At 46.6% G+C, this 71,135-nt stretch overlaps 2 protein-coding genes and 1 pseudogene across 4 annotated transcripts; 1 reads left to right on the forward strand and 2 right to left on the reverse strand.

Annotated features, from left to right (window-relative positions):
* Nucleotides 1-2,003: 2,003 nt before the first annotated feature.
* USP22 (ubiquitin specific peptidase 22) lies at nt 2,004-26,247 on the reverse strand. The gene is made up of 13 exons (XM_080924601.1): nt 25,928-26,247; nt 20,806-20,938; nt 19,193-19,306; nt 15,394-15,495; nt 14,514-14,683; nt 11,431-11,578; nt 10,733-10,838; nt 9,410-9,568; nt 8,436-8,562; nt 7,369-7,460; nt 5,942-6,004; nt 5,354-5,503; nt 2,004-4,656 (listed from the first exon to the last, which is right to left on the reverse strand). The coding sequence occupies exons 1-13, from the start codon at nt 26,096-26,098 to the stop codon at nt 4,614-4,616; spliced, it is 1,578 nt and encodes a 525-aa protein (XP_080780727.1). The 5' UTR covers nt 26,099-26,247; the 3' UTR covers nt 2,004-4,613.
* A 106-nt stretch (nt 26,248-26,353) lies between these two features.
* LOC308426349 (zinc finger CCHC domain-containing protein 9-like) lies at nt 26,354-34,743 on the reverse strand (annotated as a pseudogene). The gene is made up of 3 exons: nt 34,624-34,743; nt 29,927-30,757; nt 26,354-26,783 (listed from the first exon to the last, which is right to left on the reverse strand). The product of its transcript is annotated as a zinc finger CCHC domain-containing protein 9-like (transcript).
* A 24,627-nt stretch (nt 34,744-59,370) lies between these two features.
* On the forward strand, nt 59,371-68,112 carry ALDH3A1 (aldehyde dehydrogenase 3 family member A1). Of its 2 annotated transcripts, none has more exons than XM_080924377.1 (11): nt 59,371-59,392; nt 62,418-62,584; nt 63,685-63,916; nt 64,404-64,489; nt 64,742-64,950; nt 65,550-65,667; nt 66,103-66,244; nt 66,822-66,988; nt 67,423-67,522; nt 67,750-67,880; nt 67,977-68,112. In XM_080924377.1, the coding sequence occupies exons 2-11, from the start codon at nt 62,423-62,425 to the stop codon at nt 67,989-67,991; spliced, it is 1,362 nt and encodes a 453-aa protein (XP_080780503.1). In that variant the 5' UTR covers nt 59,371-59,392; nt 62,418-62,422; the 3' UTR covers nt 67,992-68,112. The 2 variants fall into 2 exon arrangements, with proteins under 2 accessions (XP_080780503.1, XP_080780504.1); XM_080924378.1 differs by lacking the exon at nt 59,371-59,392 and adding an exon at nt 59,496-59,635.
* Nucleotides 68,113-71,135: the final 3,023 nt, after the last annotated feature.

Raw genomic sequence — 71,135 nt, forward strand, 5'->3', positions numbered from 1 at the left:
GGCAGGGCCTGTAGGGCCCCTCTGCCTTCCTACTACAATGTGAGTTGTCAGACACAGTAACCACACTGAACCACAGAATATCACTCCGGATCTCACGAATGGCATTCTAGGATTAGACATTGTGAGCAAGCCTTTGGGCTGGATAGATGGCTCAGTGGTTAAACACATTTGTTGCTCTTTCAGGGGACCCACATGGTGGCTCACAATAAACCATAGCACCAATCCCAAGGGTGCTTTCACTCCTGAGAACATCAAGCACATAACATGGGCAAACATTTAGGTTCTTGTTTTTTTTTTTTTTTTTTTTTTTTTTAAGAAAATAGCAAGTTTTAGAGACACGTTAAGACCTTTTGAGCAGGGAGAAGCACAGCACAGAAATTGAGATTCCCAAGTAAAGCAAACATATCACAAAACAGACACTCCCTTCATCAGAAACAGCTTCTTACTGCTTGGGACTCAGTGGGACTGGAGACATGTCACATACCAGGTGAGCTAACCGATCATCCCACAAACAAGTGTTCTGAGCACTTAGCCCTAAGGTTCCACGTGAAGCGGCACCCACCCTCTTAGACCCAGGCCTAAGACATGAGCTCTGGTCCATCCAGAAGGACAGAAGAGGCTGCCCAAGCAGGTGGTGTCCTTTCCACATCAACACCGCTCCTCTTAAGTGACCAGATGCCCATGGAAGAAAAAGCTGTTTCCAGATGGGTCTCCATGCCCAGGGACGCTGCTGGGAATGACAGTCTGCAGCCCCACCTCTCCCAGTTTTGCTGGTAGAATCTGTGACTGAAATTTTCAACATTGGGTCTATTGGGATTCCAAAGATAATCAAAGCAAGCAGCACTATACAGGGTGCTTAGAGGCTGCAGCTACACATACCGTACCCATACCGTCAGCTCTGCACCCGCCTGGCAGAGGATGGCAGCCAGACTTATACAGAACTGCTAAAGGGAATTAATGGGAACATCTGTGGCAGGCTCCATACCATTACATTAACCAGAAACCATTACATAATGCTGGCACCCCAGAGACAAGTACAGCATGTAGGTCTGAGGTGATTATGAGACCTGCTCAGTATTAGGCTTAGAAACTAAGCCACAGACTTGTTATTTCACCTGTCCTAGAAAATAAGTTTAATGAGCTTTTTTAAAATGTGAGTTTTGCTTGCACGTATGTCAGTATGAGGGTTTCAGAAGTCCTGCAACTGGAGTTAAGACAGTTGTGAGCTGCCATGTGGGTGCTGCGAATTGAACTGAAGGTTCTCTGAAAGTAGCCAGTGCTCTTAACCACTGAGTCATCTCTCCAGCCATACCTTTTTTGGGGGGGGGGGGAAGCTGGGGGCTGAACCCACATTATGAATGTTAATGTACTTGCTTTCCCTAAGGTATATCCACATTTTGAGTGGTTCTTAATCTGAAGGTCTTATTCCTGAGGGTGGGTGAAGTTCTGACAGTGCCACACAGTGGGCAAGCTGTGGGTTCATGGGGCATAGGTCTCTGGACTGTATTGATATAAGGCATCCAAAATAGGGAGGGCCAGAATTTCAGACTTCAATGGCTTATGAGACAAGGGTCTGATCCAACCAAGCGAGGAACTGATTCACAGAGGCTGGAGTGGGTTAAGAGGCATCCCAATATCTGCCGTGCACTCTGCTTGGCCATGCGGTCATGGACTTCCCCAAACGACCTTGCCGAGTGTTACTTATGCCCCTGCCCACAGAAGACAACTTCTTCTTTTCTTTCATTTTTTTGAGCCAGGATCTTGCTGTGTAATCCTGGCTGATTGGAACTTGTTTGCAGACCAGGCAGAAATCTGCCTGCCTTTACAGTGCAGGGATTAATGTGTGCAGAGCAGGTATAGGGCAGCTCTACCCACAGGGAACCCACAGCTAGCCCATGCTAGCATCTTGCCTGCTGCTACCCACATTTTGGCTGGCTGTGTTAGTAATGAGGTGAACAGTCAAGCTTCAGAATAAAATGCAGCTTTATTGTGATATAGGAAAGACTAAAAGCCACTAGGGAGGAGTCAAATAGCCCCTCAAAATGACAAGGGAGAGAAAAGTAACTTAAATGTCTTGGTAATAAAACTTCTAACCACAGTACAATTATTGTTTTTTCCCTCACGATTTTTTATTTCAAAGCCATAATAAATGAAGCAAGCCACTTGTCAAAAAGAACAATTTTACATAAGGAAAAGCATACACATCGAGCCAAACGCAACAGCACTCAGGTTCACATGACGTGGGGAGCTCAGGTAGTGCCCAGCTCAAGGGGGACTTCTGGGATGGAGAGAGGTATCACAGTCCCATCCTCACGCCTTCACCTCACTGAGGACATCTGAAGGCTACTTCACTCTCCTGTGAAGCTGGCGCCAGCGGTATATGGAAGGTCTGCGCACTGCTTTAGACTAGGCGTGGGCAATGCAGCCTTTGGTGAGATGCACTTCATGACCATCTGAGCACAAATACTAGGCAGGTCTTACATGGGAAACTTTTCCTGCCTAGCTGTCCAGAGGGGGAACTGAAAGAACTTCCCAAGCCCACTGCTTAAATACGCTGTTGCTTAGTCATCCACACATGCCTGTCTAGTGGAGACATCACGCTGAGGACCCCAGGACAGAGAGGTAGGGCCAGATGGATGTGTGGCAGACATGGAGTTGGCTGATGTTGCCACAGGTAGAGTGAAGTGTTTAGAATGTTAAAACCACAGTGAAGGAGGGGAATGCTTCCGGATAGAAAGGGGTTAGTCGAGGACAGAAAACACATGCCCCGAATACAGAAGAAATGGGCTGTGTGCTGTAGGGACAGAGGAAGCAGGCCTGGCCAGCACACCTGCTCATCACCCCTGCTCTGGACGCCCCTCCACTGGAGTGTCAAGGAGGCAGACCTTCAGGAGCTTGGGGCTCTGGTTCCCATAGGTACCTGCAGTGAAGTCTTTTCTGTGGACTTGTTCACAAATACAATGTGCAGCCCCAAGGGCATCTTCACAGCAGAGTCCCACAAACATGGGTCCATCTCTTGAGAATCTAGGCTCAGCCATACTCAATAAAGGATTTTTTCCTAAAACATGCTTCAAATCTGTTCTTTACTTTAAATGCAGAAATAGAAACACACCAGAGAAGAACAGGGCAAGTGTCACCACACGACGAAGCTTTTGCTGTCCCTGACTTTGGGTGATTTTTTTTTTTTTACACCGACTGAGCAGTGTTAGTTCATCCCATCAGTTAGCTGGCTAAGGAGCTGGGCTGAACCCTGTACTGCTCTTTTATAGCCTGTAAGTGAAAAAAAAAATCTTATTTTCAAATAGTTAAAAAAAAATCTGTACACATAATTATATGTAATTTAAATCACAACCGTACTTGCTATGCAAACATGATGCATGTGTTACTGGCTATGGGCCAACGGCTCAGAGCCTGGCTCTCAGGAAATACTTGCCTGTACTGAATCTCCTGGGTGGTGCCAACAGCCTGAAAAGGCAGTGGTGTAAGGACAAACACCCAGACCCTAGATTTCAATTTCTTAGAAGTGGGCAGCCCAGGCCTTGTCCAGGGATACATGCAAAATATCTCAGTCAATTTCATGACTGACTTGTCAGCAGAACTGGTGGAGCCTCATCCTGGCTGTAACTACTCAGTGAACACGGGGCACAGGCAGTCGGGTAACTATATACGCCATGCAGCCTCCCCCCGGACCACTCAGCTGCAAATCTCACGCAGCCACTAACCCACTCTGGGCAGGCAAAAAGACCAGAGACCAAGAAGAAACATGGGAGATTGGGTCAATGGAACCATCAAGAAATCTGCTGCCAAGATCAAGATACCAGGGACCCGATCTCTACTGCCTGGCCACCAGCTAACTGTGAAAAGGCAGGCAGGGCACAGGGCAAGCAACAACACTGGTGAAAAAGCGAGACACTCGCTCTCAGAAGGGAAGAGGCTCTTCTAGAATTCCATATAAACTCAACAATCATCCACTTCACTACTATCACGTTTATGAAATTCACCACGGAAAGGAGCAATGGGGTAGAGGTAAGAAGATGCCTATTTCTAGAACATAAAGAGAACCTCGGGCTGCTGTTTCCACATGCAGTTGATGCTTAGTTATCTGTAGGACAGATGTATTTGTAGCCTGTGGGGGGCCTCAACCTGGGCCTGGGGCTATCTTACAACTTTAGACAGAACAGAATCAACCTCTGCCCTTCATGCCAGAGGGCTGTGGCAAGCACTCTGTCCTGGCAGCATCTTTGCCCATACAGCTTGGATGGGCTCATTTTCAAGGAGGCAGGTGCTTTTAAAACCCATGTGGGATGGCAGGGTGAAGCACCAGGCAGGTTGGTCTGCTCTGAAGACACCCAACCCCAGCATACGAGGCTGAAAGGGCAGGTACTGGCGAGGGAGCTCCTTTCCACCAAGGGCACGGTACTCAGCTCTGGCAGCTCGTCCCACCTGACACACCTCCTAGTGCAGGGGAGCCATGTGTGAGGCTCGCCTGTACAGGAGGAAGACCGTGTTCTGATGTGGGGGGAGCAGGGATCATGTCAGGAAGCTTGCCAATTTGTTCTCTTTCTTTCTCTCTCTCTTTCTTTTTTTTTTTTTCTAGTCAGCAAGGGAGGAGTCTATTCATATTCCAGGAACTGCTTGTGGTAGAAGAGTAGGTACCTGTGGAGGCAAAGGGGAAGTGAGCTTAGTCCTAATTTACAAGACAGCCTATGCCAATCAAGAATGGTTCACATGCCTGAATTCTCAAATGGCTACTGTCAAGAAAGAAAGATGCTGCCTGCCTTCAATCAAACAACTTGACCACCATGCTTACTAGAGAGTCACTGCAGCCCTGGTGACTTCCTGTAGTTGTTACCTCTCCTGGTCACAGTGGTGCTACCCTCACACAGAGTCTATGTCTCCTCAACCCAACCCCTGCCCAGTACTGTATTCTTTTCTCTGACTCCTCTCCTAGGGATCCCAAGGCCCAGAGCCTCACATGTACCATCTGCATCTGTGGCAGGTGGTCTACCCTGGAGCCGAATCTTAGGGAGGTTCAAGGTGAAAAACAGATCACAAGTAACAACAGGACCAGAGAAGCTGATCCAGAACTGCTGCATTGCTTGGTTAGAACAAATGCCAACCACAGTGGTCCCTGATTTAGAGGTGCGACTCTGTCCAGCAACACTCCCACCCTGTAACATGATCTACAGGTAACTTCTGGTCCAAGGAACCATTGTCCCTTCAACAACAAAGCCAAACCAAATTAAGGTGATATGTCTAGTGTGGCAGATGCAGCCAAGCCACTGGCTTTGGTCAGACAGGAGGGATGGACAAACATCAGCACAGGTTTCTCAAACCCCACCCCCAGACATACCCTTCGCTGTCCAGCACGTCTTTGATGCTGGCCTTAGTGATAATGGCATCATCACACTTGAACCACTGGTCTTTGTGCTGCCGGATGAAGCTGGTGTAGTGGCCACTCTCCAAGGTCCCTTGATGGTTAACAACGGCAAACAAGGAGTACCTGGTATGAAAGGAGAGAACAGCTGAACTGTGGTCTGTTGAACTGGCAGAACACCTCCAAACTAAAGCAGAATATGCTGGCTACAGAGTTGGGAGAGCCAAGGCAGCATCTCAGCTCTGGCCAGCAGAGACAATCCCCAGAGCCACACCAAATGCCATGGAGTGGTGGCAGCTCACAGTGAAAAACCTGCTTTAGTCGGTGTCATCTGCCTGTCTTACTAACGGCAGAGGGACAGGACCAGAGAAAAAGCAGGTTCGTTAGGTGGTGCTCCTAAGCAGATCCTCACCAGGTCTCTACAGTGGGGTTGCCACCAGGAGGGGGACTGTTCAGATGAGAAGGACAGATTGGGAGCCTGAGAAATGGGAGCTGAGCATGGGCCATACCTGCATGACCACAATACCAGCTCACCCTACCCCTAGGCCCTGCAACCCCACATACTTGTTGTCATTGTTGAGACTGTCCAGGGGCTGCTGGTACTGCCCGTTCATCCTGCTCTCTTTGCTGTAAGAACAGTAACAAACCAGAATTACCACCTCCCCAGATACAGGCTCTGACTACAGCATTAATACACAGGTCTACTCCATCACACACACCAGTTTTGCATGCCAGACTGCCCCCATGTGGTGGTAAGATATCTAGCTTGGGCTGGAGCTCCTTGGCCTCCTAGTGTTGGTGCAGGTGCACCTCCCCAACACCCCATCCTCATGGACCCTGAAGCCACATGCTGCCCAGGGGCTTCTGACACTGGCTTGTGAAGAGTTTTGCTTGTAACACACCAAATGAAAGGCTATGTGTAAGTTAACCCCATACTACACCCTTAAAAGAATGTAAGGGAAATCCTGAAGTAGCTTACTAGCAGTAGGTTGGACAGAGTGGGAGGAAGGGCTGAACAGAATACCAAGTCTTAAACTAGTTTGGTGTTTACCTACAGCCAAAATAAACAGAAGACAGCAAGTCCCGTGAGACCTCAATATCAGCAACTAAGTCACTCCAGCTCTAGATATGTGAATACCCCATTTTACAAAGAGATAACTCTGACGGTCTATGCCATAGGTTTCAGCCAGTGACCTATGAACCTGGACCACAGCTACAAGGAAGAGCATCAATAGCTAATAGGAAGCCTGCTCAGGACAGTATAGTGGGCTGGGGTGTGGCTTCTGAAGTGTACTGTCTGCATCCTGACCCCAAGAACAGCAAATGTGACCCATTTAGAAAACCTGTGCAGATGGGTAGAGGATGTTGACATGGGGCCATCTAGACAGGTCCGACCCTTAACCACTAATACCTAGAAAACAGACCAATGATTGAGAAAGGGTCTTGGCCTAGGGTAGTAACAGACAAGGACCCAGAGGCTCCAGGAGCTAGGTGAGTCTAGGGGGGAACCCTTTCAGGATCCTTCTTACCAAGTTTCATATTTCTGGCTTCTATTATTGTGAGAAAATAAAGTTTTATTGTTTTAAGCCACCACACTTACAGCTGCCAGCCACAGACAGCAAACCAAAGGCATCAGCAAACACTGTAGTTTTTAGAGGGTTAAGTTTGATATAGTCTATGATACACAGGATTAGATCTCAAGGAAGAACATCAACCTGGTTTATCTGTATTTCAAAATCTGTCTCCATCAACCAAAAAATGTCACATGTGGTAAGCCTATAGCCTTATCCTGATGAGATGCCAAGTCTGAAAGGCGGTAAATGATGAAGGATGTAGACCACAAATGGGCAGCCCACAGTAAGATCATGGTAAGAACTGGAGTGGCATGAGGCCTAGACAGCTGTCATTACCTTGTCTAAAGGCTGTCACTGGATAAGTACCCACCAGTCAACTTGCCTCCCCACAGACACAGGGGCACCAACCCTTTCTACCTGGAGGCCATAAAGGGTGTCATGTCCAATTCCAGGGGAAAAGACACATATGTAGTGATCTTCCGCCGAAGTTTGGCTGAGTGTTCAAATCGCTGCAGAGAAAGGGTAACAGTGAGCAGACTGGGAAACAGCCAGGCGACTACGCCTGGAGGCCCAGCAAGGGCCTTGCAGAGCTTCTACCTTCTTGACTGCTTAGTCTGCCTCACTGCCTCCGCAGCAATACTGAGATTACAGTTGTATACTACCAAACACAAACTCATCCTTCACATTTTTCAAGACTAGGAAACAAATCATGTGCAGCCTTTAGAGACTCAAACACCAGCACTGGCTACTCTACCAGAGGACCTCGTTTTGATTCCCAGCACATGTACTGGCTCATGTAATGTCAGTCCTCGAAGATCTGACACCCTATTCTGCATTCTGTGGGCACCAGGTATAATGCATAGACACACATGCAGGAAAAAAAACCTGTACATATAACAACACCAGACCCAAATTCCTACTACCTACTACCTGGCCTTTCCCACAAAGGACCTGCAGAATCTAGACTTAGACTAGAGTTTGTTTTCTGGATCTTTCTTTCTGCAGCTCTGGGGTGGAACTCAAAGTCTCATGCATGTTAGGCAAGAGCTCTACCACTGACTCACACCTCCTAGCCTGAGGCTGGGTCTATTTTTAAGTGAAATGGAAAGTTAAAAGAGGAGTTGGGAAAATGGCTTAGCAGTGCTTGCTACACAAGCTTGAGCACCTTAGTCCATATCCCTAGCAACCACATAAAATGCCAGGTGGACAAATGCACCTGTAACCCCAGTACTGTGGGAGGTATAGACAGGAGGATTGCTGGGTTTGCTAATGCAAGCCTAACTCCAGGTTCAGTGAGAAGCCACGTCTCCATGCAGTAGGGTGGCATGTCACAGTGCAGGACATCTGGCCTACGCTGGCAGAGACAGGAAGGTGCAGGAGGCAGCCCCACTTCCTGCTTCCTGGGACTGGTGCATCAGTGAGCTCAAGGCTGTACTGCAGGCTAATGCCAGGCTGCCCCAGGGCTGCTTTTCTGGGAAACTCACTTTGAGATGGAAACAGGCCACAATGGGCAGCTTCTTCATGGTGAGCTGCTTTGTGGACTCTTGGTAGCTATGGCAACCGCTACACTTGATCTTGGCACTGCTTCCTAAGTGCTCTGGTCTGGTAAATCTACAAGGCATTTAAAAAACATGGTTTTATTGAAAAATAAAAATAAAAAACATGGAAAGAGGAAAATAAAAGACATGGAAGAAAGGAGAACAGATCATTTACCACTCAAAAGTTCACCAGCAGTTATAGGTGTTGTATTTACACAAAGAAGAACCTTGTCTTCATCTTTTCCTGATTCTCGCTTGTCTTTGTGTGGTGTGTGTGTGTGTGTGTGTGTGTGTGTGTGTGTACACATATTTAGTAGTACTAATGAAAGGTCTGGGAAAACAGTGATAATTCTAACTTCCAGCAACACAACCTGTCTGTAAACGGAGCATACAGCCACACAAAGCTACACACAAATGACTCAATAAACAAATGGTGCACCATCCATGGGCCACCAGTCAGCAATGAAATGCTATGATCCACGCTCATACACAGTTCTCTGGGCTGCCAGAGGTGACGAAGTGAAGAGACTATCCCACAGGTGACATGCTGTGAGATTCCACTCACAAACCTCCCTGAGAAATCTAGAGGAAGCTAAAATTGAACTGCTTAGGTGAGGAGCAGACGGGGGTTGTGGTTGCAGATGAAGGCATGGCTGAGAAGGACTGTGAAGCTCCTGTCTACACCAGCTTCAGCAACTGCTTTGACATATACACTCATCCAACCCCTCTGTGCTGTGTGGGTGTCATGGTGGAGGACTGGGTAAGGTACCAGGATCGCCATGTCACCTTACAGCTGCAGGATAACCTACAATGATCTGTTATTTTGTCTTTTTTTTCCCCCGTTAACTTTTAAAGGTCGAGTCACGTAGTAAAAGGAAGGAAGAGATGGTGTTCTGAAGCAGCCTGTAGATGTGTCTCACCTCCGCAGGCAGTCTGTGAGAGTGGTGGTCCCGGATACGTGGCTCTCCCCATTGACCACACTGCCCTCGCTCCCTGGGCTTAAGGGCCAGAATGGCGTGGAAGAACCGGGCAGGTCTAAACTGATGTCCCAGAAGGGGTCTATGGTGGTGGAGACCCCGCTGCAGGGGAAGAGGAAAACACATGAGAACTTATGAGGACTGAAGCCTACTGTGGTCTCTGAGGCAGCCCATCTATCCACAAGGGACCTCAGGGTAAGACAGGGTAAGATAGGACCAGTCCTTTATACTTTGAGGAATCTGGCAAAGTATAAAGTCCAGAGCTACAAACAGAACCCTGTGTTCTAGGATCCACCTCACAACAGGAACTGCAGCAACACTGCCCAGATACTAGGTGCCCTGAATGGGCAAAGACAGAGAGACCTCCATGTACAAGTACAAACCTGGAGCCCCACAGACCAGTCTGCTACACTTAACAAGGCTGACTCCTGCCAGGAGACTTAAGTTACAATATTTAAAAGAGGAAACTCAGAATAAGAAATTGACCAAATAAGGACCGAAACTGAAGATCACCTCTTGCTGACATACGAGGCCAGAGAGGGAGAAATTCTACATTACTCAAAGACAAGGTCTCAAAGGAGCACAGTTCCTGGAAAGCCGTGGAAACTCTGTTCAGAAAGCAGGTAGGTACTGAGGAATTGTGGAGGGGATAAAAACAATAGTGTGCAGGATGAGCCAGAGGAGTAAGGACAACAGAGGCGTGGGTGGAAGGGAACTGCTAAAGGAACCTTTCTGCTTCTGAAGATGAAAACTCTGAGCAATGGGCACACCTGATAAGAACTGTGACTTTATGTCAGCAAATGGAAAAGGAGCCAATTCTCACTTTGGACCACAGAAGCCAATGATCTGCCACCTGCAAGGGCTATTTGCTTTAGGTCTTGGTCTTGACTATAAGGAAAGCAGAGAAAACTGTATGAAGCTGCTGCGGATATCCTGCTGAGTGCCACAGCAAAACTCCGCAGGCCTCCAAGGGGAGTAGGGAGTCAGACTCAGGCAATCTGTACATTTCTTCTGCCTTTTCTACCAGAGGTATCTTATCTCAAATGATTAGAGCACACCTGTTTAAATAAAACTGTCCCTCACCTGAAACTAGTGCATGTGCTTTACCATGAGCACCACAGAACTCGGGGAGCCTTCCCTAAGGTGGTGCTTAGCTTTAGGCTTGAAGCCCACACAACACTCAGCCTTGCTGACTGGGAAGTGGGTCAAAAAGTGCCCTGGCAAACTTACACTCATGGTGACTATCTGGCCAGTGGGAGCACTTACTGGCAAACTTGGCATGTAACATCAGACTGGAGCCCACCCGTAAAGATCTGGTCAATGATGCAATTGCAGTGGTTAGGATTGTTGGCTTTCTTCCCGTTGTCATCACCTGAGGACGGAGATGTGTAGATATCATTAGTAATGTCACCAAGATAGTACAATGTAGCCAGCAAGTCCACATCCACCCAGCAGAGGCAGGACAGCAGGAGTTACCAACACTATGAAGAGTGAAGGCATTCACTTCAGGAGAGCTCTCTGGTGATGGAGTTGGGGAGGAGGTGGTAATGTCATTCTTCCTTGCCCTTTTTCCCCTACAGGGTAAGGTATTTCTCTGCCTGCCTCCCCACCTGGGTGCTGGGACTGTAGGTGTGGATGCCAGTGCATTAACTCTGGGATCTTTACTCTTGTACAGAGATTCCCACCTGTAATCCCAGCACTGAGACAAGAGGACCGCTGCTTTATTTAGGCCAGCATGAGCTACACAGCGAGACCTTGCTTCCAAAAATACCCCCAAATCAATTGATACTAACAAATACACCGTGGAGAACTCCCTGGAAGCATGGTTTTCCTTACTGGAAACAGAGCCTGATTATACCAACCATACAAGACAATCAAGCAGACTCCTATAAGCCTTGCTCTGAGCCATTGCTAAGGGAACTCCCGCCTGCCCCAGCCTAGCAGAGGGATGGTGGCAGGCCCACCTTTGCAGTGGCGGTGGAGAACGTCCAGGGCGGCAATGAGGAACTCATGGGCATCCTGCTGCTCGTAACCTGCCAGGTGCCGGGCGTGCGTCCACACCAGGTGTAGCAGCTTGTACGGAATGTGTGGGGAGCGGTGCCCCGAGTAAAACTGTTCAGAGAGAAGGAAAGGGACAATAGGACACCTGCCAGCCTTCATCAGACAAAAACATCACAGCTGCACAGACTGGGTAGGACAAGTTTGATCAAATGAACTTGCTCTTCTTTTGGCAAACGGGATTACTATGTTGACTCACTTTCCTTCACTTTATTTTCACTGATAAGTCCACACAACAAACAGCAAATTCAAGTGACTTACTCTATACAATGTTTGCCTCACAAAACACCTGCCCACCCTCCTGGGATGCTGTGTGACAGCATGGCTACTGGGGACAGGTACAATGGGGCCAGTGAACATGCTCCTGGGAGCCCTGCTTGGTCAGATACGTAAGACCAGCTGACGCGAGCAGCTCTGGTATTCCCTTCTGAGCCACTGTATGCTTGAGACTATTCCTCGCACAGCTGTTTTGTTTTAGCAAGTGGCATTCGGGCTAGATATCATATATGACTGGTCGAGAAGAGTTGAATGTTTCAGTGTCTGGAATAGTTGCAAAGATATTACTGAATCGGGCAATCTGAAAATGCTCCTGTGCTCAGAAGGCTGTAGGTCACAGAAGATTTGGAGTTCAGGTTTTTCAGGGCAAAGATGCGCAATCTCAAGGCCATCCTGTCGCTTTTTATCACTGGCCTCTGTATATACATAAGCCCTAAGCACTCAAGGAATGAATGGGATATTCCCAATTCTTCAACTGATGTTGCTGCTTTGTAAATGGCCGCCAGTACCAATCTGTCAACAATGTAAACAGCTACCAAGTGAGCAAGTCTCCTGAGCCTTAAGCCCTTTCACCACCTGAGAAAAGCAAAGCTAACTCACAGCCATTTTGCAACGAAGGAATCAACCTCAGGGCCTCAGGTGTACCAAGCTCTACTGATGGGCTTCACCCCAAGCCTGTCTGTAAACTGAGAGTTTAAGTTCATTCTTAAAAGGAACATCATACATCTAAAGAAAGTGATCATGGCACAGTAAAGCCAAGAGCCAACCAGATACCTGTTTAAGCCAGAATTCATGTCTACGTTCATCATTATACCAGGGCTGCTTCTGCCTGAGAAGCCACTTCATGGAAACCCACAGTACAAAATTAAGTACATTTAAGGCCACTTTAGAAACAGGGAAATTCTGTTTTAATCCCAAGCCTTAAAAAACAAACAAACAAACTCTGAAACTCCATTCAGCAATTCAAACAGCAAATTTTCATCACAATCTAGAGAAATACGAAGACATATTTACACATTGAGACACGGCAGGAAAATACTCAATGCCTTTGTTTTCTGAAATGGCATCACTGTTTCTGTAAGAGCAGGAGTCTACAGGGACAGTAAACTACACAACAGTCTTAGGTCACTGAGGCGTCCCAAGAAGCATATACTGGCATTGGAGTAAAGTGGATGTGTGATGTGTTAAAACCAAGGCCGTGGTGAGGTCACACAACACAATCCTGCTGGAATGGACACCCCAGAGTCAGCTCCTGCCTGGATCCAAAACTGTGGTTGTTAGGCTTTCAGGGTTTGGGTTTGGTTTTGTGACTTCCACAGTTCCTGTCAGGACCCATAAAGCTGGATATTAAACTAATTTAAACTGAACTGTTTTCATGTATTGGACACAGAAACCCAGCGACAGTCTGAAGGTAGATTATGAAGTATGTACTAACCATGGTGGGTGTGGAATTTTCTATTAGTGGCAGAATTGGTGACCACAGTCTTGGAATGTACAATATTTTGTGTTTTGTTTATCAGATGAAAGGTGTTCAAATTCTACTAGTAATGAACAGCTAGAGACTAGAACTAAGCAGCAGATTCACCCAGCACTAAAGTCACCAAGTACTTGCTGCAGTTGACTGTTTAATACTGCATACTAAAAACCAAGGACAGCAACTTAACCAAGGTACTGGAGAGAAACACTTCACACAAACCCCTGCGTATATTAAAGCCCTTATATCTTGGAAACCACCCCAGTGTCTAACCCGGGCTCCCACTAAATGCACTATGACCACTACACAAAAAAATGCTTTTTGGCAAGACAAGAGAGCCCACATGGACTCTGAAGTACCACATCAAGGAGACACAGACAAACCTAGTAAGGATGGTGAACTAATGCACATGCATAACATGTGGGAAATATGCTAAACATCCATCCATACCACATGTATGGGCATGGGAATTCTGGGGACGAAAACCTGTGTCACCTATGAAGGTGGAGGTGTCACACATTTGTCAACTCACAGAACTATATACTAGGATGTTTTACTGGATGCAAATTATACTTTACTAAGCCTGAGCTTAAAAAATAATCCAAGAGAGATGCATTAGTCACATGGTAACTAGCGGTTTACCCCAGTGACGCCCAGGACTCATTTTGGAAGGGCCAGCTGAGTCATCTCAATTGCAAAGCTGCTGTGTAACTCTGTCCACTGCTCAACCCTGGGCAGTGGCATAAAGCAGCCTAGTGAAAGGAATGAGGCTGTCTGCTGGTTTCTGTGCAGGGCAGGGCCCCCCAGTTTCTAGGATGGGAAAGAAGTTATGTGGCCTGAGTCTATGAAGACAAGAGGTCCTGAGATGAACCTGAGCAGGTCCCACCCCTGAGCAAGGGGACGATAGGCACACACAAGTGTAGCTATGATTAGATCAAGGACGCAGCCTTAGCTCGTCTCTGTGCTGCCAGCCTGCAGGGCTCGAGACAAATGCCATCAATCAGTTCACTGCACCACACCCACCACTTTGAGGGCTCCTCCCCTCGGTGAACAGTATGCCTTCAACAACCAAACTAACAACCCTTCCGTAACAACCCCTTTGTAAAAGCCTTGTCTTCCACAGTACAGTCACGCAGTGGAAGATAATTAGGCAAGGTCTTCATCAAGTGTTCCACTTCTTTCTCAAGTGGGGGAAAGGCAGCTGTCTAGTTGTCCCTCCCCAGAAGCTGCTGCACTCACCTCCTGGAAGAGAGAAGACATCTCACAGACCAGGCAGGAGCTAGGGCTCTGCATCTCACAGCGGTGCCTATCTGAGAGGAAGAAATCCCTCAGGAGCGGCGTGTGGGTCAGTGCCTGCACAATGCAGTTCATGAAACACGTGTTCCCCAGGTTGATCAGTCCACGAAGACCTGGAAGGAAGTCATCGAGAGCAGGGTCACCTGTGCACTGAGCTCAGACCAGCCACACCCTGACACTAGTCACTGTCTTCAACTACTCATGCAGTAGGAAAGTGCCATGCTCACTAGTCTTTAATGAACTGCACAAACCTCGTTGCCACTGCCCCCTCCACTTGGTCCTTATGTTTCCACAAACACACTATGAAAACAGGCAGGTCAAAATGGAGCCTCTCTAACAAAGCTAAGTGTTTTTCAAACAAGCTCTAAAATATACTTCCTCCTTTTTAGAAGACTTGGTCAGCGTGAGGGGCGAGTTAGGGGTGTGTGTGTGTGTGTGTGTGTGTGTGTGAGTGTGTGTGCATACACTACTTTTAATCCCAGCACTTGGGAGGCAGAGAGATCTCAGAGCTCAAGACCATCCCGGTCTACAGAGTTCCAGGAGGTAGGGAGGGATGGCGAACACCCTCACTCACTGGCATGTCACCTTGCGATGAGGAGCAGCTTTGACTTGGTACACTTGAATCCCTTCAGATAGACAGACGCCAAAGAGCTAAAGGGAGCGTCCCCACTCGTCTCTGCACCCCACATCTCCAGCAGCCCCTGAAGACCAAGTGCTTGAGAGCTGGATGCTCAACAAATGCAGGAGGGACTCAGGCAAGGCCTGCGCCACTCCGGGAAGAACGCTAAGCTGACTGAAGACAGCAGCCCGCAGCCTCACCGACCTATGGTGCAGTTGGAGGTGATCTTCCGCCTCTTCGGGTTGTGCTTCAGCAGCTCCAGCTCCCGCTTAGTCGGTTCCCACGTTGAAAACTTCTCCCCAACACCTAAGGAGATGAACAACAGTCTTGGGGATCACTAGCTACGATCTCTTGTAAATAAAAGCTCTGAGGACTCGACACACTCGGACTGCAACTCAGAGAGCCACCCTTCTTCTAAGTCCCTACTGTGCAGAGAAATGTCAGATCGCCAACAGGAGTTGGCCTCAGTGAGTGTCTGTAACGTGCCCTGTTTATTGAGTCAAGGAGAGGAACATAACCGATCAGACCACCAGGTACTAAAGCCTCTCAGATGCCTTGGATCCTGGGGTAGATATGGTAGCACCAGCTCCGATGGGAGCAGCTTGGTAACTGCTGGCCTCAAACTCGAAGGTCAGCCTGCCCATCTTCCAAGTGCTAGCACTGTGAAACCATGCACCACGACACCCAGTTTAAAATGCACTTCTGATCTGCTCACTGGACATACCACAGAAGACTGGAACCCACAATGATAGCCAAAAGGTGGAGAGGGGCACACTTCACTCTCACACCTCACTCAGAGGACTGCTCCACACTACTTAAAATTCCTAGTTCAACACACCTGAAGAGTGAGTACATCACTTGCCAGATGGACTCAGAATGACTGAAGAACTCCTTTTTATCCTGCCACATGACTAGTGACTTAACTAATGACTCAAGTGTCCTGCACAAAGAAGCAATATATCCCCACATGACAGTGATATGTATCATTCTGAGGGGCCAGAAAAAAATATAAGTCTGATTTTCCTTCAGAAACAACCTGCTAAACACAAAACCCTGACCCCTCAGGAAACTGCCCTGTATGATGGTTAACTTTTTGTCAACTTGGCACAGCTAGGATCATCTGGGATGAGGAGACCTCAACTGAAAAACTGCTTCCATCAGATTGGCCTGGGGAGGTGGTCCTGGTGTGTATGAGAAAGACAGTGGAGTGAGGGGCTTTCCACCATGGCTTCTGCTTTAGTTCCTGCCCTGAGTTTCCTACGTGGTGGATGAAGACCTGGAAGTGTAAGATGTTTGTCAGTGTTTTTTTCAATAAAGAACAGTCAAACATGGTGGTAGTCTACTCCCCCTGCCCACAGAGACACAGGCTCCCTGGTTAAGTGGGACATACCAGACCCAGCACTGTTAATGCAAACAGTGAGTCTCTCAGGAAACTGAAAAGGAAAAAAAAAGGGGGAAAAAAAAAAAAAAAAACAACAACAACAAAGAAAAAAAAAAAAAAACAAAAAACAGGGAAATAAAGAATAAAGCTCCTAACACTTTGTACCTGTGACTTAGTGTGTGACAGAAAGCACACGTAAGGACAGAGTCAGAAACACAAACCTAGAGTGCCACAAGAGCCACCAAACACTTGCTAGGAGAGCAGGAGTCTAAGCCACTAGGGAAGCTTAGCTGCTCTAGTTTCCATCTACTATGAGGATAATGGTGCCCCTCCTACAAGGAACTGATACACTATTTTTGGTACTGTTTTTCAGAGTACTGAGACGCCGAGAGCATTCAGGATGAGGTAGGTGGGTACACTGGTGTGGAAGCACGGGGCTAAGCCAGGTTCTCCAACGTGTCCTCAAGTGGGTTGGAGTCGTGTTTCCTTCCTGACCCAGGCAGAGCACCACAGAACCCACAGCCACTGGGACATTGCCTGGCCAGGCCGATGCCTGGGAACAACGGATTGAGCTGATGGAGGTTCCTCCATGAAGTCAGATGCCTGCACCTGCAGGCGCAGTTCTGCAGGCTCCCCTTTGCTCCTTGAATCTCTCACTATCTCAAGTTCTACCCCACCGGAAGAAAATTCAGGCTCACTGTGACAGACGGCCGGTGTTAAGGACATTATAGAGATAAATTTAAAATGCCTCTAAGTCGTATGTATTAAGTCACTCCACTGGGCAGGGAAGATGGCATATTGGCTAATGTGCTATGTAAGCATGACAACCCAAATAAGGATCCCAGTACCCAGGCAGAAGCCAGGCATAACAGCATGTGCTTGTGACCCCAGTGCTGGGGGCCAGAGTCAGCCCCATCTTCAGGGCTCATTGATACGCCGGTCTTGTTGAAATGTTGTGCTCTAGGTTCAGTAAGAGATTCTAAATGTATGGTGGGTGGCAAGTGACAGAATACTGGATGTTGACAGGAGGGTGTGCACACGGACAAGCCAGCAAAATTCAAAACTCCTTTCACTAGAATTTCTTCACTCTAGGCTTATGCAGTAGTTCAATATGATATTTTATTAATGCATAGAGTCATAAAGGTATTTGCTAAGGATCTTTGTGTAACATTTATTACGATGGGCGATTTCTTTTTATGATGAGTTAACAGAAGATCCAAACCTCTGCAAACAGAAACATTCAAGGAACCAGGCGGCTTCCATACACGTAGCAAACCAAAGGGTTATCTTACTATTCTAAACTTTACTAAGAGATATAAGTACCAATTAAATCGTTACCATATGCTTTTATCTAGCATTCAAAGTTTCTAAGAAGTTTTTTACTAGATAAGAATGTAGATTTAGGAAATGAACGCCATTAAGACTGTAGTGGTGAACTGTTAATCCCGAGCTTCCGCACATCTTGCCAACTGGCCAGAGTTCACTGAATTCAAGAATGAAAGACACAGACGTGGACCCACGCAGCCTTATTTCTAATATTCCTCACTAGCTCAATGGTTGGGCACTTCCTGAACCTCCCTCGGTTAGTACACACTCCCCTCCAGTCTTCCTGAGTTAACACTCTCTGAATCTATTTCATCTTTGCTGCCCCGCTTCCTTCTGGGCAGCCCTCCCAAGGGGCCACTTTCCCTTTGCTCCTACATTTCAGCTGTCTCACCCTCCTCTCCTTCAAGCATGGTCCGTCCTATGCCCCTCTCATGGCCGAATTCCTTGATCCTCACCCCTGAAGATTTTTTACCCAGGAATCCTAGAAGTCCTGCCTCTTTCACGCCCCCCCCCACCAGCCACTGGCAATGTTATTTCCCAATCAGAACCAACTGGGTGCCGGCGTCCTTTAACCTAAGTGCAGGACACTATAAACAGGTTTTTTTGGGTAACACAATTAGCATGAGAACACAAGCCCTACAGACTGATACTGTAAGGATGTACTTCTGCATCCTTTCTGGACTCTGCTTTACCTGGAACACAAACTTACCACCTTGTAAATGCTGAGACAGACTGTTTTTGCTAGTATGAAAGACATAAAAAGAGAATGAAATTCCTAATGGTGCTGTCACCATGATGTATCTAACTCCATGGCGAAGAAGAGCTTGAATCATTTAGGCACAGGCATATTTCAACAGTTTTTGTTTCTTCCTTTTTAGTAGCACTAGGGTTCAAGCACTAGGCTTTGTATATGCTAGGCAACAGCTCCATCCCTGAGTAGACACCTGGCCCAATAATTTAGAACTTTCACACCAGCCCAGCAAGAGTCAACACAGTATCCCAATCTGCCAAGGATGAGAACTGAATAAGAAAAGCGAAGGACTGTAGTGTGTAGCAGACCTTCCATGGGGAGAACGAACAGCCTAGGGTATTGTGGAAGCGCCATCCATCCTCCCCTGAGGACCAATAATCCACTTCAGCTAAATATCCATGCTTCCCACAGCAGCTATCACTCCTACAAGCTGTATGGCTGCCTCAAGAGAACTGTGGCTTGCTCTTCTCTCCTACGTGGCCCAAACCAGCTTCTCCAACCACTTTTGGGTCACCCAGCCTTCTCTCTAAGCATGGTGAACGCACCTTGCATCTTCCAAGCCTTGCGCTGCTCCTCTTTGGCAATGATTTCTATGTCTTTGTCATAGATGTAGTCCTGACACAAGAAGCAGTAAATACCTCCATACATCAGGTCAATAGCTGCAGAGAGAGGAGGGAAAAGAACATAATTCACTCTGGCATGGCAAGGTAGTTCTTCGGACAGCTGAACTTGGAACCACATGTTCTAGACACCACCTGCCCAGAGTATCTTCCTCCTTGAGTTACAGGAGCTCCAACTTCCAGGGTTTACCCAGGGTGGGTGAAGTGTGTCTGCTGTCTCCAGAAGCTTCCCGAGGGCTTATCGAGAATAAGACACATCTGAGCCCTGCAAAGTACTAATTAATGGATCAGGACACTCTGATTCAGCTGTGCAAGCTCAGAATTAGGGCTGAACTTCATAAAGCATTCACTTTAGGTTAACGGGCGTTCGGCTTTGCTGTACCCTGAATGGCTGGCAGTCTAAGAGAGGCAACAGCGACTTGCTGTTTCTTCTCATCTTGACTATATTGTTCCTTCTCCAGGGGCAGTTGAAATAGTAGCAACTGCTACTTTAACATTTATAAAATTGGAACTGCTGGGCCACAGGAATAATTCTAGGTGTCACTTTCTGAGGTGCTGCCAGACTCTGAAACACATCTTCCACTGAAACAATGAGTTTCTGGTTACAATGAAAGAACTCTATAATAACAGGAAAAAAAAATGTAACAAACAAAAATAAAAAACCTTAGAAAAAATTTTTCCAAAGTAGATAGAATAGAAATATCCCCACTGAGTCAAAGGACAAATCTCAGCAAAGTTAGAAAATATTTCAAGAGAAATAAAAATTAAAATCTGCCAGGCACGGTGATGCATACTTTTAATCCCAACACTCAAGAGGCAGAGGCAGGTGGATCTCTGAATTTAATTAAGGCCAGCCTTGTCTACAAAGAGAGTTCCAGGACAGAGCTGTTACACAGAGAAACCCTATCTTAGGGGAATATATGAATGAATGGATGAATGAATGAATGGATGAGCAAGCCTATCACACTAACACTTCTGGACATAGGGAGGGTATAGACACAGCGCTAAGATGAGAACTGGTGGTTGTAAATGGTCACGTTAACCAAGAGCAAGCCAAGTGTGATGAGCATGTTTAGAAGCCCAGCACATTGAAGGCTGACATAGGAGGATCCCTCTAGGCATGGGGCCACCCTGAGTAACATGACAAGACTATCTCAAAGAACAAAGCAACTGCTGGACATAGTGGGCAAGCCTATAATGCCAGCTCGGGGTACAGGAGCAGGAGAATCACAAGCTTAAGGTTATCTTTGGCCACAGAAACAACTCTAGCTCCCCACCCCTCCCTCACACACTGCACAGACCTGACATCACACAATGCTCAGCTAGCCTTTCATGAACCTGCTTTCCTGGAAACCAGGAAAACCCCTGGCTGGAATTTAACACCAGTTTAAAAAGCTTTAAGCAAATGGTACCAGACACTTGAGTTCAGTTTCAAAAGCCACTTGAGTTCATTTCATCACAGTGGGCCTTTTGGAGAGATACCATGCTCACTCACAGAGCCTATACCTGTTCCTGTCCCCTGCAGGAGGGCGCCTTACCCAGGTTGTGCCGCTTTGACTTGGCATGGTCATGGATGTGCTTCTTCGTGAAACAGCCAAAGAAGACACAGTAGAGGCAAGAGTGCAGCCGGTTCAGGTGAATGCCGCAGACATGGCAGACACAGGACTTTGCCTGGAATTTAGATAATGAGTTATAAGCAGTGTGCAGACAACAGGAAGTCCTGGAAACCAGGATCCATGCCAAAGAGAGAGGAAGGGTGGAGCTGTCCTCTTAGTCTTTCCATTCTCCCCAAAGTGCCTAGTTTGGCTCAAAACAAGATCAATAAGAGCACAGCTATGATGATGTCATCACATTCCCATGCGCAGTCCCGACTGGCACCTCAGGCCAGCACCACACGCACTCTAACCAGCAGCTCAGACCCAGCCATCCTTATTCTCTGTGTAATTTCAAGGTTTGCAAATCAAGGTTCTTAAAAAAACAAAAGCAAAAACACTACCCAAGAAGAGAGATATGAGTCAAAGCAATATATGGGAACAAAAGAGAAAAGTTCACTGTCAAGAAAGAGGCTACAGAAACCCAGCAAGGCAATCATAGGGAATATGAACACAGTGGTAGGCAATTCTAAATATTCTCACTACCCAAGCATATGCCAATTTGTGCACCATGGAATGCTAATTGGGCAAGCAGGGCACAATGTGACACAGATATCAACAGTAAGAATGAATTACTTGCACCTGATAAAAACAAAGGGCACCAAGTCCAATCTGCAATTCCTACCACAGAAGCACACATAGGAAGTCTTCACAGAATTCCATCTAACAACTACAGCAGGGGACACAGACAAAGCCCAGTTTCTGTAACCATTCACAGCAACAACTGACTTAACCGAAATCACCTGTAAACGCTACATCACCAGGCAAAATAACAATGGTACTCGGAAATTGCAGAACACACCAAGTATCTACCAAGTCAATGAACAGATAAATAAAGACACGGACCACAGGTAGGGAACACACAGAACAAGCCAGCCCCTGAAGACTGTGGCTGGGGAGGATGGGGTGCAGACACAGTGTGCCAAAATCTAGTAGAGGTGGACACAAACCACATAGCACTGAACACCCCAATTCACACTCCAGTGTTGCCTCAACCATGAAAGGCAGCATTCTGCTCTGCCTGCTGTACTGAGAGTTTAGTATATAAAAGCAATACATGCCAGTACTTGAGTATGGACTATGTATGAGATAGCCCCATTCCCTCATTATTCCTGGACAGTGTTCATTAGTATAGTCAGACTGTCGTCATTCTTATGGGGGTCAACGGCAATAATTACCAAGATGTCGCCAAACAATTCTTAACGTGGGAAGAGGACAGCAAACATGGACCTGGAGATGGCATATTACAAAAAGCATTTGCAGCTCTCGCAGAGGACCTGTGTTCAGTCCCCAACAATATGGCAACTCACAACTTCCTCTAACTCCAGCTTCAGGGACTCTGACACCCTCGTCTTGCCTCACAGACATACATCACGCAAAAACTCATACACATAAAAGAATGGTAAAAATGAACCAATGAAAAATATATAAATACATGACAACTGTTTTCTTACAAATGACACTAAGGCAGAACTGCAGGCTTGCTACTTGCATGGAAGGCAATCTTTCTAGGCTAATGAATTTAAAAATCAAACAAACAACCCAGGATAGCTTCCCTTCCCAACACCATCAGCTAGTCAACACAGTGCAACGTGCAATGACCATAGAAAACAGGAAGTGGTCTTTGACAGAGATAAAACCCTGATTTTAGCAGATAATAGTAGCACACACCTGTAGCCTCAGCACTCTGAAAGCGGAGGCAGGAGGATTGCTCTGGACTACATAGGGAAACACTGCCTTAAAAACCTCAAACAATTATTAATAACCCCCCACTCCCTTTATGCTACCGAAGCATGGCTTGCATAACCGTAAGTTTAACCTTTACTTGGTGGCATGTACAGTCAGCGGCCAACGGATGGTATGGCAGATCAAGATCCTGAGGTGGGCGATACCTACCCACAGAGCTTATGTGTAGTGTATCTTCTGGGCTCATGTTCCCCACAAGTGAAGACAATTTAGACAATGGTTTACTTCATAGCACTGAAAAAAAAAATCCTCAAAGCCCTGGGGTAGCTCATAAGACACCTTCACAATTAAAGTTTATTAAAGTCAGTCTGGGGTTAGCACTAAATGTTGGCACAAGTAACCTCCCCTCCTAAGAGATGGTGATGGGACCAGAAGCTAAACCCATGTGAAGGATGAGGCAGAGACTGGAGGTTGTAGCCAGGGTCTCAGAAGAGGGAGGCCAGAATGGATTCTTTCTCCCAACATTTCACATCTGCCCAGCACTTGGGGCCTGAGACTTTTACAGTACAGTCATTTGTTGCAGCAGCCCAAGGACACTGGCAGAGGTCATGGCTGCTATTAACCCCAGTTTCCATCTACCAATACTGCTATGTTTGAAGATGAATTCCCAGTAACCCTCACAGCTCAGGTTTCAAACCCCATTTAGGGGTCATCATGAAGCAGCCAGTAAGAGGCAAAATGGGGTGCCCAGGGTGCTGATGGGGTCCTGTGGAGCAGCACAGCCAGTCTGAGGAGCCAGTGGCAGCTAAGCTGCTTTCTAGTCACAAGCAGTGGTTGTGGTGGGCTGCAGGAATGTGGCTCCTGAGCTGGCAGCAGCCTGCCTAGGGCCAGCACCCAGCCCTGTGAGCTGGTGGGATGAACTGCAAGTTAACCTGGAATAGGCCATGCAGGGAGCCTTTGCCACCACATCCACATGAAGGTGCTGGCTCTCCTAAGTCACTCCACAGACTGCCAATAGCTCTGACAGACACCTACGATGCTTCTTTACCTTGTTAAGTTGTCATATAGTGGTTTCATTATGACATCTTAATACATATTTATCACTGTACCTTGCTTGTTCAACTCACCTCCAATGCTGTCCTCTCCTTCCCCAACCTCTTGGAACCCCCCCCCCCCCCCCCACAGATATCCCCTTTCTGCATCGGTGTGCTTGCTTGGGAGTGCTGTGGATCAGTGACCATGCCATCCACCTCTAGCTTTCTGAGAAAAGAAATCTCTACTGTTCATAGAAGGCTCCGGCAATTTACACCCGCACCAGCAGCGTGCATGCGGCCCTCTTTGCCTGGGGTGAGATGGAATTTCAGCGCAGTTTTAACCAGCATTGCTGATCGGTGAAGATGAACGAACACCTTTCTAGAATGTGTGTGTGTGTGTGTGTGTATATATGTATATGTATGGATGCATGTATATATGTATGTATATATATATATACACACACATATATTTTTTTGCACCACCATGCACAAACTTCTTTTTAAAAGAATCACTGGCTTGTGAGATGAAAACATTCTGCGTCAGAGGGTTTGTCACGAGTGACGTTCTATTCACAAGCCGAAGCCTGGGCACCTTCAGAGCACAGCCGCCTGCCTTCATTTCCTACTTTACTGTAGTCCACCAAAACAACACAACTCCTGAGTGTTTGTGTTGTGCTGGTGTGTGAACTCTTGGCTGTGAAGATGATTTAATAAAGAACTTGTAGCATGGTGGAAATTTAAATACTGAGCTGAGCAGTCCTAATGAGAAAGGAAGCCTTTCATTTCCTTGTGTGAAGCTATACAAAAGGAAGAGTCTGGGGAGATGAGAAAGCAAAACAAAGAAATGGGAGGATTCCTCCATTTAATCCCACGCTTCTGACTTTACATCTCAATCCAAGAAGCAACAGAATGCACCAGTGACAAAACTATGACCTGTGGAACGCTGGTGCCAGTCTGGTATTTTTGTGCCAGGGTGATGGTTCACTTCTATAATCCCAGTCCTCACAGGCTGAGACAGAAGACTGGGTGTTTAAGGTCAGCCTTGGACCACACAGAAAGACTCCTGTCTCAAAATACAAAGTAACCCAACTCTAGTATTTTTTGAATCATACACTTCTACTACCAACAATCTTGCTCCAATCCTAACAGACTCTGTTATAGAACATATAAGCCTTTAACATCCTAAAAGATAAATATTGTGGCCACAACTGATTTTAAAAAAAGGAAATTTAGGCAGGGGTGGAGGGTGGGTGTTTGCATTCACCTTTAATCCCATCATTTGGGAAGCAGAGGCAAGATCTCTGTGATTTAGAGGCCAGCCTGATCTACAAATTTAGTTCAAGAACATCAAGGGCTATAGAGAGAAACCCTGTCTCGAAAAACTAAAGAGGGAGAATGTGATGCTTAACATGATATACACAGTGGGTTTGTCAGTTTTCCCGTTATAAGACGCTACTCGAGAAACAAAATTCCCTATTCAGTTTTCACCTTCAAAATCAAATTGTAATAATTAAGTTTTTTTTTAAGATTGAAGAATAACGTTTTCCCATCTCCAAATCACTAATAAAATAACCATTGTTGCTGGGGTTTACAGGACCAGCAGCAAACAACAAAACAGCCACTACCTCGATGGCTGTGGCTGTCAATCACCTCCTACACACTAAAAATCTTGCTTCTCAAGTGCGCAGAAGCCCTGCCAGCCTCAGGTGTCCGCGTTGGTTCTCAGTCTCGGGAACTGGCTGCTATCCACAGAACTACCCTGCAGACCCCGACCCACCACCGCGACCTTTACAGACAAGGAATTCTCTGTAAAGGAACATCCAGACAGATCTTTCTCCTCCCCCCCGACTCAGTTTTATCCCAGATCCCCTCCCCCTCCCTTCGAGGCTTCCGTCGCCACACTCCCAACAGCGCCAACTAGGCGGTCCCTTGCCCCCTCTCAGCACGATGCTTCCTCTTGCCCCCTCCCAACACCATGATGCTTCTTCTAGCCCCCTCCCCGCACCGCGAGGCTCCCCCCCAGTCCCCCACCCTGCACCACGAGGCTTCCTCTAGCCCCCTCCTCACACTGCGAGGCTTCCCCTGGTCCCCCTTGCCCATATCAGGATGCTTCCTTTAGCCCCTTCCCTGCGCCGCGAGGCTTCGCCTTGCCCCTTCCTCTGCCCCTCCCCCGCACCGCGAGGCTTCCCCCTCACGCCCTCCCCGCAAGGCCAGGCGCCCTCCCCACACTACGAGCCTTCCCACTCCCACCAACACTCCTCGGATCCCAGCGCAGGCCTTGGGCGCACCTTGCGCTTGCGAGCCTCGGCAGTTCCGCTCCACACGAAGCACTGGTAGATGGCCCGCAGGTTTTGCTTCCAGTTGTCCACCTTGAAGCTGCCCAGGTGCGAGCAGCCCGGCGGCGGCACTGCCACCTCAGCGTCCATGGCCTCGACCTCAGGCTCCGGCCTGGCCACCATGGCGGGCAAGGCCCGGGCACGCGGGGCAGGCGGCGACGGGGGCGAGGACGACGCCAGCGCGGCGAGAACAAAGCTGGAGGGACAAAGACCGCGTTGAGAACCCAGGCAAGCGACAGCAACACCGACCGCTCGCGCAGCTCCCTCCGACTTCGAGGAGGGCGGGGCGGGGTGGGGCGGGGCTGTCCGCGGGAAAGGATAACGTCACCCAGGCCGGCGGTCTTACTGCGCAGGCTCCGCTGCTCTAGGTCCCGCCTATCAGCCCTCCTCTCGCCCGCTGGCTCGGGAGAAATGCTGAAGGAAAGGGGGTTGGGCCAACAGAATCCCGCCCCTGCTTTCACCCCATTGGTGGTTTGCCAGTGTGAGGCACGGTCTGCGCCTATTATGGACTGGAGGGCCGGGCCGGTTTGCTTTGGAGCCGCCTCTGGAGACGCCAGCGCTGTGACGTTTCGAGTCTCCGTTTGGAAGGCGGGGCGTACTGAGGATTGGGTAGAACTGAGTGTCCGTCAGGCCACTGAACCGGTTTGCACCGGCCTGAGCTCTGCCGCAAAGAGGTGGGGCGACGAACGGGGTGTGGCAGGGCAAGGCTGCGTCTGCGCGTTTTCTGCGAGGAGGGTTTCCAGGTTCTGTTTGTTGGTCATTGGAGTTCCTCGTGTGGTAGTTTCTGGAGAGACTGCCATCTTGGCAACTGTGTTGGGTACCCCAGTGCCACGGCTGGGAATTGGGCGCGGCAAGAACACATTTCTTTCCCTCGTACGCCAGCCGGCATACGAATTTTTAGGGGCTGTATTTTATGCATTTTTTTGCAACAAGAAAAATAAAATTAATTTTAACAAGCATTCCAATAAAGACAATATCATGTCAAATTTTTGCATTGGCTTTGAAATATCGTGTTTTACGGGCTCAGTATAGCACATTCAATTTATACTAGCCACATAACACACAGGCTAGCTACTATTAGGTACCGTATAGAGCTGTAATGCATTCAGCCCTCCCATCTGAGGGTTGTTACACAGATGTGCAGTAAACCAACTCAGAAGAGAAAACATTGCTCTTCCACCCTGCGAATTGTGTCTACGGAGTAAGTGGACAACCCTTTCCCCTACCCCCACTATTCCTTAAACAGAATAACAGCTAGGTGTCAAACTCTAGCAGACAGATACTCATGATGTGGAGCAGTAAAATAATTCACCAAGACAGAAAAGGCAGAAGTAGAGGTCATCAAATGCACTGCAGTAACAGCAGCTAGCAGATGAGGCAGCTGAGAAAAATTGCTGACAGGCATTTTGATGCCATGGTTCTGAGGAACAATTGCAGTTGAAGCTTGTCTGATTAGTCTGGCCTTAAAGCAGTGATGGTCTTACCCAACGTTAGATATGGCGTAGCATGCTATCCTAGCTGGCATTTGAGTATCACTCAGAGAGGAGTTACAGAGAAGAAGAGGGAGTGTTGGTGTGTCTGTGTATATGTTTGGGAGCTACTCATTGGAGGCAGGAGGATCATTTGAGCCCTGGAGTTTGTGGTCAACCTAAGAAAATAGTGAGATTCATACTAAAAAGAGAAAGGAGTGGAAGGACCTGATAGGATGCACATAGGCCATGTAGGTTAGAGGCAAATATTACACCATTTTATAGTTAGGACTTGCACATCTGAGGTTTTGGGATACTAAAGGAATTCTGCATGTGAATGAGTCACCCGAGGCATATTGTGGGGACACACACACTCACAGTCTTTGAAGTACAGTCACTGTGTTGGGAAAGAAAGCAGAGTCCAGAAAAGCCTTTGGCTTACACTTGATGCTGTTCAGATATTCTTACCTCACTGCTGGCTAATTTACTACATTCCAACACAGGTGGGACAAAACAAAACAGCAACTGCTACCAAGACTCAGGATCCAGAAGCTCTTAAAGCTGTGAAGTTCCACTGCTACACTGTTGAAAATGACAGCCGAGTTTTCACCCCACCCCCACTACCTGCTTTACTTGAAAGAATGTATCGCTCTAATTACTCTATCTGCCAGTGAACAGTTGCTTGTTTAGTTTACCTTTTTGTTTGTTAGGGGGCGCATGGGCCGTGCGAGCGTGTGTGTGTGTGTGTGTGTGTGTGTGTGTGTGTGTGTGTGTGTGTGTTTGTGTCTGGTGGGTGTAGCTTAAACAGTCTCATTTTGCCTAGGTTGACCTAAAACTCTGTAGCTGAGGATGACCCAACTTCTGTATCTACCTGCTGAATACACATAACTATGCCCAGTATCTTGAGGTTCTAGGGAGCAAGCTCAGGGTTTCATGCATACTAGGCTTCTTAATTGGTGCCACATTCCCAGCCCCTAGTTTTGTTTTGTTTTTTTACTCCCAATGAAAAATTAATGTCTACAAAGATAATACTTGAGTAATCAAAATTATCTGATTGGTAACATAGTTAGGGTTCCTAGTGCTGTGATGAAACACCATGACCAAAAGCAACTGGGGAGAAGAGGGTTTCTTTATTTCACTCACTGTTCCATGTGACAGTTCATCATCAAAATCAGGGAGGGCAGAAACTGAAAGAGCACAGGAACCTAGAGGCAGAAGCTGATGCAGAGGCCACAAAGGGATGCTGCTTACTGGCTTGCTCTCATGGCTTGCTCAGCCTGCTTTCTTTTAAAACCCAGAACCACTAGTCCAGGGTGACCCCCACATGCAATTGGCTAGACCCTCCTCCACATCCATCATTAAGAAAATGCCCTACAGGCTTGCCTACGGCCCCATGTTCTCACTTGAGGTTCCCTCCTCTCTGATGACTCTAGCTTCTGTAAAGTTGACATAAAACTAGCCAGTACACATGGTAACTGAAACCAAGTGTCTTTATAGGAAAATCACAAAAACAAAACAAAAACCTCAACCCCACACAAGTAATACCTTCACAGAATAAAACAATGGTTAAGGAGAGACATGTTTTCGGAAAAAACAACTATTGGCCTACAAAGAAGTAAAATCATAGTCAATCGGGAATATTAGATTCCATTCAGAGGCTGGCTTACCTAGCTTGTTTTTACCCTTTAGTTTGATCCCCAGAACTTCAGAGAAGTATCTGCTATAACTGAAAGAGAAAGAAAAAATGTTCCTTGACATAAACAGCCTAAAAAACTCATATTGAACATAAACTGTTAAATGGAATACTAGAAGCAATACTTTAGAGAGGAACAGGCACAGCCAAGAGACTCTCGGAAGAAAATGAGTGAAGCTATAGTTAAGGAACTGTGAAGAATGACTAAGAACTCAGGCCAGAAAAAGACTATAATCGACACACATACCTTTCTCTTTTTTAAAAAGCCGTTATAATTTTATTCAGTACTAAAACTTACAGATTTTGTGACAACAGATAAATAAATTTTTATTACAATAAATTGATACTATGAATTAAGAGCACATAACAAAATATTTATTTATTCACAAGCTGAAAGGCATATGACTACATGCCTTTAGTTTAGGGGTCAATTTTGATTCATACTTTACATTTATAGAGATGACTGCCACCATCAGGGGTCGAGGCACTTCGTTATTTCTAAGTTCCATCTGTTAAGATCTGCTCTTAGGCACATTGCCTGCAATCTCAGTATTCTGGACGCTGAAGAAGGGTTGTTAGTGTGAAGCCAACCTGGACTACGTAAAATCTGTTTCAAATGCAGACAGACACACAGGCAGAGAGACAGACAACACACACACACACACACACACTCGGGTCAGAGTCAAGGTCAGAGTCGTGTCTATAATACAGGGCCTCCTCACGTGCCTAGTTGAATCTCTAAAGGTCTACTTTGGAAAGTAAACTTGAGATGTTGCTTGACAACTGTACCAATTCTTATAAAAAAATTTAACGACTTTGGGTATTCTCGGTTTAGGTCTCTGCAGTTTGGGCACATCCGGGACGTCTTCCGTAGTCTGCACTCATTCCCTTTGCCCTGCGACCGACTGTGATGATTCGGTCTGAGTTCCGATTTTCAGGGCAATCTTTCTTGAAACGTTCCATGGAGCCACAGAGTTTACAGCTGCTACCATCAGCATAGACTCCTTTGGTATTATCAGGGCAGGCAGGATCTGGACCTGTGTCCCATTTCTCCGCAGACAAAACATTTTGCAAAAGGAAGTTAACCAAGCGCAGGGCCTACCGTCTGTACTTCGTCATCTCGTGCTCCGTGGATCCGCAGCAGTGACAAATGCCGGGGCCCATGTCCTGACTCTCTAGTACAGCTGGGCAGTTGGCAATTCTATAGCCAGGTTGTCGACAGCGGAAACATACCATTGTATTCTTCTTTGCCGCCTGTTTCTTTAGCCACCTTCCTTCCGGTTGACTGTCCTTTGAGGCCACTGCAAGTTCTTCCCTTCCTTCCCAGCTGTCGGCTGCTATCAGCTGTCTGTCCATTGTGAAGCACCTTGAGTTCTGTTTCAGGTACTCCATGAACCCGTTCACATCTTCATTCAAATACTCTTTTTTTTTCTTTGTATTATTTTTGCGTTTTGCTTGGGGTACATGCCTTCTAAGGGACCGCCCACTGATTTGACATTGCTTATGATCTGGAAGGTTTTGGGTTGCTCTCTCTGCAGATCCCTTCTTCACCCACCCCCATGATGTTGCTGACAAGGGTCTCTTACTATTTGAAGTACTAACTCTAACCCACCTGGTCAGCTTGGATCAGAGATATGGAACTAATCCCGTCTGAATCCTCCAGAGCAGCTGAGACAAACCACACATACCTTTCAGTAATAACTTTAAATATGAATGGTCCCAACTCTCCAATCAAAAGGAACAACTTTGCTGAATTTATTAGGAAACAAAAACCTATCTCTCTGTTGTCTACAGAAACCCCACATTAGTTTTAAAGATTGGCACCACCTTCAAGAGAAAAAAGAAAGTATTCTCAGCAAATGAGATCAGGAAGCAAGCAGGTGCTTTCATTCTAACACCCAACGTCAATGACGTAGTCCTCAAACTAAAACTAAAAAGAGACTAGAGTATTTCATACTAATCAAAGAATCAATCGGGACATGTTATAGTAGTAAATATATATGCAAGAAATTCTGGTGCACTACATTTTATAAAAATGCATACCAGTGGAATTAAAGGCACAGATAAACACAAACTCAACAATAGATGACTTCAATACCCTACCTTCTCTAATAGGTCAAATGAACAAAAAAATAAACAGAAACCTCGGAATTAAAGATTATCTTATATCAAATTTACAGATATCTACTGAATATCCCACCCAAGTGCCAAGGAATATACATTTACTCAGCACACAGAAGCCTCCCATGTATCCTATCAACCATTATGCAACAAAACAAAATGGACAGCAAAAACCAAACAAACAAACAAAACAAAAACAAAACAAAACAAAACAAAACCAAAAAAACTTCTAGTAAGTATATAAACTTACAGACATCAAACAACTCATTACTGAATTGCGGATGGGTTAAAGGAGAAACCAAGAAATAAATCAAAATACTTCTGGGAGTAAATTAAAATGAAAACACATCACAACAGACTTTCAGGACACATCAAAAGCAGTCCCAAAAGGAAAGTTGACGGCCATAAGTGCCTGTAGAATGAACAAACAGAGCACTAATGAATGACTTGATATTGCAACTCAAGAATTTGAAGAAAAAAAAGAGAACAAATCAAACTCAAATACAATAGGAAGCAATAAATAATAAAAATCAAAGCAGAAATTAATAAAATAGAAACAAAGAAAATAATACAAAAAAAATCAGTAGATCCAAGAGCTGGCTCTTTGAAAATATAAAGAAGATGGACAGACTCTTGCCCCATTGACTAAGAGATGACCCAAACTAAGAGGATCAGAAACGAATGAACATTACAACGGACACCAAGGAACGTAGGCTATGAAAAGAAAATGCCTTAAAAAAATCTGTGCTCCATCAAGCTGGGAAATGTAAGAGAAATGGGTGAGTTTCTGAACTCACTCAAACCGCTGAAGGTGAACCAGGATGCAATCAACACACATAACAAGTGAGGATGTCACTGACAAGAAGCCAAAATCACTCGATCATCTCTTAAAAACTGCTCATCTCAATAGGTGCAAAGATCACATGATCACCTCAATAGACGCATAAAAAGCCTTTGACAAAATCCACCACACTTTCATGTTAAGGTCTGAGAGGGAGGAGTGAAGGGAACACGCCTCGACATAACAAAGGCTATATGGAACAGCCTAACATGATCCGTAATGGAGGATAACCCAATCCTGTTAAATCAGGAATGAGACAGGGCTGTCCACCATACCTACTCCTTTTCAATATTGTATTTGTAGCACTAGCCAGAGCAACACAGCAAGGGAGAGGAATTGAATGGATACAAATAGGAAAAGAAGAAGCCAGACTATCCCTATTTGCAGGAAATATGACACTATGTATAAGAGACTCCAAACGCCTCCACCAGAAAGGTTTTAGTAACCAGCAACAGTTAAAGTGGCAGAGTACAGAACCAGCTTACAAAAATCAGTAGCTTTTCTATTCACTCACAACAAACAAACCCAGAAAGTGATCATGCACACATACCCTTTTACAGTGGCATCAAAGAGGATAAAATGTCTTTGAAAAACCTAACTAACCCAGGAAGTCAAAGGCTTACGGTAAAAACTTCAAATCTCTGAAGGAAGAGACTGAGAAAGACATTTGAAAATGGCAAGGCATCCCAGGTTCATACATTTGTAGGATTAATATTGTGAAAACGGCCATTCTATCAAAAACAGTTTATACATTCAATCCAAATCAAAATACCTACATCATTATTCACAGAACCAAAAAAGAAGGTCTTAAAATTCACAGGAACCAGAAAAGACTGCAGATAGCCAAAGCAATGCTGAGCAAAAAGAATGATACTGAAGGAATTGCCATTCCAGACTTCAAGATATAGTACAGAGCTACAGTAATGAATGCAATATGTTACTGGCATAAAACCAGAATATAGAGACCCATGGAACAAAATAGAAGACCCAAGTATGAACGAATATTCATAACTACAGCCATCTGGCATTTGACAGAAGCAAAAAAAAAACACACACTGGAAAAATGACAGCATCCTCATTCGACAAATAATGCTGGAAAAAGGGAGTGAAATTAGCCCCATTTCTACATATATATAAAACATTAGCCCCAGGTGGGACAAAGACATCAGACTGAAACCTGAGGCGCTAAAATCGGTAGGAAACCAAAACATGGGCAGAACTTTATAAAATGTAGGTGTAGGAAGTTTAAGGAAAAACCCACAGTAGGAGAGTCTTTTCCCACTGTGCATCTGGCAGAGGACAAATGTCCAGAATATGCCAAAAACTAAAAAAACAAAACAAAACAATAACAACAAGAAACAGAGTCAAAGAGACAAAGATCATATTTCAAAATGGCCTTTGGGTCTACACGGAGAATTCTCAATAGAAAAAATAAAAATGGCCAAGGACTAAGTCAAATGTTCATCATGTTAAGCCATTAGAGAAACACAAAGTTAAACAAGGACTTTGAGATTTCATCTCACCTCTGTCAGAATGGCTAAGACCAGCAAAACAACTTGACAACAGATGCTGTCTAGAGAAAGAGGAACCCTGTTCACTGTTAGTGGGAGAGCCAATTGGTGCAGCCACTCTGGAAATCAGTATAAAGAATCCTCAAAACACTAAAAATAAATCTGCTGATCGGTAAAGTCACCTAGCACACAAGCTGGCAACTGGAGCTGGGTCCTGAAACCCATTTACAGGTGACAAGGGATCACTGACTCCACAGAGTTGTCCACTGACCTCTACTGGCAAGCTACAGCGTGCTTGTATACATTCACACACAGACACAACACTAAATAAATAAATACAGACACGGAGTCGGCTACATTTGAAAATCCAAAACAAATCGGCGAGTTTCTCGATATGTATGGCCTACCACAATTGACCCAAAATGAAAGAAATAAGTCTAAAATTGAAGTTGGAACCAGACTGAACCAAACACAAAAAAAGCAACAATTAAAAAGCAAACAGGAACTGTGTTACCAGGGTGTGCTCGAACCCCAGGAATCTGAGATCTAAGACGGTAGGAGTGGAGCTGCCCCCTCCCAGGCCCTCTTGGATGTTCTGAGACCACTAACTGAAAGGACAATGCTCACTCAGTCACAGCCCCTGGAGTTCTGCCTTAGCCTTCAGTTAATGATCTTCCCTTCACGCATATTCTCATGGCCTTCCCCCCAAAAGTACATAATCCCTGGTTCATCCTGAATAAAGTATGTGTGTCCACATCTACCCCCAGTAATGAAATCGGAACAAACTAGGGTTGTTTCAGAGAGCGGCTTCCTTAAAGGTCACCACAGGGAAGGTCTTCGGCCGGCCTAGATGAGCTGTGTCGTTAAGACTCCCAAAGAAAATCCTTCTCTTCCTCCTCCCTCCCAATCAGAACTGATCCCGTTCCTCTTGGGCTTTGTATTCCACTTCCTGCCTGGCGAGCCGATGAGCAGATGCCCGGACGCCCGTTCCTGACTTCCTGTCCCGGTGGTACATTGTTGGAGCCCAGGTACCCAGAAAGTAGACCAAGAACCACTGCATTTGTCTCACGCTCCACTTTCTTTTTCCCGGCTGCTGTGTAGCAGACGGAGTCTGACGCCACAAAGGAAAACATGGGCAAAGAACTCAGGTTTGGGACTAAGCCCTGCCTTCTCCAGGCGCAGGCTTACAGCAGCCGGAAAGTGGGACCACACCAGTTCAGGCCCATATGGAGTCACTGGTAAATTCTACATGACTTTCAAAGAACTAATTCTATAGCTTCTCAAACTATTCCATAAAGTAGAAATGAGCACTTCTGAATTCTTTTCACAAAACCGGGATTATAGTGATTTCTCAAAATTAGGTAAACAGACACATATATCATGTGTATGCACACACACACACACACACACACACACACACACACACACGAGGTGGGGGCATAAATCGATTTCCCTGATGAAAAACACAAAAATTATCAGCAAAAAAACATTTGCAAACCAAATTCAAGAGCTCATCAAAAAATTGTTCACTACAATCAAGTTGGAGTCATTCCGCAAATGGTACATCTACAAATCAATAAATATAATATATCATATAAATGGGCTCAAGGGTAGAAATCACATAATCATCTCAATGGATAGGAGAAAAAATTTTGTAAAACTCAACATTGCTCCCCCACACAAAAGTCCCGAGGAAAGTGGGAGCGGGAAGGATGCAGCTCGGCAAAGGCCACACATGACAACACTATGGCCAACATCGTATTAAATGGGGGCTGGGGGGGGGGGCTGAAAGCATTTCTACTGCAACTGGGACCAAGACAAGGTGGCTGTGCTCTCCACTCTTACTTATAATACCAGAAGTCTTGGCTAGAACAGTACAAGAGGGAAACAATGAGTTATCTTTGGGAGAGGATGAACTGAAAATATCTAGTTATGGGCATAATACTGACTCGCCAAATACAGCTAGCTACCCAGGAGGGTTGAGCAGAAAATGCAAGAATCAGGATCTGCAGTGAGAACTGGTTTCTTTAAAAAAAATCCAGTTATCATATAAAATAAATTTTTAAAATGGCTGGAGATATGGCTCAGTGGTTACAACACTGACTGTTCTTCCACAGGTCATGAGTTCAATTCCCAGCAACCACAACCATCTATAATAGGATCTGATGATCTCTTCTGGGGTGTCTGAAGACAGCTACAGTGTACTCATATACATAAGATACATAAAAATTTAAAACCTAGCTATTAATGTTATGCAAATATGTTTTTGTTTTATTCCCAGGTGTGGTGTAAGGGGGCTGCTTCACAGGAGGTGACTATGATTTGTCTTGTGCTCTAGGAGAGGTGGGATTTTTGCCCAGGTTCAGATAGTTTATGTTTGGAATTCTGGGAACTTTTCAGAGGGTGTAAATGCCAGAGCCCCAAGAGGGGCTAGGCAAACTCCAAGAAGGTGGTGGCAGCGGCGGCTGTTGCTGCTGCTGCGCTGTGGTTGTTGTTGCTGCAGTTTGTCTAGCGGTCATCAGCAAAGAGCTGAAAAGAAGAAACTGGAAATCCTGACTATGAAGATTGGACTTGCCCCGAGAAACCCAATGACCCTAATCAGCAGGAAGTAGTCTAAAGAGGTCTATGCCCTGTTTCTCCTCTACCTAGTGTTGGGGGGCTGGAAGGAAGTAGGGTGGAATAAGGGTAGAGAAGGGTGGTACATATAAGATTGAACAAATATATGCCAACAGCCCTCTTGTACATAAACACGCAGGACTTGAAGACACCATCAAGCTCAGTGATCAGCAGCTCACACTTGTAGAACGAGCAGTGTGGAGGACACTGAGCATCCCTGCACAAGGGTGACAGACAGATGACAGAGAGAATAAGCACCAGGCATAACTACTGACTACTGCTGTTGGGTGTGGCAGGCGCCCAGGGAACACACAGACAAATCTTCTCTCTCCGTCATTCTGAGTGGGAGCTGCAGGGCGCTGTTGGTAAGGAGGAGGAATAGGTGATTTGCATAATTGGTCCAAGGAATTTGGTTGTTGTAACTATTTCCTCCTTGACACTGTGAGATCCATGACATAAAAACCACGGCAGGCAAGTAGTTCAGTCGTTATGGAAACCGAACACGGCCCAGGCAGATACTTGTTGAATATTGGGATCCACTAGGCAAGACTGTTCTGTTAGTCACTGTGTTAGCTCTGGTCTGCCAAGGTGGTCTAATAAATTATCAGTCTGTTCTTTATTGTTATTGCCTGAGAGGACCAACGGTCCCTACAAGATGATCACTCCTGCTCCAGGGTATAGTCTTGCCATCTCGGATAACCGTCCTCTCCTGGAGGGTGGTGTGATGGTTTGTATATGCTTGGCCCGGGGAATGGCACTACTAAAAGGTGTGGTCCTGCCGGAGTAGGTGTGTCACTGTGGACATGGGCTTTAAGATCCTCATCCTAGTTGCCTGGAATCCAGTTTTCTCCTAACAGCCTTCAGATAAAGATGTAGAACTCTCAGCTTCTCCAGCACCATGTCTGCCAGTGTGCTACCATGCTTCCCACCATGACGACAATGGACAAAACCTCTGAACTGTAAACCAGCCCCAGTTAAATGTGTTCCTTTATAAGAGTTGCTGTAGTCATAGTGTCTCCTCACAGCAATGGAACACTGACTAAGACAGCGATCAAAGGCAGGGACAAGCATCACATTTAGATGCTATTTGTGGGCGAGTATTCTCTTCAGAGCATCACCTTTCAGTTGTTGTAGCTTTAAAGAATGTTAGGAGTGATCATTGTTACAGAAACCCATGCACATTCATGAGGCTAGTAATCAATGAGATATATGTAGAACCCTCTTCCAGATTGTCACAAAATTCTTGACAGATGACCCATTACCTCTATAACTTCCAGCTTTAATTTTTGTGGGTCCAAGGAGAACAAGTTCATCTTGATGTCACTGGTTTTCTCAAGGGAAAACAAGGCAACCTAGTGGCACTCATGACTGAAGAAGGACCATGATGGAAGTGTGTAGAAGGGCCCAAGGGCCATAAATAGAGTGGCTTCTGACCCAACTGGGCATGCAGTGCCTGCTAGCTTTAGAACCAGCGTTGCCTTGGAAACCATTCCCAAAGGCTGTGCTTACTCCGCAGTGCTTTATGAGACTGTGAACCTGTAGAACTGCTTTGAACCAGATTTCTGTATACACACACTGATCTTCAAAATCCTAGGTTCACAGAAAGCTTAATAGTTGACCTATCAGTTAGGCTGTCAAAAGGTCCTTGAAGCTGAGAAGCATGCAGAGCTTCAGATAAGGGGCACTTAAACAGGTCATCCCACATTTGCTTTTAGGAAACAGGACCTGGGTCTACTTCCCAGGTCAGGACCATGTTAACTTCCTTTCCATAAATCAATCTTATTTGACTAAGTCTATCAAGAAAAAAAAAAAAAAAAAAGCTCTGCTTCATTTAAGTTTTCCTACACTCAGCATCTCTTGGTCCCGAAGAAACCTTGCCCCTCCCTTCACTGTTTATTGTTTTGTTTGTTGGTTATTTGCTGTAGTGCCCCCCCCCCCAATGTACCTGCCACTGAACCGATCTCTAGGTCTTTGCCTGTGTTAGAGACCTGAGTTTCATTGGTAAGGTATCTCATGAGCAGCACAGAAGTTGAAACACTGTCTCTGTATATGTCAATATATTAGATTGTCCTTGGTGGATTTTGTTAGAACTGGCAACAGTGTATGGATAGGTGCATAGATTGTCCTTGGTGGATTTTGTTAGAACTGGCAACAGTGTATGGGTAGGCTAACAGATCCGAAGGAAGTTTTCAAACCATAGAAAGAACAGTGAACAGATTACAGAGGGAAAATCACAGAACCCTGTGTACTTTACAAGAGAAACACTAGGCCAGTGGGATGGCTCAGGGGGTAAAGGTGCTTGCTGCCAAACTTCACAGCCTAAGTTTGATGCCTGGGGCCCACTTAGTGGTAGGAGAGAGACAATTCCCAAGTCCTTTGACTCAGATGTGTATAGTGGCATGCACACCTATGTGTACCAAAATACATAATAATTTGAAACATCTTTTTAAAAACAATAAAAACTTTCCATACTTTGCTCCTTTGAGCAATTATTACAGTTGTTCTTTCAAATTGTTGTTGAGAACATTTTTATTTTTTTATGATGAAATATATACTTGTAGCTGGAGAGATGGCTCAGCAGTTAACTCCAGCTCCAGGGGGATCTGACACCTCTGTCCTCCATGGATACCTATACATACAGACAGATAGACAGACGTATAACTAATTATAATTAAAACAAATAAATCTTAAGGAGTATATATTTGAATTTCTTTCCAGAAGAAACAGACTTTTAAGCATCTTTTCTATGGCATAGTTTACTGGCAAAGTCTTTGCTTGGCCTGAGTGAGACCCTGGGTTCTATCCTCAGCACTGCAAAAAATATATAGGAAAAAATATAATCAATCATTAAGTAAGCAGACATTATCCAGTTTAGACACAAATCAACTTATGGTTCATCTTTTGTTTCCTTCTCCTCCTTCCCCATTTCCTCTTCACCGTCTTCCATTTCTGTAAATCAAATCTAGAACTTCACACATGATAAGCAAGTGCTGTTTTGCTGAGCTACACTTGACCAGAGTGTGTGTGTGTGTTGGGGGTGGGGGGACTTAGATGGAGGCTGATCTTCCCACACAAACGAGGAGAGGAAGATTCCCCGTTCCAGTGGTTCCCTACCTTGCAGATTAGATATGATCTCATGGGAGCCCCTTTAAAAAAGGTTTTAAAAGTCATTATTGTATATTTGGGTACACGCAGATATGCATACTACACACAACTTCCTCCTTCCCAGACACATACCCGTGAAAGTCAGGAGACTTGGGAATTGGCTCTCTCCTGCCACTAAGGCATCAAACTAGAGCTGTTAGGTTTGGCAGCAAATGCCTTTACCCTGTGAGCCTTCCCACTGGCCTACTGTTTCATTATAAAGCACACAAGGTTCTGTGATTTTCCCTCTGTAATCTGTTCTTTGTTCTATCTATGGCTGGAAAACTTTCTTCTTATCTGTTAGACTATTGTGGGACTTTGGGCTTTCTTGGTAGACCACAGTCACAGGAACTTGGCCTTGGCCTTGGCCTGCTCCACTCCCCGGAGCTGCAGCACACAGACACTAGATGGCGCTCTAGGACCTCCTGAGATCCCCAACTTGCTGTTTACCTCTTTACCTTTTGGCTTTTCTAGAGGTCTCTTATAGACATTGAAGGCGATGCCTAATAAGGTGGGGAGAGGGTCTTAGGGTTCCTGTTATTTGAAACTTTTGCTTAAAAATTGAAGAGGGTTGGCTTATAAAATGTGCCTCCAGGCTGGCCTGAGTCTGGAGTTCCATGTGTTATCCCCACAACCTGTTACAGTAATGGCCTTTAAAATGGACTGAGCTGGTCCTTCCCCCATCACTTCCTGCGTCAGTGGTTTGATATGATCAGTGAGATTCCAAATCAGGCATACCAGAGGAGCTTGGCTTGGCTGTAACTAGATTACAGGTATAAACCCATCAACCCATCTGTGCTAAAGATCAGTCTCGGGATTTCTTATGTGAGCAGCAGGTGGTGAAGATGATACTGTGATCTTGTCAGGTTAGGCCAAGAGCCACGGTGGGTCATCTGAGTTCCTGAAAGAAAACATAGGGATGCTGGCTAAATGGCCACACTGGATTGTATTGTATTGGTGCTGAGACACCGAGGTGGGGACTCGTAACCAGATGGTACTAAAGCCCCTCTTAGCCATCTCATGAAGGGAAGGCTATGCTCTGAAGAGGATTGTCTCCTCAGTTCATATATGAAATTCTAAAGTGAACATGTGAGGGGAGTGGAGGGAGAGAGGGAGATGGAGATGTTAAATGGGAGGAAGTAGGAGCAGAATTGCCAGGTGGAGGCGTGGAGGATGTGGAGAAGCTCAAGGGTGAATGGGTTGCTTGTGTGTGCACCAAGAATGCTATCTGAGGTAAGCTTAAGGTGACGGGTTAGGGCACAAGTCTAGTGAGTCTAGTGGGCATATGACATCTCTCTCACAGCTAAGAGGTCACAGTGCCTTGGATGTAGGGCGTCTCCGAGTCATTTTCTAAATTATGCCAAAAGAGTAATTGTAGGGTGTGGTTACAGCTTAATATGCCACAGGATGGCATCTCAGAGTGGATACAAAGGGACGTTTTTGTTTGAAAAGAAAATAACCTCTTTCTGAGCGTCTAAGGGTCGGGTTTAAACAAACATTTCGACATCCCAGGATTCATAGGGAACAGAAGGTGCAAGAGCATTGTGTGTGTACACTGCCAGAAGTACAATACTCACCTGACCATTGTGTGTGTGCACTGCCAGAAGTACAATACTCACCTGACCATTGTGTGTGTGCACTGCCAGAAGTACAATACTCACCTGACCATTGTGTGTGTGCACTGCCAGAAGTACAATACTCACCTACAAAGGTTCTTTTTTCTTTTTAATCTATTAGCAGCTTTTAATTGACATAATGGAACCCAGTGGAAGATGCAGAGCACCCAGACCAAGATAAGAATGATGTTCATTAGAAATAGTCACCAGGAGAGGGGGTCAACTTTAATAGCAGCTCCTCATGAAACATGCCCCCCCCAAAAAAAAAGATCTCATGAAAGGTCAAGGTATTAATCCAACCTTAATAGCATTTTTGGTTTAAATAACATTTACTGTGATGTAATTATGGGCCGGTTTCTTTTCTTCTTTCTTCCTTCCTTCTTTCCTTCCTTTCTTTCTTTTAAACATTTTTTATTGACTCTTTGCGAGTTTCACATCATGCACCCCAGTCCCGCTCATCTCCCTCTCCCCTCATATGTGCCCTTGACTCTTGCAAACTCCCCCCCCCAAAAAAATCGAAACAACAACTCCAAACACAGAAAAGATCTCACCGTGTGAGCTGCAGGGTGTCACAGTGTGTCCCACAGTGTGTCCCTCTGTCCACACATCTTCACTTGCAAATGTTCATTGCAGTGAGCCACTGGCCTGGTTCCAGAGCTCTGGCTTCTGTGACACCATCCACATTGGATCCTCTTCTGGATGCTTCCCAGTTACCCTGTTGTTGTCCTGTGTCATGGAGATCCTGCAACTTTGAATCATCAAGACTGGCCCTTTCATGAGTCCCAACCATTCGCAGATGATACAGGTTTTGGGATGGGCCAGCTCAGAGCCCTGGCTCTGGGCCCGGGTGGTGGCTGAGCTGGTCATCCCACTGGCTCTCTTTCTATGCACTGCCAGAGCCAGTTCTCCAGCACTGCCCCAGCTAGGCCACTTACCGCAGCAGCCGTTGGCAGGAGAGCTCTTCTGCTCTCTTGCCCTTGGTGCCAGCTCACCACACCCATGCCTCCAGAGCCAGCTCCATTGTGCTGTCCAGGCAAAGTGCAGGACTTGAGCACGATGGCCAGTGAGGGGCTGGGCCAGCTCTCCTGCAGTCACACCATCGGGGCTGGCTCACCCATGCCTTGCCCATCAGGGCCAGCTCCACTGTTGCCCAGGTGAGGTACAGGGCCAGCTCACCTGCTCTCATGCCCTTGTGGCCAACTCTCCACAGGTGGCAAGAGGGGAAGGGGGAGGGCATCACTCCTATGTCACCCCCACGGCAGACAGGTCATGGGGCCAGCTCTCCTATGCTCTTGTTGTGCCCAGATTGTAAAAACCCCAAAGGGACCACCAGGAACCACATCTCGATGTAATTGCATGAGGGCCTTTATTCGAGCTCGAGCTTGGGCCACCAACCTTGCTGATGGGATAAGAAGGAGAGTGACCCCATGTGGTTCCCTGGCATCTGCTTTGACCAGGGACATCCCCATATTCTCTGAAGGTAATGAACCAGGGACATTACCACTGACCTGGCAATTTAGGCTTCGGCCTCACCATGGTCCACTCATAACAAATGACTCCTCTCCACTCTTGGGTCTCCAATTCCATCTTCCCATGATGCTCAAGTGCTCCGCTTGTCTTTCTCTCCCACATGACACCACAAACATGCACGTTGTGATGGCTCCTGCTGTAGGCTGGCCACATGAATTGTAGGCCCCTAGGTGACATCTTCAGTCTGTCCTGCGTGTTGTGGAGGCCAGTAGGTATTTAAAGCCTGCCTGTGCTGTGCTCTAGAGAGCAGGTCTGTGGGTGTCATGGTGATCCGAAGGTCTCTGTCTTCCTCCTCCCATGCTGCGCTTCCTGGATTTGATTTGATTTTTATGTGTCATGGGCATAAGACGGCTCTGGCTACCAAGTCAGGCATCAAGCTAGGATGAACAAAGGAAGGGCTGCCATCTGCTCTGCCCCTGACTGATATAAGAACACCACCACCAAGGTGTCTCTTGGCCCATTGCCTGGGAGTTGGCCACTTTTCTAATGAAAGTAATTTTCTTTTCTTTCCTAGGTTGCTCTCTAGTTTCTATGCTAATAACCCTCCCATCGATATGCAGACATAGAAAATCAGAGCTAAGATCTACATGTGAGACAACATACTTGTTTGGGATCTCCTTGTTTACTATAGTCCTCCAGTTTCATTCATTTTCCTGCAAACCGCATGATCTGATTATTTATGTCTGGATAAAATCCCATTGTATGTACATCCTACAGGACTGATTTCATTTTTTTTTTTTTTTTTTGCTGATGTGCTGATGTAGTAATTAGAAAGCATCTCATGAAGGCCACAGTTGTCCCTATTGTCCCCTGAACCAGTATCACCGTACCGAGTCCCCTGAGAGTGGAGACTCTCTCAACTTGTGCAGGTGACACTGGTTTCACTCTAGATCCAACCTGTCCAGACTGACCTTACTCAGACTGACCTCAAACACATAAATTGCAACTGCTTACAAATCATTTGGGAGGGAAGGAGAAGTTGGGACCCACAGTCCTGGAGAAAGTGGAAGTATGGTTACCTATAGGTCTCTTGGGACAGGAGTCAAAAGGGGAAATGGCAGGTAGCCCCACACCTGTCTCTATCCCACTGTGTAAACCAGCGGCAAATGCCAGGATGGAGAGGGGAAGCCAGAGGGCGAGATGAGTACACTAGGTGTTAAATAAACCACAAGAGTGAGCTTTTTAAGGAGAGCCTTGAAACTATGAGACCATGATGAGGCCTTGAGGAAGGAGCAGTAAAAAAGAAAAAATCAGGACAGAGAGCTATCACATGCAACCTGATAGGGACTCACAGATAAGAGAAGAGTTAGAGAGCAAGAGACAGAGAGCCGTCACATAAAATGTGATGGAGTATCAGGGAAGAGGAGAGGAGAGGGAAGAGGGGAGGGGAGAGGAGGAGAGGAAGGAGGGAAGGGAAGTACTGAAAAGCAAGAACAAGCCTGTCTGCCTCCAGAGAAATCTGTTACTTTTATAAGTTTTCCCCAGGGGAAGGAGAAGCTGCCCCTGACTAAAGGCATCAGAATTTGCTCAGAGTGGCCGAGGTAAGGAAGAATATTGTTTACAAGCAGGAGGTAGAAGCCACAGCTATAGGGGAGGTGTGGCTTTATTTCTGAGAGAGGGTGGGGCAGCTGGAGGGTCTGTGATCCAACTTTTCCAGCCTTTTCCCAGTTGCATTTATAAAATAGAGGAACGTCTTTATAGGAAAGTGAGAATAGAGTAGGAGACCCAAGGGTGATGGCTACCAGGTTTGATTCTCATGTTTCTTTGAGCTTAATTGAGATGCAGTAGATTAGGAAGGGGCCTGGTCTCAGGCCGACATCCAGATCCATGCACCAGGAGAGCATCATCCATGTAAATCCAAGTAGCATGGTTAACAGAAGTCTGGATTGGGGGTGGGGGGAGGGGTCTGAAGCCTTAAGAGTCAAAGCTTATTGAAAGAACAGCACAGCTACCTCCTGTTCATGGTCTAATACAGGTGCAGCTTCTTTGGAAACTGTCATCACACTGGGCAACCCACATCACATTGGTCACACATCTCATTTCTCATATGTGACAATATTGTCCCATGTGGCTGGGAGCTTATTCTAAGATCTGATGAAGATGAGGCTAAAGAGTCAGGAAAGTGGATTTGGGGGGGGGGGAATGGGATGGGGAGGGAGAGGGAGAGAGAAGGGAGGGAGGGAGGGAGGGAGGGATACAGGGAGAGAGGAACAGGGGCAGGACAGGGGCAGTACAGGGAGAGAGAGAGAATTATCATCAATGCCACTATGAAAAAAATTCCTGGGTCATATGAGGCTATTTGCCACCCTGATCCACTCTGAATTTTGTTTTATTTTCTGTTTCTGAAATAACAGTTACACTCAAATCTTAGAATTAAAAAGAGAATGCAGTGAGTCTATTGTTCTCATTTTTAAATTTAATTTAATTTTATTTTAGTTGTATGAGTGCTTTGCCTGCATGTATGTCTGTACACTTGAGTGCCTGGTGCCTGTGGAGACAGGAGAGGGTGTTAGATCCCTGGAACTGGAGTCACAGATGATTGTGAGCTACCATGTGAGTACACCATCTCTCCAGCCCCTAGGTGTGTTGTTGTTTGCTTGCTTGCTTTCCTTGTGTTGGGTGGGAGATAGGGATCTAGGTTCACTGTTCTTCCTGTGGACCTCCAGTTTACGCAGCGCGGTTTGTTGAAGAGGTTGTTTTCCTCCGGTGTGTGTTTTGGGCATCTGGTGAGTGCTGCTGTGTGTGCTCACGTATGTGTCTTTAGTCTAGTCCACTGGTCTCCATGTATGTTTTGTGCCAGTACCATGCTGTCTGTATTTCTTAGGCTCTGTAGTCTAACTTGACATGAGGAGGTGATGACTCCAGCATCCTTTTCGCTCTGGATAGCGTAGGCTATCCAAGGAACTTTGTGGCTTCTAAATGGATCTTAAGATTTTATCTTTCTGTTTCTGTAAATAATATCATTGGTACCTTGATGGAGATCACATCAGCTCTCTGGACTACAAATAAGGATTCTCGGATGCCCTCCTTTCCTATTTGCATCCCTGGCACTTGCTTCTTTTATTGCTTTAGCTAAGACTGTTCGAGCATCGTCTTGAGTAAGGGTGGAGAAAATGGACACCCTTATCTTGCTCCTGACTGTTGTCTAAACACTAGAGATTTCCTCCCAGTTACTGTAATGCTGGCTGTACTGGTATATGCTCCTCTGTTCCTTAAGGGCTTATCTTATGAAGAAATACTAGATTTTTGTTCAAAGTCTTTTCTTCACTGATTGAGATGCTTATATGATTTCTGCCTTTGAAGAAATCCATTTATGTGACTTCTGTGCACCGTTAAATCACTTAATTTTTGATCTCTCTGATTTTTTTTAATGTAGGCTCTTATAAGTATAAACTTCCTATTAAAATCACAGGTTTTTTTTGTATCCTCAAGTTTGAATGTGCTGCGTTTTTGTTTTCATTCAACTCTAGAAAAAATATATATACATATCTATACACACACACATATATACAACTTTAAAAGTTTTTTTGATAAACCAGTATCATTTAATAGTGTCTGGTTTAACCTCTATAGGTCAGTGTGTATTCTGTAGCTTTTCTCTTGCTGTTGATTTCTAGCTTGATTCCATTGCACGCAGCAGGCTTATTGAAAAGAATAGGTACCCTGTATTTTTGGATGGAATGTTCCATAGATGACATTTAGGTTCTTTTGACCTATGATACCATTCAACTCCAGTGTTTTTCTCTGTTTTTTTCTTTTCTTTTCTTTCTTTTTTGTTATGATGATCCATTTATTGCTAAGAATGTGCTGCTGAAGTCAACAATCTGTGACTCAGACCTACTGTATAAAAGTGAGTACAGCTATGCCCAGCATGTATGTGTTTGGAACTGTGAATGCACCCCGGTGGCTTGTTCGGTATGAAGTGATCGGTGTATTTGGTGTTCTGTGTATCTCTTGTATGAAGAAGAGTATCTCTTTCCCTAGATTTGGGAAACTTTGTAGCTCTGTGGAATCAGGCTCAAGAAACTAGTGGTCTGGGATCCCTGAACTTATTCATGAAGATTCCCAGAGAGAGGCTAGTCCATTTTATGGTCTCTTATTAATGGTCTCTCCCTTCATATCAAGAGAGTCCAAAGGACTGTTAGGAATAAAAGAGATAAAGATTACGTCAAAAATCTAAAGTCACAAATGCAGACCAGGCTGCTCAGAAAGGCAAACAAAGTAAGCGTCCTGCCACCAAAGCAAACTCTCTTGTCAGATAGCCAAACAATTACTCAACAAGTGACAAGCCGTCTGAGTGTACCTGGTTTCCTCAGGACTTTAAATCCTTCTTATCCCTTCAGCTAAAGAATATGTTAACACAGAGAGATGTAGTCCTTGGTCATGTAGTCCCCATCTTTTCTTGTCTCTTGTCTTCCAAACCCCCCATCTTACAAAAATATCCTCTTCCTTCTTTTTCATGCTTGTGTGTGTGAAAGAGAGAGAAAGAGAAGGAGGGAGGGGGGGAGGGAGGGAGGGAGGGAGGGAGGGAGGGAGAGAGACTACATTTAATTAAGGCTGACTTCATGAGCTAGGAGATGGGATTATTCACCTGAGCAAGGGCAATTCACCAGTGGCAACACCACTAAAGAATACCATCCCTTCACTTCCACCCCAGAGACTGTCAGCTGCCTGTAGCTCATCAGGGCTTCGGGTGGGACCTTATGTGTATCCTTACATTATGTCGTTGAGCGGTGATGGCTCAGAACTTGAGCCGGAGGCCACTGGTGCTGAGAGTTTGAGTGCACCCGCTTGACATATCTAGAAAGCAGCATTTCACACCCCTCTGCCCTGTCTTCTGCCTCTTACATTCTTTCCACCCGTTTTCCTGATGTCTACTGAGCCGAGGAGGCGAGCGCTCAGCAGTCACTCAGTGTCAGCACTTTCACTGCTGCCCTACTAACCAAAGAAGCTTCTCTACTAACTGAAGCTTCTCTACTAACTGAAGCTTCTCTACTAACTGAAGCTTCTCTACTAACCAAAGAAGCTTCTCTACTAACTGAAGCTTCTCTACTAACCAAAGCTTCTCTACTAACAGAAGCTTCTCTACTAACCAAAGTTTCTCTACTAACCAAAGCTTCGCTACTAACAGAAGCCTCTCTGACCAAGAGCAGCACTACTGACTGTTGGGACCCTTCAAGACCTTCTATGCCTACCCTGAGAGGTCCTCTTAGGTGTGCTGTACGACACACACACACACACACACACACACACACAATTTCTGCCTTTGATCATATTCTACAGTGCTACACAGTGGAGCCTCTGGCCACACCTCTGTGAATTCTTTTTGGCTTCTTTTCAAGATTTCTTCACAAATTGGCATCAAAAGCACAAAAGAAACCAAAGTCTTGACTGTGAGAAACAGTTTGCCAGCAACTTTCCAAAACATAAAACCAAACAGCCTGGACACTACACATGAGACCAGACCAAAACCCACAGCCCCTTTCCCCCTTTTCAATTCATAAGTGTGTGCTATAACTAGGCAGGGCCACAGGTGGTTGTATGAGAGCCAAAAGGTTATGTTTTAAGTTTTAATTATTGTGGTTCAGAGATCCTGAAAAAAAAAATGCCTCTAACCCGTAAGCCTCTTGCCCAAGGACAGATAGTATCTGAAATGCAGGAGGCATTGTTTATGGAGAAAACAATCCACGAATTTTCGATCTCCTTTTCAAGTTTTTTAACTCAACAGCTTCCATTGAGCTTGATCATATGTCGGCCCGTGGTACATGAGCAGGAAATATGCTTGCCCCTGGGGGTACCTTTTGGGAAATACGGTGACCTTATGGGTGTGCCTTTTTAAGTCTTTGCAAAATGAGACTCATCACCATTTTTGGGAATTCTGGAATGGTACTGGCCAGAATTCACCATCCTGCCCAGTATTTAATTAAAGCTTGCTTCAAACTTGGCTCAAAAATTGGAACTGGTCTTTCATGAGTCTCAGGTTTAACAGTTGTCAGAACACTGTCCATGAATGAATCTATGTGAAGAGAATTCTGAGAGATTGTGAGATAACACCAAGGAAACAAGATAGAGAAGTCTTGAAACCTCTGTTTCTATGTGACATGGCTGTTCCTGGACTGTGCTTTCACGCCCCTTCCAGTGTGGTGAATAGGGGTAAATTTTACTTCAGATTACCCATCAGTTTACCATTGTTATTAAAAAATGTTTTCAAAGCATGGTCAGCCTTGGGACTGTACACACCATAAACTTGTGTGACCTTCGCTCATGACCTTGCTTAACTCCCAGAATACCCTCACATATAAATGCTCTGAGTAAAGTTGGCTACTGCCTGAGACTTTACTCCACCCCCCTCCCCAGTCTCCTAGGTTCACACCATCAACTAGAGCTCTAACAGGTGATATATGCTGGAAGATCCTGTCAGTGGCTAGGACTTTTCCAAGCTTTTCAGCTGTGGAACCAATTCACGATAGGTAGCTTTTTGAATCCCCTTCTCCCAAGATATAACAGTTCCTTGGAGAAACCAAGAGGGATGATGCCATCTGAAGTACAGGAGGTCTGGCTCCCTGCTACCTCACTGAAGTTAGTAGTGAGCATTCGGTTATAGACAATGCCACAATTTCCCTCTAGTCCAACCTCCCCCAAAACCCCAAAACTAGATCAAAACAAACAAACAAAAAAACAAACCCAAAAAACCCTAGAAACTAGTAAAGAAAAGTAGAATTTACAGTTTGGCGAAACCAGGATAAGAAAGAACCTAAAATTTCCTTGCCTTGCCTGTAGTAGTCTTAAATTTGTAGGAAAGACTGAGACAGAGGCCAGCAGATACGTGGCTGGTGCTTCTCCAGCATTAGAACACTGGCAGAAACTGCTTCACATACACTCATCGAGGAAAAAGTCCTCAAAACAAGTCTTTGCCTGAAGGACGTCAGGGTCTCAGCCCACAAAGTGCCCAAGGCACAAAGAATTAAATGACGGACATTGTGGAAACCTCACAAATGTCCCTTTCTTTGGCCACAGGTTCAGTTCACTCTCAAAGTCTCTCTACTGCAACCAGAGCAATGACCTGGCCTCAGTATGTCCAGGGCTTCACCATCCTGTCCTCCCCACTTCTGAGTCTACCATATCCTCCAGAGCATTTTCCAAGTCTCTTAATGTGCTGGGTCACCAGGGCAGCAACTTTGCAAGCTTCAGTACCTGCGAGCAATCCCACAGTACGTGGGAGAAAACCAAGGCCTTCTCCATGTCCCCTCTACTCTAGCTTGTCTTAGCTGAAGGTGGTTGGACTGGTGAACACTGGATGCTAAAATTTGCATCCATGGGGAGAGCCTATAAGGGCCAGAATACTGGGGGCCCTAGAGACCTGCTCCTTCAGACCTGAAATCCTGGCATCTCTGTCTTGTTCATTCTTGACCCTTAATCTTGGTTCCTAGAGACTGGAGAGCTGCTCTTCTTATTTATCTTCTCCCAGAGTTCATTCTTCCTCTGACACAACCTCAGCCTAAAGCTTCGGTGTCAGTGGTGTTTGGTGTGAGTGTGTGTGTGTCTATGTGTGTGTGAGTGAATCTGTGTGTGAGTATATGTGTGTGTGTGTGTGTGTGTGTGTGTGTGTGTGTGTGTGTATTTATCTGCAGTGTTGCCGAGAAAAAAATGTCTCACATGGGAAGGATTGCCAAGGGTTCCTAAGATCTATGGACATTTTATTTTTAATGCAATCTACATTTTAGATGGCTGAGTCCTGGTCTACTAAGTCAGTCTTTAAGGTCTTCTTTGGATTCTGCCCATGCCCTGTGCCCTGGAATAGTTCTTATACCTCTCTGGGCCTTGGTTTCTCAAATATGTCTTTGAAAGATTACAGTGGAGCCACATATGCATCCTTTAATGTGGACACAGCAGTGTTCCCTCCAGGCTGGGTGGAATGGCATGGGGAAGGGGAGGGGGGCTCCAGAGGAACACTGGGACCAGTGTTCCCAGTCATCCTTTAAGCATCAGATCTGATTGTTTCCACTCTCCTAAAGGTAAGGGGTGCTCTCAGTTTCTCTAAGCCCGACAGACTTGGTGTTGAGGTGTGGTGGCCCCAATAGAAACTGGCAGATGTGAGAGTCCTGGATCCTCAGCATCACACATCTCCTGCTCAGCCCTGCCTCTTAGGCACACAGGAATACTTATGTCCCAAGAGGAGGGACATATCTGCTGAATTCACACTGTGATTCAAGGACATGCAAGAACCTCTCTTGGGGTTAGATCCCCCCCGCTCCCCCACAACATAGAAAAACATTAAGAACAACAGAAGCAGAAGCATGGGGAACAGAAAAAAATTGCTCTTGCTTCAGTAGCAACTCTGGACAGGCCAGAAATGGTGATGTGTACTAAAATACTGTCACTCAAAAGGTTGAGGAAGGAGAATTGCAGGTTCAGTGCCAGCCTGGTCAACTTCATGAGACAAGTATCAAAAACAAAGAGGATTGGAGCGATGGCTCAACAGTTAAGAGCACATACTGTTCTTGCAGAGGACTCTGGTTAGCTCCCAGCACCCCCATAGTGACTCATGGCTGTAGGTATACACATGGTTCACATAACATACCTATGATGCAATCAAATCACTAATGAACATATATTGAGAGCCAGACTAAGTCAAGGCTCTCTCAGGGGCCCTGATTAAAGGACAAAAAACCCTCTAGCTCTGTGTCTTTGCCAGGGGCAGACTTGGCAAGGTTAGTCTAGGGCTGGGGTTCAGGGCCTCAAAGGGGTCAAGGTTTCAGCTGAAGAGACTGGAATTTCAGGCTTCGGTGTGCTTGGTCTCTAAAGCTCCTGAGATATCCCAACCTTGTGTTAGCCAGAGCTTCCTGCTACTTAGTCCCATTGTATGATAGTTTCTGCTGGCTTAGTCCCATTGTATTATAGTCTCTGCTGACTCTGTCTCATTTCTCTCCTGGAAATAGTAAGATGCTCTACCTTAATAAACTTGCTTAATTAATAGACAAGTAATCCCTTGTGCAGTAATAGCTCCTGATCCCAAATTTATCTGTCTTTTATCTTCTGATCCCGTTGTCTATTCTCTCAGGACCCTGTCACTAAAGAGTGATCTATTGGTCTAGATTAAATATAAAATAAAATAATAATATTCAAAACAACAACAACCATACATGTAGGAGCCTCCCACACTGACCCTGGTCAATATCTGAGACATCCTAGCTTGCCCTCGATCTCTTGAGGTTTACATACATATTAGGACATTAAATTGAAATGTGAACTTCCTTAAGACTGTGAGATGAAGACAACATGTGTGCAGACAGAAGGACAGTGAGCCAGCTCAGCCTTCGAATATCCTGTGGGTGGAGATGCCAAGAAGCAAGTCACTGCCAAGGGAAACACATCAGTAAAACCAAACCCAGGGGCAAGAGAGCAATCTGCCGGTTTCCTGGCCCAGTTAGGGTCTGTCTCTGATGAAAAGGAACACATTCCAGGTGGTAGGGTGTGAACATATACATAAAACTATCCCTAACACAGTATGCAGTGACCCTGTCTTGTTAACTTGGTAAAATCACAGTCTGAGGGGAGAGTCTTAAGAAGGCATAATAAGAGCAGACACAAGAAAGCAAACAACCAGATACCACCTCTACACATGGTGACTTGCAGACTGGGTTCCTGCCCACCCTGAAGAGGCCATAAAAGCTCCACACCTTTGTTCTCTGCCTGGGGCAACTTGGAGTTTTCTTTCCCATGTGCTAGCTCTCTTATGCACTACTGTGCTTGGAGGATTGCACAAGACTTCTGACAGAGGTCTGGCTGGGAAGACACTGAGTAGGTAAGACAATGAACATGTGTTGCTAACACAGTGTGCAGTTCCTTTTGCTTTGCTAACACAGTAAAAGCCACAGTGTGAGGAAGAGAGTTGAGATTGCATGATGAGAGAAGACCCAGAGCATCATGGGGTGAACATAATTAGAAAAGAGAGTTTTGGGCCCCTGCTATCAAAAGATCACTCATTAAACACTTGTATATGCCCAGTGAGAGTCCACCTGATTTAAGCTAGAGAAAAACAATCTCTATACTATTTTTTAAATTACATTTAATTAACCAATATACTGCCTCAACTCCTAGCTCCCACAAACTGTCCTTTGACTCCCTCCTACGCATACACACAAATGTTAAAAAGTTGAAAAACACTGGGAAAACAAAGCAAAAACATTTCACTCTGGGACATGACAAAACTATAGTCAGTGGAAATATTAGAGTTAGATACCTTTTATATTGGATTAAGAAGGAAAAAACAAACAAAAACCCCAGAGAGACTGATACAGTTTCAGGAGAGGAGAAAGGAACCCAAAAGGATCAAAACAAAAACTAATGAACCGGAAGGACAGTCCTCATGCACATCCACGTTGATATGGAGAACAGCGGCTGGAGAGATGGCTCAGTGGTTAGAGCACTGACTGCTCTTCCAGAGGTCCTGAGTTCAATTCCCAGCAACTATATGGTGGCTCACAACCATCTGTAATGAGATCCAATTCCCAGAATCTTCTGGTGTGTTTGAAAATAGCAACGGTGTGCTCGCATTTATAAAATAAATAGATCTTTAAAAAAAGGAAAGAAAGAAATCCACTCACTTCACATGTGAGATAAATTCTTGATGAATTCAAGGCAGACAGTAGAGAGGCCAAAATCTTTCAGAACAACCAGAAAATTAAAGGAACAATTTAGGACCAGGGAGGACCCTTTTAACCCAAACTGAAAGAAAAAGTTGTGCTTAGTTTTATATATATATATATATATATATATATATATATATATATATATATATATATATATATATATATATATAATTTCAAAGCAGACAGATACCACAGGAGACAGCGAGTGGAGGCGGGAACACTGATGACAGATGCTAATAGACAGCAAGTGTGGGACAATACTTCCCAAACCATCACACAGGACAAACATACCCCGTTAGCCTACCATCAAAGCACCAGACTCGATGGGAAGGCATCCGGCAACACCCTAGAGAATTAAAAATAAAACCACTCCCAGGAAACTTTTATATAAGAATAAAAGTTCCAGGCCTTTTGCAGAACCTTTGCCTTTGCAAACTGGTAGTCTGGTTAATGCCAATATGCATAGAAGCAGCGCGTGCATGCCGTCTGGCACTCTGAATGATTGTCTCCAGAGTGGGAAGGATAGGAAAGTGTGTATGGGAGGACCTTGCTGTTTTCTCCTCGAATCAGCTTAGCCGTTGCGTTACTGCTGCGTAAGTCACACTTCTGTTACTCTCACCAGTGGCAGGGGGTTGACCGACTTGTAGAGGGGACACCTTCACTTTGGCTCATGGCCCCTGAGATTAGTAGGGTGGTCCTGTTGCTTTGGGCCAGTGACTTCACAGAATGCGGAGGGCATGTGGCAAAGGCAGCTGCTCAGATCACAGGGGGCCCAGAAACGAAAGAGGAAAGATGAAGGGGTAGGCTCATAATAGCTCCTTCAAGGGCATGTGGACACCAGGGAAACACTTTCTTAAGCCACACATTCATTCTGTCCACAGAGGCATCCCCAGACCATCGTGAAAACAAGACATTTTGCCAGATTCCTTACAACTGCCCAGGGGTCACACATGCGCATTCAGGTTCTGTGTATTTATAAGCACTGGAGGGAAACAGGTGTGCATTAATGAGATGTTGAACTATGTACGTGTGAAAACAAGGCTGAAGCTGAAACCGTGTGTGTGTGTGTGTGTGTGTGTGTGTGTGTGTGTGTGTGAAATCTCATCCATGTAGTTCTTGGGAAGAAATTAAGCTTAATGCCTCTTTCTGTGGCGAGCAGGTTGCTTTACAGGTGATGAGAAGGTGTCCATTGTGTTGGTTATGATCTAAAGGGAGCCTTCCTAAACTCAGCAAGACCATTACTGCGATCTCAAGGGTGCCCTGGTATGTATGACTTTATGGCATGCCAGCTATGACCCCTATGGGAGCCCTGCAGCTGGGTCTGTTCAAGGCTGTGACTCAGGCAGGCTCTGCCTGGGCTGGGCATGAATTCCTGCTGCTAGGCGGCAGGTGCCTAACTCACAGTGACTTGCATTTTGCTGCGCCCTGCCCAGAAGGCTAGCTTAGCCATCTCTAACCTTCCACTGTGTTTTCTGCCCCACTGGGTGACCTGACTTTCTGGAAGCCATGGCCTACTGCTAGTGGGAACATGTGTGGGTACACACACACACACACAAGGTGAAGGGGCTTAGTTGTTGACTGGGACCCTACCTGCTGACTGTAGGAATTGGAAGGGACCTAGGAGGGTTAAACCCAGATTGGAAGTAATATAGGGCTGCATGAAGATCATCTCTCCCACCCTTAACATTCCCATTTCAGTCCCAACAGTCAGACTCAGGCAAGTTCCACCACTGGTGCCTCATCTGGAAGCCTCTATAGGAATGACCCCTAGCTGGCTGAAAGGTGCTTCAGAGAGTCAAGGTGGGGCAAGACCACAGGAAAGTGTCCTTGTCCCCATACATCAAGGATACACATACATGAATACTATAACTTCACTGCTCATGTTGACAGGGATGCCCTGGTTGAGGTCACGTTGTCAGGGTCCTGCTACAGTGTCACTCTGCCTGTATCCCCCTCACTGAGCTACTTTCACAACACCATGTCTGCCCGCATGCCACCATGATAAAAATGAACTAAACCTCTAACACTGTAAGCAAGCCCCAGTTAAATACTTTCTTTTATAAGAGTTGCAGTGGTCATGACGTCTCTTGACAGCAATACAACACTGACTAAGACACACAGCACACATTCATTTGCTTATAGTAGGTAATTAATTTTTTTCAGTTCTTTTAATAATACCACAATCCACCCATCCCCCTGATCTTGCTGATGACTTGAGAAAATGATTGCACCATGTATATGTTTAAACACATGCCCGTTAGCAGTCGCCCCCTTTCTTTCCCTCTCTGCCTCCCCAGGTCATCAACCACTCATCTCTTTTGTGTCTCTGTGAATTTGCTTTTTCTGAGCATCTGCTGTAAGAGAACCACGAGGCATGAGGATTCTTGCATCTGGCTCTCTTTCGATTGGTGCTATATTTGAGGTTCATTTTTAATGAGTCCTGTGTCTATCCTTTATTTTTGGGGGGGTGTTGGCTTCAGGGGTGTGCCACGTGCTGTTTGTCCATCCATTGACTGTTGAGCATTTGGGTGGTTCCAACGCTGGGAAGTAGCTATGCTGTGAACTCTCCAGAGAAAGCTGTCTTTAGATATGTTCTCTTTTCTTTTGTGTGCATCCTCAGACATGGACTGGGTGGGTCACATGATAACCACAAACGCTGCCCTCAGAGAAACAGCCATAGTGGCTATACCACTTGACATTCTCCAAGACAGTGCAAGGGACGCCCATCTGTCCACCTTCACACCAACACTTGCCCCTGTGCCTTTTTCATTCTGACAAGGATGCCTGCTGAGACCCTGGCACCAGGGCCTCTCACCCCGCTTGCCTGTGGCTAGGGTTACTTTTCTCATTGCTGTGACAATGTTTGTAAGAAATCTGAAGGAGAAGGGATGGGCTTTGAGTCACAGTTACAGAGGGATTTTGCCTCATCCTTGAGGGGAAGGCACAGTGGCAGAAGCGACATTGTCTGTGGTCTGGGAAGGTGGCACAGTCACATAGGCCTGGAAGAAGAGAGCTAGGCAGGACCAGAAGTGAATACAACCTTCAAAGATTCATCTCCTGTGGCTTTCATCTGCCAGATAGATCCCAGGACCTAAGACTTCCTTCGTTTCCCCAAACATCATGATGGAGACCAAATATTCTAACACATAATCCTGTGGGGGGGCATTTCACACTCAAACCATAACACCAGGCCCAGCATCAGAGCAGCTGCAATCCACTAATCTTGAAAACCGTGGGTACCTTATCTATTAAGCTGGGAGAGCAGCCATGCCAAGGTGGCTGCCTATTCAGCCATGCCTTGGCATGGGGCCCTGCCAGCTCTGGCTTCTGCAGTGACTTGCCCGGGCTGGCAGTTCCCAATATCCTTGCGGTCGACCCTCACATAAGCAGTAGCTGAGTTTCCACTTACCTGGGGCGCCTGCCAGGCCGACACTTATCCTACCATAAGTGTGTGGCTAGAGTTAGAAGTGGTCCCACTGTTCATTCATATGAAGTTCCGTCGTGTCTGACCTGAAGCTTCAAGTGTCTGTGTGGTGCCCAAGGGTCTCATCACAGGTCTTGCTTGCTTATTTTGATTCCAGGAACTTTTCTAATTCATGACCGATGCTCATATATACAGATGGTCCTTTCTGGACAGAAGGCTAACAAAACAACATAAGCCACAAATATGTCAGGTCGGGGGGGGGGGGTAGCCCAGGGATTGCCCTAGAGGTAACCAGGGTCAAGCCTTCAGGGACTCAAAGATTTGCATTCTCTCCCAGGAAGCAACAAAGGGGGAGCAATGAATGTCAACTGGGAGAGGAGACAGGCTGTCACCAACAAAAGTCTGTCTAGTGTGTTTGGAGGAGGTATCATGGGAAGTGTGAGTGACCAGGAAGAGCAGGCTGATGGTGGCCCAGCAGCCAGGACAGGGAACATTGGAAGCAGGTATTGGGAGTGGGTTATCAGGGTTTGCAAACATTAGCCCTGGACAGCAGGCATCTGCAAGAGTTTCTGTTCCAATCAAGCTATTCCAGAACTGAAACATTGTTTCTATAATGCCCGATTCTGGGTAAGCACTCTACCATTCAGCCACATTCTTCCCCAAGACAATTTTAATTTTAACCCAAAAAGAAGATGAAACACCCTGGATACTTTGTTCTTCATCAATTTCGTACTTCACGCAGCAGCAGGTATCACTGTCCTTGACTGCAAAACAAAAACAAAAACAAACCAATTAGCAGATGTGTCTGTCCTCTGACCAGCCCCTTCTCCTCAACCCACCGCCTAACCCAGTTCACATGGCTGTGGGCCTTGGAATGTGGTTCCTCTCCTCCCCTCCTGCAGACCACAGACACATCAATTGTATGGGTGGCAATCGTTAGCAGTCACACTCCTCGGCTTCCTCCATCTTGCCTTGGTTCTTGTCTGAATACCCATCTCTGCCCAGGGGTGTTCCTCCTCTCAGCATCTTATGTATACCCCCTCACTAATGCACAACCCATCACTAGTGCACATCCCCACCATCACTAATTTACACCCCCATCATCACTAATGCACACCCCATCATCACTAATCCTTACCCCATCAATTACTAATGCACACCCCATCACCAACCCACAACCCCATCATCACTAATGCACATCACTAATTTTCACAGTGTTTTAAATTTTGCATTTTCTTTATTTGCCCTTTAGTAGATGTTTACTAAGGTCCGCTTCTTGGATTTCCAGCCCTTAGCAGACCCAGTTCTGTTTGATGAGGGAGAGCCAGAGAAGGAAGCAGGTGGTAGTCAGCATAAGACTGCCGTGTTAATTAGCGACAAGGGTATGTTTTCAGCAGGCAATTTTGCTTTTGTGTGGACATCATAAAACATACTTAAGCAGACCAAGCTGGTATAGACCCACAACACAGCTCAGTCACTGCTCCCAGGGCCACCATGAATCAAACAGCACAAATTATATCAAGAAGAGGAAATTATGTGGTAACCACGGTATGCATGGGCAGCTGGTGGCCTCATGTGGCACAGTTTTTCTCCCCCTCTCCTTTTCCTGTGATGAACAGAGAAATCCACTTTATGATAATGTGAGTAGCAAATGCAAAAGGCAGTAAGTCATTAGTTAGCATCAGGTGTCGGTTACTGAAATGCATGTGTTGTGCCTTGCTGCAGAGACTGCTATGGCACAAAGCCACCAGACAAGAGAAATTTCCAGTTCCATTATAATCTTATTACCCATAACTGTAGACATAAGGTGCCAGAGGGCATAGCTGTTCTGGAGGGGAAGACTAAAGAGGACAGAGTGTCGCCGTGCAATATGACATTGGAGCAGGGCCATGGTGTGTGCAGATTAAGGGGAGAGCAAGAGCACAGGCTTTGAGGCTCACAGCCATGGTGAGGACTTGTCCTATGAGAGAACCGAAATGCAGGAGCAGCAGGTGGGGAAGAGCAAAGGGGCCTGGTAGAAAGATGCTGAGAAGTCGTGACAGAGCAGGTGTGGGCTGTGCCGACTGAGGTGCTCCATTTCAACCTGTACACCACAGGGTGGCACAGACCAGGGGCTTAGAGAACACTGCTTGAACATACAGAAAGGGACTTCCAGCTTCTGGGTGATACAGAGAGGAAACTCCTGGTAGGTTCTGGTGGGTCCTGGCCATGTTCTCCACTAAGCTTTGAGGGAACAGATCCACCTAGGACCCCTTTAGAAATCTCCGACCAGCAGGTTTGTGAGTCTGTACCTCAGTGGGACCCTCGTCCTGTGCGTATGACAGTGAAAGAGTGGGATATGACTTTTCTGCCTTTTCTGGTTGTTGTGCACACACTCCACGGCTGCAGCTTACCCACTGTAGACCTTACATAACAGGGACTCAGGGATCAGCAGTTGGCAAAAGCAGGAAATTCGTGAGGCTCATGCCAAGCTGAATTACTCAGTGGCCCTCACGCCCAGGGCAAACACAGGCTTCTTTTGAGGGCTGGCTAAAAGCCCATACAAACTTTCACAGGCCCATCTTGCATTTCAGAACAGAACAAAACAGACGGCCCAAGACGCAATCTTCAAAACCTGTGTGAAGCAAAGGTCCGGATTATGCTGCGCCCACATTTGAATATTGTTTTGTCCTCGTCACGCGAACTTCCTGGGGAAGGACTCCAAGGTCCAAGTGGGCGGGAAGAAGGGTCCTTAAATGTGGCCTCTTTTGGCTCTCGCTCATTTGGGGAGTTCCAGCTGCTGGAGAAGGCTGTGCAGAAGGTAACCTATCCCATCTTTCTTGTTCTGTCTCTAGGTAGGAGCATATATGTACAGCCTATTTGGAGCAAGGGCACTGAGAGATCAAGACTTTCATCCACTGTGAGGGCAACTGGTCCAGACTCTGCCAAGTCATCATTTTCTGACTGGGTTCATTGAATGTCAAGCACCAGATCTCTGGAGGTCTGCCATCTTCCGACACTGGACCAAGAAAGTCCCAGAGACCCACACAAACACAGAACAGAGGTGTGGGTGAGACACCTTGATGTGCACCTCCAAGCTTCTTGGCTCCTAGAAAGGCGGCAGGGCTGAGCATCTGAGTGTGTGCACCTTGGAAAGAGATGCATGTAGGTTCAAAGCCTGATTTCAGTGCTTGTCACCGGTGAGGGCCGTGAGGGCCGAGGCATCATGTTGAATGTTGTCAGTTTTACTTTTCTCACCTGTGGGACCTTTGTGAGCACTATTAGGGGACATTTAAAAATCAACCCCTTTTTCTCTTCCTCTCTCCTCCTCTTTCCCTACCTTCCTGTGTGTGTGTGTGTGTGTGTGTGTGTGTGTGTGTGTGTGTGTGTTCGTATACAGGTGTATGTGCCATGATGTGTGTACAGGTGAGTAGACAGCCTTGGTTGTCAGTTCCTACCTTCTACCTTATTCAAGGTAGGATCTACTCTCTTTTATTGACTGCTATCCAGGTACACCGAGACAGCGGCTTGTGAGGTTCCGGGGAGTCTCCTGTCTCTGCCTCCCATCTTACAGCAGGAGTTGTGGGGGTTCAGAAATGTGCTACACTTCTAGCTTTATTTGGGTTCTCGGCATCCAAACTCAGGTTCTCACCCACTGACCCATCTCACCAGCTCCACCATGGAGGTTTTCCAAGAACTAAGGGGAGCATGGAGGAGCACCAAGAGTGACTGGGTCTAGGAGGAAGATACAAGCCTCAAGGCTAGCTGGTCCTGAGAGAGGAAGGCTGGCTTGTGTCCCACTAGGATGCCAGGTGCAACATCAAACGTGGTTCCACCCATCTGTCAGTAACTCTGTCGACAGCACAGTGGTTAACTGCCTCACAGAGGCCCAAGGACCTAGCTTCTTAAAGCCCACTTAGTTTTGAGAGATGACATTGAGGGGTAAACTCAGCCCAGCTACATTCACATGAGGACCTTCCCCTCTGGGGCCCTTACTTTTGTGTTTGGTGGCTGAGGCTGTGTGGACCCTAGAGGAGACTACAACAGGGGTTACATGACTGGAGCTCTGGCTAGCAGGAAGGACCTGGCCTACAGGCTGGCAGGACCAAGGGGTCCAGTGAAGGAACTGTCCAGTCTCCTGGTGTATCATAAGGAAAGAGGCACGGCATGTTCAGATTTGAAACCTGGATGGCTCTTCCCAGGGTAGGACGTCTAAGGGTCAGTGTGTATGGGTGTGGGAAGTGGTAGAAAGAATCTGAATGCAGAGTCAGGCAGTTCATGCACCCATGTCTGACATCGTTAAATACTGTGTTTATGTAGATTTGTGTGCGGTTAGGATGGGGGGCACTCGCTGTGTTTTCTGTGAAATGACAAGAGCTTCCTCCACATCCAGTGTTAAGTGTCGTATGGTGCTGGGCCAAATATCTCTGGAAGGAGTGAGACAGACTGGTACCCATGGCCCTCTGCACTAGAAACAGTTTCTTGGGAAGAGAAAGGAAGTGCTTTTGAATGCATCTTCTTTTGTTCAGTTTTGTGGCATGCCCATGTTTCTCCACTCACAGATGCAATGGACAGTCAAGAAAAATAAGCACACTGCGAGGTGTCAAAAGCCACAAAAAGGAAAAAGCAAGGTCGCCTAGTGTGGTGGTGGAACTCATTTATGATGTACAGGTCCTGGGAGAGGGAGGGAGAGAGAAAGAGGGAGAGAGTAGGAGGAAGGGAGAGAGAGGAGGAAGAAAGGAGGAAAAGGGAAAGAGAGAGGGGGAAGGAGGAATGGAGGGCGATAGTAGGAATGGAGAAAATGAGAGGGGAAGGGAAGGAGTGGAGGAAGACACAGAGAGAGGGGGGAAGAGAGAGGAAGGATGGAGGAAGAGAGGGGGTGAAGAATGGAGAAAGAGGGGGAAAGGAGGCATGAAGGAAGACACAGAGAGAGGAAGAGAGAGGAAAGGAAGGAGAGATAAAGGAAGAGAAAAGGAAGTAGAGGGAGGGAAAGAGAGCTGGAGGAAGAGAGAGGTCACCAATTATTTTCTCCCTCGGTTGCCCCCTCCCCTCACATGGGGGCTACCCCCACTTTTCTTCCGTTTATCCCCACACACTACACCAGACATCTGGGTAACCTGTTGCTCTTCCCCAGGACACATGTGGGGCAGGCAGAGCCTTTGTGGATGTGCTCCATAGTTTTTCCATCTTACTTCTAAATAACCCATCACACGGATGCCACGGGGCTCATGTAGACTGTGTGTATGGTGTGTGTGTGTGTGTGTGTGTGTGTGTGTGTGTGTGTGTGACAGCGGATGTGCCTGCAGAGGCATCAGATCCCCTGGAGCTGCAGTAACAGCTAAGGCTGGGAATCAAACCTGAGTGGTTTGGATGCGCAGTGACTAAGCGTGGGGAGCCATACCCCCAAGCCCTACAAATACTTTCAAGAGGACTTTGCTGGATATGGTCAAATTGCCCCCGTGATCTTCACATATTGCACTGGAAGCAGCAATCACCTCTGCAATTTTGCATAAGAACCTGAGAGTTTGCAAGACTTTTGTTGCCACTGGCCTGTGTCCCACGGGTGGACATATTGTTCTAAAAGCTAAGCCTGCTTCAGTCTTACCAGGCAAACCGGCACATTTGAGCACAATGGTGTAGCCAGAAAGGGTGTGTGGGAATTTGTGTGCTAGTTTTCCTTTAACTGGGTTGGGAGTGGGGATCATGGTCTGTATACATCCAACTTAATCCAAAAAGTTGGTTGCAAGGCTCCTGGGAGGTTTACTGGGAAGGAAGCTGCCCCATTTTGCAGAGCCGAGGATGTGGCCATCCTCCTTCCTCTGATGCAACGTGCTCTCCATCCCTAGTTGCAATGAGCAGTATCAGTGGTACCGTGAACAGGGCCCGTGAGGCCTTCAACTCAGGCAAGACTCGACCGCTGCAGTTCCGAATCCAGCAGTTGGAGGCGCTGCAGCGCATGATCAATGAGAACCTGAAAAGCATCTCTGGGGCGCTGGCCTCTGACCTGCGCAAGGTGTGTTGGGTGTGGGAATAGAGTAGGAATGGGTGGTTGATGGGAGGCTACAAGAAAGGACTAGCAGGGATAAAACAGGTACAGGAACAGTCGCACCCTGAGCATAGGGTATCGGTTGAAAGCCACCCAATTCACGGAGGACTGCTTTGCACCCCAAGCACTACATATGCAGTGCGCTTGGACAGAGTCTCCTTCCCTCCGGCTGTCGCTTTTTCTCTGTGTCCTTGGCTTCTTCGTTGACCCCATTTCAAAAAACCCAACCCTATTCCCGTCCTTCTGCCTTATCCCCCCATCTTCGGCCTCTCCCTGGTCTACCAACTCTTGCGTACCAAGGACCACCAAGATCATGCTCTTGAGCGAAGCAGTTCTACGAGGCTTCCTCCTTCCTCCTTGTTTCCCGAGGTTGCTCTCCCAGTGGCTCTGAGCAAAACCAGCATCTTCCAGATCTGCAAAGCTTTCTCTTTGCTTTGGGGACTCACCTGAGACTGCTTCCACCCTCCTTGTGGCCCCGCCCACCCTCTTCACTGTCATGGCTCCTTCACCAACTACTGTCTGTGCGTCCCCACTTTGGGCAAGAATGAGAAAACTCATTCCTTTGACTTCCCAAAGTCCAGCAAAGAGATACATACATGCCATCGGCTCTTCCTCTTTCTTGTCCCCCTACCATTCCAGGAGGCTCTGGGTTCCCTAGTAACCCTAGTACCTGCCTTCCTTCTGCCATAGTTCTGGATTTTTGCCTGTGATGCTTGGGCACATCTTCTCGGGTGGGGGTTGTACCCATGTCTACTCAGCATGGTGGTCTCCCAAACTTTCTTGGATTCGGGTCTCATGGTGGTCTGTAAGCCTCCAGACAATTTCTTCCTTACCGATGATCCTCAAATCTATTCCTCTGGCCAGCCCTTGCTTCATTCTGCATCCAGGGGCATCCCCAACTCCCTCACACAAGACCTACCCTCCAAGTCTTGGGAAGGAGGGAGCTTTCAGACCTAATAGCTTAATGGCCAGTCTGTGCCCTGCTATGGTTATGTTAAACAGCCAACTCACCAAGGCAAGTGAAGTCTTGGCTCTGGGCCTCAAGTTCACATGGAACCTCTCTCTAGAATGAATGGACCTCCTACTATGAGGAGGTGGCTCACGTGCTGGAGGAAATTGAAACCACAATTAAGGAGCTCCCTCTTTGGGCTGAGGATGAGCCTGTGGCAAAGACTCGCCAGACCCAGCAGGATGACCTCTACATCCACTCAGAGCCCCTGGGTGTGGTCCTTGTCATAGGTGCTTGGAACTACCCCTTCAACCTCACCATCCAGCCCATGGTGGGTGCCATTGCTGCAGGTATGAGGGCTCCGTTCTGGAGGGACTGTTACAGGGGTTGTGATGACCAATCCATCTAACCAGATCTCCAGGCTGACTTCTCTGCACTCATGCGGTGGGGTGAAGGGTGAGGACTCTCCACTATGTGACAGGAGAGGCCAGAACTGCTCTCTCATCCAGCCTGGGCATCCCTGTGTGTTCTCTCTTCTCCCCTAGCCTCCCAGCATGGCTGAGGGGCAGGCGGTGTGGCTCTGAAAGCACATGCCAGGGCATGTACCTGCAGATGCTCATGTGTGTACCTGTGTGTGCTTCAGCCGTATGTTCCTATGTGTGTACTGTGCGTCTCAGCGTGTGCCTGCGTGTACTTACCGCATGCACCCATGTCTAGCCTCCCCCCACTACCTCCCAAAGGTACAGATGATACAGTGAAATTTCTGGGCCCGGTCACTGGGTGGGGAGAGTCTTTGAGGAGGTCTCCTGAGGATTCTTCTGACCTTGTATCCGGCAGGAAATGCAGTAATCCTCAAGCCCTCGGAAGTGAGTGAGCACACGGGAGACCTGCTATCCACGCTTATTCCTCAGTATTTGGACAAGGTCAGGTGCCCCCTGGAGCTCAGGGGTGACTGTGTTGGGGGGTCGGGTCTTTAAATCCAGGGAGACAGTGGATTATTATAGCACATGGGAAGAGTCCAACTCCTAACAACAGGCTAGACGGAGCCCTTGACCTAAGAGAATGACTACCTGCTAGGGTACCCAGGTAAGTACGTAGCTCAAGGCCTGAGGGGCTGCCAGTCTCCTATCGCCAGATCTTTGCTGAACTTCCTCTGTCTGTCCCTTTGCTGGAAGGATCTGTACCCAGTGGTCAAAGGGGGTGTCCCTGAAACCACGGAGCTACTGGCAGAGAGATTTGACCACATCATGTACACTGGGAGCACCGCTGTAGGGAAGATTGTCATGGCCGCTGCTGCCAAGCATCTGACTCCTGTCACCCTGGAGCTTGGAGGAAAGAGCCCTTGTTATGTGGACAAGGACTGTGATCTGGATGTGGCTTGCAGGTAAGGGGGCTTGGGCTGGGCTGGCTACAGAGGCTTGGGATCCTGTCTACCTTTCTACCTTACTACTACCACGATGGTACCAAGCTTTATGATTGTAATGTGTAATAAAGATGGTTCCTGCCATGAAGGGGTTTATAGCTTTGGGATGGTAGAATTTGTGTGTGTGGGGGGGGGGGGGTCGTTCATAGAAGTCTTCCTGGAGGGGGCCTTCAGAGAGAGCAATAACTCTGTGGCATCCCTAGGGGTGATGCTCCAAGGTAAAGCTTCAGGAAAAGCAAATGTGGGACACTTGGGACTTGGAGACCTTTACCAAGCCCAGTTGCCCCTCTGCGGGAGATCTCAGGAAAGCAGGGCCACTTGCTCAGAGTCTGGGATGGGACTCACATCAAGACTAGCCAGGTCCCTGGTCATCTCTGTCCTCTAAATATATGGAGGGGCGCAAACAGAGGTGTCACCTGGCTATGCAAGGCTCTGAGAATCAGAGTCACAGAGCACTCGCCCCAGAAAACCTCAGAATTTCCTGTCATTTCCCATGACAGCCCTGAGCATGGGGACATTCTCAAGGGAGCTCCCATGATTCACCTACGGTATTTTCACAGACGTATTGCCTGGGGGAAATTTATGAACAGTGGCCAGACCTGCGTGGCCCCAGACTACATCCTCTGTGACCCCTCCATTCAGAGCCAAATCGTGGAGAAGCTCAAAAAGTCACTCAAAGTGAGTATGGCCCAAGGGTAGGAGTAGAAAGCTGTAAGGCATATGAGGTGTGTTTAGTCTCAACCAGCTTTCAGGACTCTGAAAAGTAGCAGGTGTTATGAAATACAGTGTAGCAACCAGGTACCTGGTAGGCCTGTGCCAAGGAGTCCTCCTGAGAAATGACTCCATGGAACAGATCTGATATGAAGAGGGTTTTTTGGGGGGATGGGAGGAGCCTAGCAGAATTGCCTGTAAGCTGACAGCAGGTATTTTTCTTCTGCTCATAAAAGAAATATGCACACACACCACAGACAATTGGGAAGGGCACAGAGCATAATGGGGGTACGGGGCTGGGGGAAGGTTTGCTACACCATCCAAAGGCTGCCATTGCCTAGCGGCTAGAATGTCCCAGCCATGACAGGGCCAGGTCTTCCTGAAGGCCTCATCTCTTTTTAGGATTTCTATGGGGAAGATGCTAAGCAGTCCCGTGATTACGGGAGGATCATCAACGACCGTCACTTCAAGCGGGTCACAGGCCTGATTGACAGCAAGAAAGTAGCCCATGGAGGCACCTGGGATCAGTCTTCACGATACATAGGTATGTGTTCTGCCCGTTTGCCTGGACTGTCAGGGTCTATAGCAAGTTTACAGGAAGTGGGCACACAAGTGAGTAAGTAGGCCTGCAGGAGGCTCTGGGGCTCTTAAGGAATGCCTCTATACAGCTCTAGAAACCCCCCTCTCTCCCCCAATTCCAGGGTTTCATCTCCACCTCCAATCTGTGAAAGGAAACAGGGAATAGAGTCAGCAGAGGCCACGAGAGCTCAAGGCAGACCAGGCTGGGAGCAACTCCCAGGACCCTGGCTGGGGGCAACATTAGTTGGAGCTCTTTTGGTCCCCGGTTAACAAGGGGACAGGAGAATTGTGGGATGAACACATGGGGCCAGCAGATGTAATAACTGTCCCTTTAATGTTTAGGTTAATCTGTAGATGTCCCTATGGTCTGCCATGGTGGAGTTCAGGATGCAGGAGATGGGAGAAGGCCAATATGCGGAAGCTTTGTTTGCAAAAGAATAGAAGCAAGAACTAGATGTTGGCACTGGCAATGTGTGTGCGCGCATGTGTGTTGGAGATCTGGGGATCAGCACAAACAGACTCTGGTTCACTTCCTGTCTCAGCTCCTACCATCATGGTGGATGTCGACCCCCAGTCCCCGGTGATGCAGGAGGAGATCTTTGGGCCGGTGATGCCCATTGTGTGTGTTCGAAGCCTGGAGGAAGCCATTCAATTTATCAACCAGCGTGAGAAGCCCCTGGCGCTCTATGTGTTCTCCAACAATGACAAGGTAGGCCTAGATTCCTGACCTATCAGGCATAGCACTTACAGGCTAGGTGGCCCTGGGATCCATAGGCCTGGGTTCAAAGTGTTAGCTTCTCATTCATTACGTGTGTGTGTGTGTGTGTGTGTGTGTGTGAAAGAGAGAGTGAGAGGCCTTGTGCAAGTCACTTAACCTGTCTGAGCTTCTTTGGCCTTCTCTCTAAGATTAGGAAAGCCCCATCTTGCTAGATCTGGGGGTGAGGTGGTCATTGCTATTTCCCATGTAGTGCCAAGGGCCATAAGATATTTGCAGCCGACTGGAGACATGGCAGGGGCTAAGGATGGCAGAGCTGGTGTTCTCAGCTTCCACTGGTCCCTCCCTGTACTTGAGGCTCCAAGACATGTTCAGAAAGGGCGGGAAGAAGGCAGGATGGCAATGTGGCTGCCTGGGTCTTTACACAGGTGATCAAGAAAATGATCGCAGAGACCTCAAGCGGTGGGGTGACAGCCAATGACGTCATTGTTCACATCACTGTGCTCACTTTGCCCTTTGGGGGTGTGGGTAAGTCTGGTGCTGGTCACCCGGTACTCTGGCTTTTCACAGGGGTCCCAAGCTTGGGGTCACAGCCATTTAGCGGCACAGCTGGGATGAGACTCTCTCTGGGCATTCTTGTGCCTGACAGAGCTGCCCTAGGGGACACTCTAAGTTTTGGCTAACCCCAGAAGGCTTGGAAAAAGGAATCCATAAGGAATCAGAGTATGAGATTGGCTGGGGATCCTTTCATTTAGGGAGCAGCGGCATGGGGGCCTACCATGGCAAGAAAAGCTTCGAGACCTTCTCCCACCGTCGCTCATGCCTGGTGAGATCTCTGATGAATGAGGAAGTTCACAAGGCCAGGTATCCCCCAAGCCCAGCCAAGGTGAGAGGCAAGGCCCTGGGGCTTGGGGAATATGGGTTGCACAGGACGAAGGGGTGAGGCCGGGGCGGGAGTCTCATGCTCTCCCTGTCCTCACAGATGCCCCGGCACTGAGGGAGCTGCTGCACCCGACGCATGTCTTGCTGGCTGTCCTGCCCTGGAAGAACTGCTCCTGGAGCCTCATCCTGGCTTATCTCCCACCTGCTGCTCTGTGCCTGCCTGCGCTCAACTCCCCGAAGGTTCTCACCTCACCCCTCCAAATTCTGCTGCTTGCTGGGCAGACATCAATAAAGGCCTCTGAGGAAAAGCCACGCATACAATGCTTCCTTTTATACCTTGACCCCAAGTCCTTCAAAGTTTGGTCACCCTACAAAGCTCCCCCCCCCCACATTAGCTCACAGGCTGTGAAGTGGGAAGCCATGGGTGGGATGACATGATATTTATGTTTCCCATGCCATGTTTGCATGTTTGGGATGTCAGCTTCATTCCCCGTGTCTGGGGGAGAAGAAATAGAGAAGGCTGAACTCTGATGACAGTTGCTCTGGAGCCAGGTGGCAGTCTACACGTCTCAAATCAAACTGTGACATGTAGGGAAGGGGTCTCTCGGTAAGACAGCACAGTGGTCAGTTCCAATAACCCCCACTGTTAGAGAGCCAGGTTTGTCTCTCCCACCACCCTGCCCTCCAATCACTAAGAGTTTTGCAAGAGGAAGTTCATTATGAAGTTGGCTGAGCTCAGGGACAGAGCCCTAACACTCAAACGCACCTCTCCAAGGAGTGATTAAGACGTGAGAGATGATGGAAGGTCTATGCTTGTGTGATCAAGTTTCACACCTCATCTTGTGATGCACGCTCACTGCATGGAAAGGCCAGCACAACCCAAAGTGGAGTTTTCAGACTCATCAGACCCAAGTGTATGGTTTCAAGAAAAGCACCTTCAAGTCCCCGGAAAACAGCCTAGGCAACTTTTCTCACTGTAACCCACAATGTAGAGGGGTCACCTGGCGTAGCACACTCAACCAGGCCTGGCCGCCGGCCCAAACATACTAATGAAAGACAAGTAGCAATGAATGGGCGGAGCAAGATGCAATTAGCATGGTCGTGTTAGGAAGTATGTGTAAGGAAAAGATGACGGGGCACCAATGAAAGGAAAAGTCACAGGGCACCAATGTTGTGAAAGGATAATGAATCCGAGTCACGGCACCAATGTTAGGGGAAGGATGAAGAGAGTGGGGGGCATATGGCCCATAGAGGTGCGGCGAGGCCTGAGGGCAGGGGAGATGCCTCTGGGAGGTCCATGTTGGGAATCCCTTCCCTGAGGGACCAGCCACACAACAGTATAGTACGGAATAGAGTTTATTCAGGTCATGGGAGAGTTAAGAGGGTGGTAGAGGCAGAGAGAGAAGTAGAGGAGTAGAGGCCAGCCATGAGCACGTGGGAGAGAGTGGGGAAGGGAAGGGAAGAGGGAGGCTGCAAGAGCACAAGGGCAAGAGAGGCCAAGAGAGAGAGAGGAGGGGTCAAGCAGCTCCTTTTATAGTGTCAGGTCACTGGGGCGGAGCATACCTGGCCACTGCTGGGTAATTGAGGGGTGGGGTATACCTGGCTGTTGCTAGGTAACTGAGGGGTGGAGTTTACAGAATCCCAACAGTATGTACACACGATTTATTAGAATGGCTTACAGGCTGTGGCCTACTAGTCCAAAAATGTCCATCTTCTGATAGAAAGGTCTAGAACCCAGTAGTTCAGTCTACAAACTAGATGTTACAGCAGATTTAATCTGCTGCAGGATCCCCTAAAGACTCCTAGAGAGGGGCTGGTCTTCTATCCACATTCTTCTCCAAAAGTCTTTCTTACTCAGCTCCAAAGAAAAATGAAGTTAAAACATTTCTATGAAAAAAAAAAGGATGGACTGAGAATATGTAATATTAAACAAGGCCACACGGTCACAGAAAGATGGATTCAAGCAAATAGCCTATGTATACATGTGAACAGGTGCACCTGATGATAATATTCCAAGATGAAGCAAAGAGAAGGAGGCTGAGTACTAGGGAAGGGAAAGGATTCAGGAGATGGGCAAGGGTCATGAAAGAGGATGTGAAGCTGGTTTTTTTCTAGTTCTAATTTTGTTATGGTTTTCTTTTGCATTTGTTTGTCTTGGTGGTAAATAAGTGCATAAAATATACTCAGTAGTTAAAGTGTAAAATTTATTGGGAAACACCACAGCATACATTCTGAATGCCTAGTCTTAACTGTACAGTTATTCATTGAGTATAGAGACTTTGTGTCTAGTCAATTTTGGTGTATAATGTTTTCATTTATTTACAAGGTTTTAAAATAACAAAAATGAACTTATAAAATTCACAGGTAAATGGATGGAGCTGGAAACACTTATTCTGAGTGAGGTGACCCAGACCCAGAAAGACAAAAATCACCATTTTTTCTCTCATTCATAGATGTAGCTTTGTGTTTTCTGACATGAATGCTTACTTTGAAATATCCATAGAGGTCCAGGAAGTTTTCAAGAGAAGGAAGAGTACAGTGGTTTAAAGGCTTAAAAAGGACTAATAGGACAGGAATGAGTCAACATAGAGTTATTCAATAATGGGGTGACAATGTCCCTATCAGACACCAACAAAAAGCCCAATGCCAGAATTAGGCTATCTCTCTTTGAGCTGTTGGCTGGTGAGGTTTGGAAAACCACAAATAATACTGTAAGAACATTTTTATCAGGGGTTTTCTTCCCCACTCTTTCCCATCTAGCTCCTGCGTACAAGACATAGAATTCCAGCATTTTATTTATAAGCAGTAAGCCTCGGTTGATTCTGAGACAGTTTAACTTACACTCAGCCACATGCTCCTTGTTACTTGCTGTTTGAATCACACCCAGGCTGTTTTTGTCCTCGGGATGTACTTCTCTTGGTCACATGCTCATGACCCATCTGGCTTTATGGCAGCCTCTCCTTTTTTCTGTCTTCTCATTCCTTCCTCCTGGTCTCTCTCAAAACCCCTCACTCAATTCTCAGATCCTGCCTTCCTTCCTCTCTACTGCCCAATCACAGGCTCTAACCTTGTATTAGCCAATAGATTTAAATCAGGGAGCGAGATTTACACAACAAAGGCAAAATGTACATAAGGATCCACTCACCTAGATGGCAACTAGACCTCTCCGTTCATAATTTAGCATTTGTATACATAGCAACAGACCCATCCACAACACATTACCGGCTATTTATTTATACTGGTATTGGTTTCCCTCCCA

Source organism: Micromys minutus, assembly GCF_963924665.1.
Source record: "Micromys minutus genome assembly, chromosome: 10".
Classification (NCBI taxonomy): Eukaryota; Metazoa; Chordata; class Mammalia; order Rodentia; family Muridae; genus Micromys; species Micromys minutus.

What these genes read in the sequence shown, in the direction of transcription:
- ALDH3A1 (XM_080924377.1), top strand. Translation starts at nt 62,423, where the DNA reads ATGAGCAGTATCAGTGGTACCGTGAACAGGGCCCGTGAGGCCTTCAAC. An exon ending in TGGCCTCTGACCTGCGCAAG is followed by an intron (nt 62,585 to 63,684) that starts GTGTGTTGGGTG and finishes ACCTCTCTCTAG; the next exon opens with AATGAATGGACCTCCTACTA. An exon ending in TGTTCTCCAACAATGACAAG is followed by an intron (nt 66,989 to 67,422) that starts GTAGGCCTAGAT and finishes GTCTTTACACAG; the next exon opens with GTGATCAAGAAAATGATCGC.
- USP22 (XM_080924601.1), bottom strand. Translation starts at nt 26,098, where the DNA reads ATGGTGGCCAGGCCGGAGCCTGAGGTCGAGGCCATGGACGCTGAGGTG. An exon ending in CAAGGCTTGGAAGATGCAAG is followed by an intron (nt 15,496 to 19,192) that starts GTGCGTTCACCA and finishes TCATCTCCTTAG; the next exon opens with GTGTTGGGGAGAAGTTTTCA. An exon ending in CACCTCCAACTGCACCATAG is followed by an intron (nt 14,684 to 15,393) that starts GTCGGTGAGGCT and finishes ACTTCCTTCCAG; the next exon opens with GTCTTCGTGGACTGATCAAC.